The 60948-nt window shown below is 37.5% G+C and overlaps 1 protein-coding gene across 1 annotated transcript; it reads left to right on the top strand.

The window, feature by feature from the left end:
* The first annotated feature begins 1316 nt into the window (after nt 1–1316).
* On the top strand, nt 1317–51866 carry LOC134793175 (telomerase-binding protein EST1A). The gene is made up of 24 exons (XM_063764763.1): nt 1317–2647; nt 2865–3004; nt 3528–3700; nt 4453–4680; nt 9797–9923; nt 10279–10541; nt 11386–11517; nt 12348–12457; nt 13308–13467; nt 14242–14731; nt 14817–14927; nt 15489–15665; nt 16005–16066; nt 19599–19747; nt 27619–27776; nt 29255–29328; nt 29717–29814; nt 31369–31531; nt 32030–32147; nt 34573–34749; nt 40985–41138; nt 46303–46527; nt 48229–48374; nt 50074–51866. The coding sequence occupies exons 1-24, from the start codon at nt 1594–1596 to the stop codon at nt 50119–50121; spliced, it is 4737 nt and encodes a 1578-aa protein (XP_063620833.1). The 5' UTR covers nt 1317–1593; the 3' UTR covers nt 50122–51866.
* The last annotated feature ends 9082 nt before the right edge of the window (nt 51867–60948 follow it).

The raw sequence follows: 60948 nt of genomic DNA, 5'->3' as shown, positions 1-60948 counted from the left end.
CCATTTCAATATTTTATACTGATAGAGCAATGTCCATTATAGGGGGCCCATTACTGGATCCACGTCCATTACCGGGGGCCCATTAGTGGAGCTTTGGTGTCCATGACTGGAGAAAAAAAGCATAGTTTTAATTTGTTAATTATGTGGAAACTCATTGCAGTATCTTTGATACAACACGCCTAAAACATGAAAGGCGGATAGGACTTTCATCTTTTAACACGCTAAGCGGAGAGAGTTTACATGTACAAGGGAAATATCATAAATACTCCAAATTTCCTCTTAAATGTCCCATGACTGGTGCTGTTACTATATGTCCTTGCTAATCCAATCCTGCCTGGGTAGATTAAGTACTTTAGTTTTGGTAATCTTACTACTGTTTATGCAAGCGAGGATTCGTTTTTCTAATACGGAGTATTCATGGTGTTCGTTTGCTGATTACTGATACTGATTTCATTTATTTTACTATATAACTCATCGTAGTTTATTGCATCATATTCTACGCGTCCGACTGCTTTTGTCTTATAGTTTTTGACTTCTAAGTACAACTGTTTGTGATCAGACAAAGGCGATTCTATGATTGCCAAATGGAAGTCGTTTCCTGTCAAGTTTGTGAAAATGTGGTCAATTATGGATTTTGACATACCGGCATCGCGAGTTGAGTGTGTCTCTTCTATTTTATTTAAAAATGTATAGCCATTTTCTTCTATAATATCTTTATATTCGTTAGTCTTCCGATCTGGATTGAGGAGGTTGAAGTTGAAATCTCCAAACATTAAGGTTCTTGATTTTTGCAGATGCTGAGAAAGGATTTCGAAGAATGGTTGGATGTTAACACGTTCCGGCTTTCTGTAACTTCAATTAATCGCTATTGCGCTCCGCTGTGTAGCGTTTATCGATATATAACATGATTAAAATCGACTTTTCACATCCCTAAAAGAGCACACATCTACGCTTTTACGCACACATACACAGCCTGGGCACACCAAAAAAGGCAACACTTGATTTGAAGTCCATCTTGTCAACAGTATGGTTGTCCTTTTTTGACAAACGGCATTTTTAAAAGAGCGAGGAGAGAGAAATGATACTAGTTGCTGCGCCGTGAAAGAGAACAGAAAACGTTGGGCCCTTGGATTTTGAAATATAAAATTGCTTGTCTATGAATATAATTCATGTAAATTTTGAAACGTTTTTCATCGAAAAACCTCGGAGTAATTAACAAGGTTATATCCTCTAAGTCGAAAAACACTTCATCTATAATCCCCAAAGGACTCGCATCTAGGTCATACTTGTAAAAAAAAAAACTATAATCCCCCAATAAATGTGAATTAGTCCATGTATTGTTTAAATAATTACATTTTATACAAATACATACGTTTCAGTGAAGCATACGCTTGAATAAACAATCGGTTATTTTTAATAACAGTCCGTGTATATTCAGGTAGACATTTCGAGACACCTAACCTTAGTGGGTTAGCATTCAAAACTTCGCAATTATTGTTCTCGTTCCAGAACGATGATGTTTTATCAAGATTTGTTAATTTAATCTCAATATGTTATTGTTGTAACAATTATATACGGTTAAGTGATATTGCTATGGATGATGAGTGTAAGGAGTACAGAAGAAGTAAACCACAACAAAAGCTGTATAAACCTGGCAGTGGACCGTTGCGCCGATCTGGTAATGGTTTTGATGGAAAAATGGATTCATACGAAGTAGAAAACGGGGCCAGAGCTCGAAGTCACTACGGATCTCATAATTCTGTTAACGATTTAGACGTAAACGCTAGTGGCAGGGAGCACATAAACCGCCATAAGAAGCCTGAACAACAACTGTACGTGCCTAAGCCCAGCGAGTCGGGGTATGATATGGACCGACAGACCAAGGCGCCAATGCGGGGTGACAATAATTCTAGTCAGTATATGAATAGAAGAATGTCAAATAAACATGACAATAAGCATGGCTTCAATAGTGCATCAGGGTCTAGGGGAGGCTCCAGGAGAGATAGATCATATGCAGAGTATCAAAACAAAGACAGTACAAATAATGATATTAATTATAATAGACATTATAGACAGGTCTCTGAACCTAGGGCCCAGTCACCAACACATCCAGCCCATAAGGTGAAAAATGTTGACAGAAACAGGGATAGTAGAAGTATGGAGGCATCTGCAGGGCGGCAACTATCAGGATCTGGGGCTAAACCACCTACAGGCAGGCGCAACTCAGCAGGATATGCTACTGATTCATCCCGCCCTAAGTACATGGTAAACCTAGACAACATACCACCAAGATTTAGGAAAAAGTTTTTAGAACAGTCCGGTCATCATAGTTTTGACAGTATGGATCAAAAAAATAAGCAGTTTTCAAATTATTCCGGACAATCTAATTATAATCAGGGACCATATACTAACACCAACTCCAGCTGGTCCCAAACCCTACCTTCAAGAGGCCGGGGGCGCCTCAGAGACAATGACAACTTTGACAGAGAAAAATTCATCAATTCTTACTTGAAGAACTATGAAGTACAAAATTCAAGAAGATCAACCCCAAGCAACTCGTATCTGAACTTGAGTGAACCAAATGCAAGCGATGATCTAAACCTTAATGAGAGGGAAACACTGAACCAGAAAAGCTCTTATGATTATAGTAAGAAACTTTGTTTTAAAGTTTAATATCATTTTAATTTGCTACTTCAGATGTAAATATATTTTTGTATTTCTTTAGTATTTTCTAAATGAACATTGTTTACATATACCATTTAAGTTCATTACTTCCTGTGAGAATAATTTCATTTCCTGTTTTGATGTCATACACCTACTTAATCAGCTACAATAAAAAATGTTGTCTATAATTTACATTGCAGCACCAAAAAATGGAATTATAAAAGCAAACCATGGAAATACTGCCTACCATGAGGAGAACCAGCAGCATGATTCTGACACACAAGATGATACTGAAGCTATTTCACACAGCTCATCAAATCTGCTTGACATGACAAACTTGGTAATTATAATTCTCACAATGTCTATAGGAAACAACCTATAAGTCTTTAAAGATTGCTTATACTGGAGAAACTTATACCAATACCACCAAGACTTGGGTGGCTAGTGGTTATGGCATGCACCCACATTATATCATATTAGGTAGAACAATGGAAAATAGTTGAGAATATTATGAGAAAGATGAGGAACAGTTTAATTGTTGATGTCATTTATAATTGATGGGCAAATTACCTTTTATTTCCATAATATGTAAAAATGTCACTAAATGTTTTTTCTTCATGATTTGATGATGATGATGACAATTGGTTGAATATTATATAATCTTCTTCCTCATTCCTCATGCATGATATGATGTTTTTGCTTATATTTGTGTTATAAATGTGTTTCTTTTCTCATATGTCTCATAGGTGTATACTTAAAAGCTACTTAATTTTTAATGCTATTTGTCAATAAATTAATTCCAAATGGGTTTGTAACCTACCTACTATAACCTAATAATTGTCAAATTATTAAATAATAACTAGGATTGGACGGAGGAGGTGGAGAAGAATATTAAACTGGACGACATGTGTGACACCTCCACTAGTTTCTCTCAGAACATACAACACAACACACCACAACCAATCACAGTGCCACAGGAAGTCAAACCTAGCGAGCCAAGGGAGTCCAAGAGAAGATCCCGAAGAAGAGACAAGAGGTTTGTATTCTTTGGGTAATCTACAACTGCTTACAAACATAGCATGGCATTGGGTACAAATGCTTGCAGATATTGACTTGTATACTTCATAAAGACAGCTCTTATGAACACTACAAAGTGGGCCAGTTTGTTGGTGCGCAAATGGCGTTTGTGCACATTTTCGTTGGTACGCATGTTCGCTCGGTATTATATGAAAGGCCCTATACTTACGTTTGAAATCTTTGCTTGCAAAGCGAAAGTTGTAGTTTTTATATTATTATTTCTGTTTGTTTATTATTATTATTCCGTTGAGTTCATTAGAGACCATGGATTAATAATGGCTGCTTCTCTACAAACAGTTACTATGCTACAAAAATAAATTAGTGGTGGTTATCTCATAAAATGACCTCATTATAATATAAACCTTTAAGTTTCTATGAATTAAAGGTGATTCTATTTATGTGGTTCTGGTTTTCAATTATAATAGGTATTACATTCAAAAAAATGCATGTAAAGTTAGATATGTGACATTCCACGGCAAAAGGTACCTTATGGCGGCTGGCGCTTACGTCCCATAGCGCCGCAATAATATTGGAGCGGCGTTAATAATAGCGTAAGCGCCAACCGCCATAAGGTACCTTTACCCGTGGGACGTCACATATAAAGTGATGAGAAATATTATTAAAATGCCATCTAATTAAACTTTCTATTTTAGAGAAACCAAACTTTGGTGAAAGTATAATATGTGTTATAACAAATATTTTTCCTTATAGAAGTTCAAGTAGAGGGCAAAGAAATTCAGAGAAAAAGGCTGAACGCAATAGAAAGGACAGTAACGTGAGCATTCAGCACGAAGCCGTAACGTCCAGTCTAAAGAATCGCGACAGAGAACGGAGAGACAGTTACAAAAGTAATCGCTCTTCCACTATTGGTAACAGCAGGGATGATTTGGATCATTGGAGATCTCTAAGGTCGTACAGCAGGGAACAGAGTACAGAAGGGTAATTATATCATTTTTAGTTTTTACGTTTTCATCGAAAAAGATCACTTATAGGTAGGTACATATCAAAATTATGCTACCTTTTTAATATGTATGTATAGATAGGCATTAATGAAAAATATTATTAATGACTTTCGAATTATAATTTTTTGTATCAAACAATGAGACATAAAATAAAATGCTAATTGCACATTTGATGGGCCGCGAGGAATGTCCGCCTGGAGGGGTAGGTAGTAGATATAACGGGCCTGGTAAAGGTCACATGTCAATGATCCGCTATCCAGACAGTGCCGACAAAACGCACACAAGAAAAGGTGGGACTTTTTAGGGTTCCGTAGGCAAATGGCAAAAAACGGAACCCTTATGGATTCGTCATGTCTGTCTGTCTGTCTGTCCGTGTATGTCACAGCCACTTTTTTCCGAAACTATAATAACTATACTGTTGAAACTTGGTAAGTAGATATATTCTGTGAACCGCATTAAGATATTCACACAAAAATAGAAAAAAAAAACAATAAATTTTGGGGGTTCCCCATACTTAGAACTGAAACTCAAATTTTTTTTTTCATCAAACCCATACGTGTCGCGTATCTATGGATAGGTCTTCAAAAATGATATTGAGGTTTCTAATATAAATTTTTTTCTAAACTGAATAGTTTGCGCGAGAGACACTTCCAAAGTGGTAAAATGTGTGTCCACCCCCTGTAACTTCTAAAATAAGAGAATGATAAAATTAAAAAAATATATATGTGACGTTCCACGGGAAAAGGTACCTTATGAGGGTTTCTAGTTTCGGAGATATTAAATGTTTTGTAAAGAGGTGAAAAAATGCTCAATTTTTTTTTATTGTGTGATCTGAAACCTTAATGCCTAACGTTTGTTTACCTGTTTTTATTTTTGTTATAAGTTAGTTATAAGCCTAGTAATGTCGTCTCAGAGTTTAGTAGAAAAGGTACCTTATGGAAAAAAGATTGAAAATTCCCAAAAAAACTAGTCAATACGGGAAAAGAAGTTTGGTAGAGAACTGTATTAGCATTCTGCAAAACTAATTTGATAATTTCAGTTCTGGTTGGGGCGCCTCGCAAATATTATAACCGTACATAGACCGACATCACAAATCCAAGTAGACTGCTATTATACCAAAGTTACTCTCGTCAAGTCTTTCTTAACTAGAATAATCTTCATTTGTGACGTCCCACGGTCAAAGGTACCTTATGGCGGGTATGGAGTTATGCATACCCCAGTAATCTACAATAAATAAGCTATCGATAACACAAAAGATCAACCTTCTAGGTTGCGTAGTTACAGAGATATGATTTTTTGAAAATAATGTTGTGAAATGAGCAACTTTACGATAGAGAAGTTTTAAGTTTAGCCGCCTAAAAAACTATGTTCCTGAAATAAGTTACATAGTTGACTACAAATAATAATGCCTTATATATCTGAGATTAAAAAAATATTGCGACTTGTTCTGTAATGCAAATAGAAACTTTTGATATCGACTGATTTATGTGTATACTAACCAATCTCTTGAAAATAAAGTTTTATTTCATTTTCACGATTGATTGCAATGAGCTCTCAAGATTTAAATTTTATCTATTAGAAAACGACACTGACAGACAGTTTAAGCAAAAAACAATACCGATTTAGAGGTGAAAATGTATTTTCTGACTTTTTCATATAAAATCACAAAATTGAATATTTTTACTTTTAATGTGACACACAATCAATTTTTCTGAGCACATATAAAAGAAATTCTGTCATTCAAATGAAATAAATCCTAAAACCCCAACTAAATACTATATTTAACCCCTTATGCCACTTTAAACTTACATAACAATAACAGTATTTGCTCCATACATTTACGAAAAGGTACCTTATGGAAATAAATCTAATAATACATCACTACAAAATATCAATCATATTATAGTTTATCTTTTATGAATAGAAAATATTAATTTACATTAAACTGCCCCCAATTTAATTAGTTCTTCGTCATAATAATCTTAAAAAAGACCAATAATTTGTATGTAATGAAAAGGTACCTTGTGGTCAAGTTACATGATGAGGCATGATGATGATGGAACAGTTAGGATAAACTAATAATATTTTGGGGTTAAGATGGTATAAATCGTCTATTTCTTATCAATAATATATTTCGGTTGCTATTGAAGATAAGCGGCATTGAGGTTCAATGACCTCAGATATTCCATAAGGTAATGCGTCGGGTATTGGCATTTTTCAGCAAACCAATGGCTGATTTACTGCATGCGACCAAACCAAATGAAGATTATTCTAGTTAAGAAAGACTTGACGAGAGTAACTTTGGTATAATAGCAGTCTACTTGGATTTGTGATGTCGGTCTATGTACGGTTATAATATTTGCGAGGCGCCCCAACCAGAACTGAAATTATCAAATTAGTTTTGCAGAATGCTAATACAGTTCTCTACCAAACTTCTTTTCCCGTATTGACTAGTTTTTTTGGGAATTTTCAATCTTTTTTCCATAAGGTACCTTTTCTACTAAACTCTGAGACGACATTACTAGGCTTATAACTAACTTATAACAAAAATAAAAACAGGTAAACAAACGTTAGGCATTAAGGTTTCAGATCACACAATAAAAAAAAATTGAGCATTTTTTCACCTCTTTACAAAACATTTAATATCTCCGAAACTAGAAACCCTCATAAGGTACCTTTTCCCGTGGAACGTCACATTTGGTTTGGTCGCATGCAGTAAATCAGCCATTGGTTTGCTGAAAAATGCCAATACCCGACGCATTACCTTATGGAATATCTGAGGTCATTGAACCTCAATGCCGCTTATCTTCAATAGCAACCGAAATATATTATTGATAAGAAATAGACGATTTATACCATCTTAACCCCAAAATATTATTAGTTTATCCTAACTGTTCCATCATCATCATGCCTCATCATGTAACTTGACCACAAGGTACCTTTTCATTACATACAAATTATTGGTCTTTTTTAAGATTATTATGACGAAGAACTAATTAAATTGGGGGCAGTTTAATGTAAATTAATATTTTCTATTCATAAAAGATAAACTATAATATGATTGATATTTTGTAGTGATGTATTATTAGATTTATTTCCATAAGGTACCTTTTCGTAAATGTATGGAGCAAATACTGTTATTGTTATGTAAGTTTAAAGTGGCATAAGGGGTTAAATATAGTATTTAGTTGGGGTTTTAGGATTTATTTCATTTGAATGACAGAATTTCTTTTATATGTGCTCAGAAAAATTGATTGTGTGTCACATTAAAAGTAAAAATATTCAATTTTGTGATTTTATATGAAAAAGTCAGAAAATACATTTTCACCTCTAAATCGGTATTGTTTTTTGCTTAAACTGTCTGTCAGTGTCGTTTTCTAATAGATAAAATTTAAATCTTGAGAGCTCATTGCAATCAATCGTGAAAATGAAATAAAACTTTATTTTCAAGAGATTGGTTAGTATACACATAAATCAGTCGATATCAAAAGTTTCTATTTGCATTACAGAACAAGTCGCAATATTTTTTTAATCTCAGATATATAAGGCATTATTATTTGTAGTCAACTATGTAACTTATTTCAGGAACATAGTTTTTTAGGCGGCTAAACTTAAAACTTCTCTATCGTAAAGTTGCTCATTTCACAACATTATTTTCAAAAAATCATATCTCTGTAACTACGCAACCTAGAAGGTTGATCTTTTGTGTTATCGATAGCTTATTTATTGTAGATTACTGGGGTATGCATAACTCCATACCCGCCATAAGGTACCTTTGACCGTGGGACGTCACATATATGATGTACATTACCATGCAAACTTCCACCGAAAATTGGTTTGAACGAGATCTAGTAAGTAGTTTTTTTTAATACGTCATAAATAGTAAACCGCAATTTTATTATGTTACTTGCTGCTATGGAACCCTTCATGGGCGAGTCCGACTCGCACTTGGGGGTCATCCATTAATTACATCACACGTTTAGGGGGAGGGAGGGGGTCAAGAAAATGTGACATGTTGTGACAAGGGGGAGGAGGAGTCACAAACTTTGTGACGTCACTTTAACTTCATCAGTAACCGAAAATTTATTTAAATTATTTTAAATGCTAATATACATTTAAATAACAAGTTTTTGAAACGATAATCGTTTTTATTCGTTTAATTTTATTTCTTAGTCAGTTTTGGGTTATAAATTTACTAATATTTCTTTTGTCAAAAATATTTTTTTTAAATATTAAATAAATATTTGCCGATTTCGTTGAACAAATGTGACGTCACACCAGGGGGGAGGGGTTTGCCAAATGTGACCAAGTGTGACAAGGAGGGGGGGAGGGGTAAAAAAACCTAGAAATTCGTGTGACGTAATTAATGGATGACCCCTTGGCCGCTTTTTTATATCAAGCGTTAATTGAAGTGAAAAAGTAGTGCAGTGTTGGTATGGTCAGGCGATTAAAAAACTACTTTATACTCACCATTATACCTACAAAACAGCTGTGGAGTTTTAACTTGAACAATCGGACTTTTGCCGCCAACATCGAAATTCGAAATTTCGTCTAATTGCCTCTCGCTCGAATACGCAAGAGCGATAGAGTGGCAAATAGACGAAGCCAGGCAAGCTCGGTTGCGATCAGCTGTTTGTAGTATTTCAGTGTATCTAAAATCTAGTAAATGGAATTGCATGACAAACAAACTATGGTTTGGCTAGAGTCATCTGTCAGCGCAGCATAGGCAGAGAAAATTGTACTGTCTTTTTCATATCCTAATATTATGAATAGAAAATAGAAAAACAGGGATGATTTTTTTTTTCTTTCTATGGTCACGGACAAAACTTGTTTATCAGACTATAGTTGTCCAGCATCAAATATTTTGACAGGGAATATAGCGGTTCTGAATAATCGAAATTAAACTTTCGTGAGACATATTTTAAACTGTTTAGACGACAACGGTTTCACTCACTTGAATGTTTAGTTTTTATTATAGCGGGTCCTTCCTCAGGCTCGAGTGCTCGCGGAGGATGCACTTCGTGCACTCAAATCTGAATAGTTCTATTATTTTTGCATCATTCGTCAAGTAATTGAGTTTCGTGATTTCGCAGGAGGATAGTATCGCAGTGCAACAGCCGGGACGTGTCGGCGCACCGCGCGCTTAGCCCGAGGGACCACGATGGCTTCCGAGTCCCTGCCGCTGTTGCGAAGAACTCTTTATGGTCGTCGAATAATCAGGTACCTGATTACAATTTTTGCTAACCCATTTCTATGAATCCTATATGGAAATGGGTTCTCAATTTGGTTTAATATTTTAAATTATCGGTCAAAATATAATTTTTATAAAAATCTGGTGTTGATGAAGTTTAAATGTGTTTTCTGGTGAATTGAAGGAGAGCTAAAAACTTAACAGACACAGATCTATTCATGGTATAATTATCGCTCAATCTTTCATGAGTAAAAATAAAAAATCATATCCCTTTTTTGTCTTATTAGTCTTATTACAGATAAAGTATGGTACTAGAATTGTAAAGACAGCATGAATTCTCTCAGAATTGTCACTTTAAACCGTGGGTCGGTTCATCTCTTACAGAAAAAAGTAACAAACGGCGGCTGGGGGCACACGCGCACGCCCAGCATCGAGCGGCGGGCGTCGCCGGCGCCGGCGGGGGTGGCGGGGGAGGCGGCGGCGGCGGGGGAGGGCGGCGGCGGGCGGCGGCGCGCCGGCAAGCGCTCGGGGCGGCGCCGCCGCAACGCGGAGAACATCGCGCCGCCCGTGCCCCAGCCGCCCGGCGCCACGCCCGCGCCCACCACCATCAACTGGCGGGAGGAGATACTCGAATCCAAGAAGCACACGTGAGACCGCCTTCTCTTTTAAACTCCTTACGAATAACTTGACACTTTCAAGCGCAAAAAATAGCCGAAGCAGTGAGTTCGAGCCTCCTCGGCACATATTTTTATGGTCTTAATCAGTATAATTCGGAAAAAAAAAATGCAAAAAGAGAATCAACACTTATTTTGTTTTTAACGTACAGCGAGCTGCTGCAAAACTACATGCACACGTTATGTGTGGAATCCATTCATTAAGTGGCCATATATTTTAGATGCACCTGAGTGTACATTGGGTAAAGCCGGTAAATGGTTAAAAGTCTAAGGGCCGATTGCTTAGCGCAACACTCATAGCTATTTAGTGTAGTAATGATGCAAACATACATTTCTTTGTTCTAAACGTAAACACTATAAACGAATGTCGCGGTCCAGTGACACATTCACGCCCTTTCAACAATGGGGGATCTAAGTATGTCAAGTGCTTGAGTACAATGGATTACTATACGCTGACTCCAATCGTTATTGATCTTTTGCTGACTTTGTGTTATTAATTTATTTGGCAGGTTAAACAACCATAGGTATTAATATAAATACAAAAGTTACTCTGGCATTTTCTCTGTCTGTCAATTGTTCATGCTTTAGCCCAGCGGTCGGCAACCTTTTAGCAGCCAAGGGTCACATAGTAGTTAACAAAGTTGACGCGGGCCGCACTTTGTTAATATTTATGACTTTATCAGACATTGTCGTTTGTCAATACATACAAAATAGCCAGGGAGGATCGCGGGCCGCCTGTTGCCGACCGCTGCTTTAACCGATATCGATGAATTTATAAGTTTTACAGGAAGATGCGTTATGTTTTATTTTGTTATAGAGCACCTGAAAACACCCATCAAAGGAACAGGCTTAACAGCGTCATGTCCGACAAATCGATATCGGAAACGTCCACCTCGCAGCCGGGGCTGTTAATATTGCCGCAAAGCTCGCATTTACCTAAAGACCAAAGGTATGTTTTATAAGTTTATATCGTCAGGGGACAACCAAAACTCACTAATTACCACCACAAGTTCATAGCCATAGTGAACCATATCAATATTAAAACAAAGTCGATTTTTGTTTAATTTTATTTGTAATTAGTGAGTTTTAGTTGTCACCTGACGATATTATAAGGTAGAAAATAGCTGTAGCCACATAATGGATGTACACTTTGACCACATCAATAAAAAAAAAATCTCCCGCTCCTGCTTAAGTAGCTAAAAATGTATAGCCTAATGCCTGTGATATTTAATGTCTGCGGTTAGATTGTAAACGGTATACGTGAATGTAATTAAGGTGTTTACCTTTAAGTCATTGTTACGCCTAGCGATAGTAAATAGTAATCTTAATGATAGTGTACACAGTTGTTGGTGAACGATGAATCAATAAATATAAAAAAAATAAGAAAAAACGTGATTGAAACTTTCCATAGCCCGGTCATGTTTTGCTACTTTGGTGGTCCTCATATTGGAGCGGATCTGCACGCTGGTCCGGTATTAGGGCGAGACATCGCTACATACATGCATAGCGCTGTCTCGCTCACACCCCGGATCGAATCAGTGTGATACCCACATTTAACGTATTCACTGCCAGCGTGCGTGCTACATTCGCACGGAAGTTATACGTATTTTCCGCTTTGTAGCGAAAATCGCCTACGAACTGAGAACCCGCCTACCGGGGCGTTGGCAGTGTATGTGTTAAGAGTCGATAAATCGATGGATATTATTAGTAGACGTGGAATGTTTCGACTTAAGGCCAATAAGGCTTGTAAAATAATAATACATTTAAAATTTGTTTCAGTCGCGGTGGCTCGGTTGAAAATCAGAAAACACTGTACGATTATCATAATCCATCCAAACCAATTATAGTACAAACTAGTCCAACACAAATGAATTCAAGAATGGAAAGAGGTAAGTGTGTGAATTGAATTGAAATAATGTACGGTGCGTGCGCCACTACTTTCGGAATTTTGAAGTTCCTGGTGTACAATAGATAGCAGGTTTATTAGAAAGATTTTATTTAACTTGCCCTGTTAGTTAGTGTGGGTCAAATCTTGGTTGCTAAATTTGACCCACTTCCCGATTTCCGATTAGGCTGAAGTTTTGCATACAAATCGGATGACAATGCAGTACGAGATTATGATATTTATCATGTGTAGCATTTTAGGGTGCATATGATACGTGCATGCACCACTAATGATGCACGACCCCATATAAACTTAAAGCATTGCCAAAATGTACACGTGTGAGCTAGGTCTTTTTTATTTGCATCAAAAGGTTCACAGCCAGTATGTGCATGCAAATAAAAAAGACCTAGCTCACACGTGTAAATTTTGGCAATGCTTTAAGTTTATATGGGGTCGTGCATCATTAGTGGTGCATGCACGTATCATATGTACCCTAAAATGCTACACATATGATGCATGCACAATTGCACAGGGAACGTGTTATGATAACGGAGCTGATATGATGGAGACAGGAGGTGGCCATGGGAACTCTGTGATAAAACAAGGCAAACGAATTATGTTCTGGGGCTGTTAGAATTGTCTCGATGAGTGTCAGTTGCCTGTAGAAAAAAGTACATCAGTGCCATGTTTAACAAAAGCTTGTAACTTGTAATACAAGTGGAAGTCCCTTTCTAACAAAAGCTGTCAAAAAGGGACTTCCACTTGTATTACAAGTTACAAGCTTTCGATAAACAGGGCACAGCTATAAAAGCTTGTATCAAAAATGTTTTTGTTGCCACTTAATATGTTTAAAGGGATGTCAGAGTGCGGAGGCAGGAACGAATCGGGTGACTTCCGCGGAGCGCGACACCGAGAGCTGCTGCAACAGGTGGACCGCGCCGACGCCGTGCTGCACGCGCGCTCGCTGCTCGGCCCCGTGGCGCTCGACCACTGGCACGAGGTCGCCGACACTAGGTACTCTCCACTCATTAACGTATATATCTATGGACTGGCCTTACGGGCACTAAAAATGGTACTAGTTTAGCGGTGTGACTCACGAATTCCAGCCAATCGTGCAGTCTAACGCAACTAGTTGCGACCAATAGCGCGCGTGATGCGAACTCACCAACCAATCGCGCGTGTGATGCGAACTCATCAACTAATCACGTTGTACCGGTGTCACACCGCTGTACTGGCCCCTGTAATGCCTCATTATTCTTGCCCGTAAGGCCAGTCCCTAGATATCTATGTCAATGTCTCCACTATAGCTTTTTTGCAAATATGCAACAATTATGAATCTAATACGATCATTTATATTCTTCTGCTTTCATAAGTAATAGTTACTGATTTTTAAAAAGAGTCTTTCAATTAAAAGACATGTCAAGATCGCTTACCTTCTTTCTAATGCTAAAAAAAAATGAACTATAGTTCAGGGGTCAGCAAACTTTTGAGAAACTAAAGGAAGTAGAAATCACCAGTTTTAGGCATCTCCAAGAGTCGCCAATGTTGTTTTCACTGGTCTAATAAATGACTCTTAAGTGTTAATGTTTTGGGAGGCTCGCGCTTTTCCGACCCCTGCACTCAGCAGTAGACGGAGCGCGACTGACTGATGTCAAAGATTGTATAGAAATACTTCCGATAAATTCAATATCCAGGAAGGAAAATCGGGACTATGTTTGTATGGAGAAGCGGTCTATCCTCCTAACCTCGTTGGTATTAATATGACCTTAACCTTTTTTATTTTTCCAGGATATTTTTACAAGACGCCCTCAAGAAACTTCTAATGTCCGATCTCAAATACTGCCAAGCTGAAAACGTAGAGCACAACTTTTGGAAAATTTTGTATTACAATTTCATAGAAAAATTAAGAAGAAATTTAACACAGGTTTCGCCAGAAGACAAACTGAAATCAGTCAAGTTAATAAACATAATTATCGAAGAAGGAAATGATTATTTCGAGAATCTCGTTCAATTGTTGGAGAAGACTTACAAGTTTAATACTGACGATTTCATCAATGACAACCACGTCTTGCCACCGAAAGGGCTCGGCTTCACCGGGCTAGCCTTAATATCTGTACAAAAACTGTATATTTTCTTGGGCGATTTGACGAGATACAAGGAGCAAATCAATGAGACTAATAATTTTGCTAAGAGTAAATTTTGGTATACGAAAGCTCAACAGATCAATCCAAAGAATGGGCGACCATATAATCAGTTAGCTATATTAGCGGTTTATGCTGTAAGTACTACTTATATATTTAAAAAATCCATGACTATGACGTATGTGGGTTGATTAATCTATATTGTAATCATTTGTATTTCAGAGGAGAAAATTAGATGCAGTTTACTATTATATGAGAAGTTTAATGTCGTCGAACCCGTTTGCCTCAGCAAGAGAAAGTTTGTTGTCATTATTTGATGAAAATAGGAAAAAAGTAAGTATATGATTTAAATATTTTTCATTTATTTAATTTTTCTCCATGTAATAAGAAAAAGGCGAAGGAAGATAGTGTGAGGTGTATTCGGGCAATTGCGAATGTCGAAAACCGTGGGATGATTCTGAAAAGGGGCTTAAAAATATTATATGATGGAGTTTTGGGTGATTTTTATCTGATTTTTGTAACTCCGACATATGAAATTACTCGAATACAACTTACCTATATTTTTCGCTTACGTATTAGTAAAGATGTAGTACATAATTGTTTTCCATCGTATTTTCTCATGCTTCTTCAGTCAACCTGAGTACTTTTTGTACCGAGACTGAAATAGTAGGACACGTTCGTACGTTTCCGTGAAAATACGATGGAAAATAATTATGCACTACATCTGTATGTACGTAGTTCCTATACGATTAGGTAGGTTAGGTATAGGTAAACAGTAGGTGCTACTCTTCAATCAATAGTTTCTTCTAGGGCATCGTTCGAATCCCGCTTTACGCTTAGGGGACACTCCTGTGTGAAAGTCGTGACACAATATTATGTAACATAATATTTCAGTACGAAGCCGCGGAAAGGAAGCGTCGGGCCGCAGCGGAAGGTGCCCAGACGACGGAAAATGGCGACAGCACGCACGGGCCGCGGCGGGAGGTGTGGGTGCGCCCGAGCGGGCATCGCACCACGACGGTGCAGCACGACTTGTTGGAGGAGCGACTCGCGAACATGACTCCTGTTGAGGTATTTACATTTGATTTTTTTGAAGTGGGAGGGTTTGGTAGAACGCAACTAACACGTTAGAAAATAACGGAACTGTTGCACATCGAGAAATGTGCGATCGAGCGCTGAGGAATCTTTGACGACTCTTTGGAAGATTGGCTCGCTACTGTGGTTGAGATAACCCTTGGTAGAGATTATTGAGAGATCTAGGTTAGGTTAGGCCGTTACATGAACTGACAAATGGTACGATAGATTATTTGTATCCATTTCTTAGTTTCATCTAAGATTTTTTTGGTTAGATGTATAAAAAAATAATGTATTATGAAAATAGCAATGTATGGAATGTCTGTTTTGTTACAGTTAAACAAAAACTTCATTACGAGCTACTTACACGTGCACGGCAAACTCATCACTAAAATTGGGTAAGGATTATCATACTTATATATCGCTCCAGCATACTACAAAAACGTATGAAGATGCAAGTTTTCTTCGTCTAAAACTTTAAGCTACCGATTGTTTATACAAATAAGAACTTGTTTAAATAGGCTAGATGACTACTTTAGGATCAAATATCTATATGGGACCCATTGCATTAAAGCAATACAAAAGTCGGAAATGATAGTCAAAGTCCGACAGTCGTACTTCACTCGCGAAACGCCCCGAACAAAACGATATGTGACCGTGACGTCAAGGTCACAGAGAGTCCATCTTGAAGTATGAGTGGTATGAACAAAACAAGAAAATTGCGATTTTGTCGGTGAAATATTGCGTTTATGTATATAGTTCCCATACAATCTTTTTTTGTATAAAATGTGAGGAATCGAATGGTATCGTTATTTTTGTCGTTTTTGGAAGTTGAAAAGAAGTTTTGTATTATAGTCCGGTGGCCGGCTGCATGAAACAAACCTCATCAAAAAATAGAATATACCTACCCTGTAGAGGTACCTGACATTTAGTAGCTTCCAACGCACTTGGTCGGCCTAGGCTTAACCTGGCAGATTTTGTACAAATGGCAAAAACGTTGGACAAAAATTCATCAAAAAAAACCTCATCGAAAAATAGAATGAAACTTGTATGGTAGGATACCTGACCTTGAGGACAGTAAAAAAAAATTGGTCGGCCTCACCTTAGCCTGGCAGTTTTTGCAGTCCGACCAGATTTATTGGGTCACGTGAGAGCTACAATTTACCTCATCGAAAAATAGAATGAAACAAACGGATTATAATAGCTAAAATAAGCCTGTTGACGTATGTCTTGGTCGGCCTCACCTTAACCTGGCAGTTTTTGCAGTCCGACCAAATTTATTAAAAAATCATCAAAAATTTTTTATCGAAAAATCGTATGAAACTTGTATGGTACGATAGCTGCCTTTGAGGACAGTAAAAAAAAAGTGGTTGGCCAAATCCTGTGTTGGCAGGTTCCTGTGTCCGACCAATTTTGTGGTACCACGTGAGAGCTACAATTTACCTCATCGAAAAATAGAATGAAACAAACGGATTATAATAGCTAAAATAAGCCTGTTGACGTATGTCTTGGTCGGTCTCACCTTAACCTGGCAGTTTTTGCAGTCCGACCAAATTTATAAAAAAAACATCAAAAATTTTTTATAGAAAAATCGTATGAAACTTGTATGGTACGATAGCTGCCTTTGAGGACAGTAAAAAAAAAAGTGGGCGGCCAAATCCTGTGTTGGCAGGTTCCTGTGTCCGTCCAATTTTGTGGTACCACGTGAGAGCTACAATTTACCTCATCGAAAAATAGAATGAAACAAACGGATTATAATAGCTAAAATAAGCCTGTTGACGTATGTCTTGGTCGGCCTCACCTTAACCTGGCAGTTTTTGCAGTCCGACCAAATTTATAAAAAAATCATCAAAAATTTTTTTATCGAAAAATCGTATGAAACTTGTATGGTACGATAGCTGCCTTTGAGGACAGTAAAAAAAAAATCGGGCAAGTGCGAGTCGGGCTCGCGCACGAAGGGTTCCGTACCATATAAAAAAAAAACAAAAAAAAAGCAAAAAAAAAACGGTCACCCATCCAAGTACTGACCACTCCCGACGTTGCTTAACTTTGGTCAAAAATCACGTTTGTTGTATGGGAGCCCCATTTAAATCTTTATTTTATTCTGTGTTTAGTATTTGTTGTTATAGCGGCAACAGAAATACATCATCTGTGAAAATTTCAACTGTCTAGCTATCACGGTTCGTGAGATACAGCCTGGTGACAGACGGACGGACGGACGGACGGACGGACGGACGGACGGACGGACAGCGAAGTCTTAGTAATAGGGTCCCGTTTTACCCTTTGGGTAGGGAACCCTAAAAAGAGGTCGGCCAAATCCTATGTTGGCAGGTTTCTGTGTCCGACCAATTTTGTGGTACCACGTGAGAGCTACAATTTACCTCATCGAAAAATAGAATGTAACAAACGGATTATAATACCTAAAAAAAGAAAACATTCAGTTCAAATTTTATTCATAAATCTATCTAATATCTAAATAACGTTTTCTAACTGCACTGCTTGGTCGGACTGCAAAAACTGCCTGGCTAAGGTGAGGCCGACCAAGACATACGTCAACAGGCTTATTTTAGCTATTATAATCCGTTTGTTTCATTCTATTTTTCGATGAGGTAAATTGTAGCTCTCACGTGGTACCACAAAATTGGTCGGAAACAGGAACCTGCCAACACAGGATTTGGCCAACCACTTTTTTTTTTACTGTCCTCAAAGGCAGCTATCGTACCATACAAGTTTCATACGATTTTTCGATAAAAAAATTTTGATGTTTTTTTTATAAATTTGGTCGGACTGCAAAAACTGCCAGGTTAAGGTGAGGCCGACCAAGACATACGTCAACAGGCTTATTTTAGCTATTATAATCCGTTTGTTTCATTCTATTTTTCGATGAGGTAAAATTGTAGCTCTCACGTGGTACCACAAAATTGGTCGGACACAGGAACCTGCCACCACAGGATTTGGCCGACCACTTTTTTTTTTACTGTCCTCAAAGGCAGCCATCGTACCATACCAGTTTCATACGATTTTTCGATAAAAAATGTTTGATGATTTTTTTATAAATTTGGTCGGACTGCAAAAACTGCCAGGTTAAGGTGAGGCCGACCAAGACATACGTCAACAGGCTTATTTTAGCTAAAATTATAATCCGTTTGTTTCATTCTATTTTTCGATGAGGTAAATTGTAGCTCTCACGTGACCCAATAAATCTGGTCGGACTGCAAAAACTGCCAGGCTAAGGTGAGGCCGACCACTTTTTTTTACTGTCCTCAAGGTCAGGTATACTACCATACAAGTTTCATTCTATTTTTCGATGAGGTTTTATTTGATGAATTTTTGTCCAACGTTTTTGCCATTTGTACAAAATCTGCCAGGTTAAGCCTAGGCCGACCAAGTGCGTTGGAAGCTACTAAATGTCAGGTACCTCTACAGGGTAGGTATATTCTATTTTTTGATGAGGTTTGTTTCATGCAGCCGGCCACCGGACTATTATTTCCATATATTTTTTAAATACCACAATATTGTGATAAATTGCTCGTTTGCTATCTATTTTACTAGATTTTGTTGTAAAATTCAACATGTGTCATCATCCCTATTTCCTATTTTTTCATCTTGAACCCTTACCCATCTTGAACTGAATGAATGATTACTTAAATCTCGGTCTGCTCCAGATAACGGGCATCTTGCGAATAATAATGCTTGGAGTTTAATTGCGTTCGTATTTCGACACTTTCGGACTTGCTTGGCAGCTTGACTAAGTGCATAACAGAAGCCGGACGGGACGGACCGTAGTACATAAACAAATACATATGTCTGGTTTTTAGCCGAGGTTCCTTAATCTTTCTGTAATCAATTTAAATTAACGTCCAAATGTAGACATAAGGCTAAAAATTAAGCTTTACTCGTTAAATATCAATATATTTCACTCTGTCCTAGGATGGAGACGTTCCACGAGAGTGCGGGCCAGATGCTGCGCCAGTTCCGCGCGCTGCTGCACCGGCAGCCGCTGCCCACGCCGGCCGCGCGCCTCCTGCAGCTCACGGCGCTCAACATGTTCGCCGTCGAGGCCACCGTCAACGCCAAAGGTATTTATTCATACTCATCGCACACTGTCCTAGGATGGAGATGCTGCGCCAGTTCCGCGCGGTGCTGCACCGGCAGCCGCTGCCCACGCCGGCCGCACGCCTCCTGCAGCTCACGGCGCTCAACATGTTCGCCGTCGAGGCCACCGTCAACGCCAAAGGTATTTATTCATACTCATCGCACACTGTCCTAGGATGGAGATGCTGCGCCAGTTCCGCGCGCTGCTGCACCGGCAGCCGCTGCCCACGCCGGCCGCGCGCCTCCTGCAGCTCACGGCGCTCAACATGTTCGCCGTCGAGGCCACCGTCAACGCCAAAGGTATTTATTCATACTCATCGCACACTGTCCTAGGATGGAGATGCTGCGCCAGTTCCGCGCGCTGCTGCACCGGCAGCCGCTGCCCACGCCGGCCGCGCGCCTCCTGCAGCTCACGGCGCTCAACATGTTCGCCGTCGAGGCCACCGTCAACGCCAAAGGTATTTATTCTCACTCATCGCACACTGTGCTAGGATGGAGGTGCTACGCCAGTTCCGCGCGCTGCTGCACCGGCAGCCGCTGCCCACGCCGGCCGCGCGCCTCCTGCAGCTCACGGCGCTCAACATGTTCGCCGTCGAGGCCACCGTCAACGCCAAAGGTATTTATTCTCACTCATCGCACACTGTGCTAGGATGGAGGTGCTACGCCAGTTCCGCGCGCCTCCTCCAGTGCACGGCGCTCAACATGTTCGCCTGTACGAGTTTTCGCACTTGTATCGTAATGTACCTTAATGTCAACATCCAGAACATCAACATCCACGAACAATTTTAATTTTTAGATCTCAATTTTTTTTTTCTCGTCCACACATTGATGGGTTTCATTATTTGCCTTTAGTGTGTTAATTAAAACTATAATTGTTTTCCATCATATTTTCTTGGAAACGTTTGTACTTGTCATGCTACTTCAGTCAACCTCACTACTTTTTGTACCGAGACTGACTGAAATAGCCAGACACGTTCTTACGTTTCTGTGAAAATACGATGGAAAATAATTATGCACTACATCTTTACTACCTATATATTTAATGTCGCAACAATAAAAATGTTACGTTTCCAGTTGCATTTAGATAATAGGCACATATAGAACAATGTCGGGTGTATTTATAGTACTTCGAACAGTTCGAACCATTCGATCGCTTATTTAATTGACTCACAACATAAGTGGTACTTAATCTTTACATTGTAATATAGATACAGAAATTCTTGCAGCTACAGACGAGTTACTAATAAAAACTGCTAATTCACATCTAAAGTCAGGAACAGATCGCTTTTTAGTGATTAGACCGCCGGTTGTTTACCTCTTCTTAATTTGTTGTAAAGTTGACGAAATATAAAGTGAGCCGATCTTGTTCAAACTTGTTCGAGAGATCGGCTCACTTTATACTTTATATTTCGTAAACCTTACCTAGTCCTTGTATTGTTTTCTGTATTGAGGTGTGTAATAAAGAGTACATATATATTTGTATTGTATTGTATCGTATCGTTTACGTATAGGTGTTTTTTTTAATTAACGGTCAGATTCATTGGTCGATATAAAGCGTGCGGTGATTCCCCGTAGGTTAACGAAACGACTAGTGAAACTCATAATGACATAGGTACATATGTTATATAAAATCTCCCGCAACCCTGCATGCGGGTTCTATCGACCATTGGTAACGGACCCTATGGCATGTTTAATGGAAATCTTCCGTATCTACGCATCCCAAATTACATAAAAACTTGATTTGTCAATAACCTCCAGCAATAATGGATTTTTTCTAAATAAAATATTGCTAGAACATTTTTGAGCCCCCTAAGTGCCTATATACCAAATTTCAGCATGTCCCATTTTGATTTTTTCCATACGAATACCTAAAAAAATATTTTTTTCATATCGGCAAAATTATGGCAAAACTTTTATTGAAAGGCTTCACGAAAATCCGTTCAGATCAGCCCTCTGCAAAAATATCTGTCAGATAACACAGAAATAATTTTATAATTTGTAACATATCACTACACCTTATAAAAGAAAGTCCCCCGCCTCGTCTGTCTGTTTGTGTGTTTGTATGTTTGTTCGCGATAAACTCAAAAACTACTGAACGGATTTTCATGCGGTTTTCACCTATCAATAGAGTGATCCTTGAGGAAGGTTTAGGTGTATAAATTGTTAACACGTGCGAAGCCGGCGAGGGTCTCTAGTTAACAAAAGTAGCTTTATTCGCCACTAATAAACAGTAGGCATGTATAACACTTTAAACTCTCGCGTTTTGTACACATATTTAATTACACAAACGGGTCTACCGCGATATAATTTCATTGTTTTTACCTTTAATTCCGACGTTTCAGCTGAGTTGCACCAGCTGTGGTCACGGAAAGAGTGAGTTTGTGTAATTAAGTAGGCATGTATACCTAGTAAAGTTTTAACGACTTTGTACTCGCGTGTATGAGTTACGTACGGACGTGTAAAATCAAATCATTAGTATGGTAGTTGAGATAACTACCTAGTTGTTAAATAGAGTTTGATCTGTTTCTGTATGTATTTGCATGGAGTGACTCACAAATTGAACAATCGACAGTCGGCGATTTTTGAAATAAATTTGATATGAAAATAGGTAACATGTTTGAATAACAATTAAAAATACATAAGATTACTTGCGGTAAGCAGTAACTGAATATAATAAAGAAATGACTTTGAAAACACAATTACTGTACACAAGACAGGCTAAAATAGATCAGCGGCAAGCTTTAATAAAAATAAAACCGGGCAAGTGCGAGTCGGACTCGCGCACGAAGGGTTCCGTACCATAATGCAAAAAACGGCAAAAAAAAACCGGTCACCCATCCAAGTACTGACCGCCCGACGTTGCTTAACTTCGGTCAAAAATCACGTTTGTTGTATGGGAGCCCCACTTAAATCTTTATTTTATTCTGTTTTTAGTATTTGTTGTTATAGCGGCAACAGAAATCTATCACGGTTCGTGAGATACAGCCACCAGGCCACAGACGGACGGACGGACGGACAGACGGACGGACGGACGGACGGACGGACGGACAGCGGAGTCTTAGTAATAGGGTCCCGTTTTACCCTTTGGGTACGGAACCCTAAAAAGCCCTTTGCCAGCATTTGAGTGAAAACTTTGAATGAAACGACAAACTAGCACGACATACCATCTACTCCTAAGAGTTGAAAATCATAAGGGCTTACGAGGGGATTTTTCACTTACTTATTGGGAAAAAGTCGTGTTCTCCGTATTTTAAGGCTAGTTTTCACCATAACACTTTTCTAAAACTGAACTTGACTGGAAAATCTGAGTTAAAACTAGTTGTCACCAAGGCGAAGGAAAACGCACTTTCATAAAGGCGTTACGAAAAACTAGTTTTAACTAGGGAAAACACGTTTTCATATAAAACGGATTTTACGGTAGCATTATGTTGTATCTTCAAATCGCGTATCTCATCTGCGGACATCTTGGACGTTAAATATTTTCCTCTGTCATCGCGTGTCATAAAAATACTCTGGCTTTTGTTTTTTTGTAAGGAATACATTATTATTATCGTAATAAAGCGGCCTTAAACTCACCCAGTCCTGTTACGCTGGGATTATAAATATAGAAGGGCGTCCAGAGTTAACTATCCCGCAGCCCGTTTTTGTGCACGGATCGCTTACTTTACTCACTAGATGGAGCGAATAAGGACTCTTAAAGTTATTCGAGTATATACACTTCTATGCGTTCATATACATACACGCACTGGAGGATCTGCCAACCTTGTGGCCTAAATCGAAAACTTACACTTGACATAATACTTCACGCTAGCAAGTAGGTGCTGCCCTCTAAAATGTACCTAGGCTTCTCTGGGCATTGGATGATCTGCCATATTGTCGTTTAAATCAGAAACTTAAGATTTATAATACTTGACAAACAAGGGGCTCCCGTGCAGCTTCCTATGAAATCACGCTATTCTGCGATCGTTCAATTCAGTAGCGTCGACATTTACTATCTACATTTGCGTATGAAAAATAAAATTATCAACAAAACTTAATTTTCAGGGATTAACATCGGCTGTTTATACAGTCATGTGTGTGATAACTAGTGCAGCTTGTAGTGTTGAACTTTATCACTGCAACCATAAAATGTGTGGCAGCCGATTCTTTTTAAGTTTTGATTCGACCTTGCATAATGTAGAGTCTATTAGGAGTTAGTCTGTGTTTTTGCATTACCTTCTCACAAGTTGGTAACTCGTTTTTAAGCTTATTACCTTCTATTTTTGGAACTAAGCACACTAACGTACGCGAAGACGGGACTCGGGGAGCGACCTTGTGGAAAAATAGTCACATGCACAAATGCACGCGGACTTGCGTGTCTAATTAAGGGATAAATATGATTATTTATAGTTTCTTAATAGCATTCTTACATAGGGTTAGTATTTATTATTTATTAATATCCTTTACTGATATATATCTACTTAGTGTTTTGTAAATAAAAGAGAGTACATACCTTTATACAGTATAGATCAAACGAATGCCAATGTAGTCCCACCAATTTCATCTCCATGTATCTTCAGCGATAAGTAATGGTTTCGGAGAAATAACCGATGTTAAGTTCTTGACGAACCATGCTTATGCTTACCTAACTTTTGTAACTTGATTATTTCAAAAACTGTGAATAGCCCTGACAAAATAATGGTCAGGAGAACAGGATCTACTATATATTAACTAGAGTTGACTGAAAACCAAATTATGTTGATTTTTTTGAAACCATAAATTTTCACTGAACATGCAAAAGGGGGTCAAACAAATCGGAAACTTTTCGGGCCGTCTATCATTGGCCTTTATTTGATATCCTCTACATATATATTCCGAAACGTTTACCCCATGTGATTTAGGAGTACTGAACTATTTAAGTATTTACCATCCTGCCCGTAAGGACTACAGAAAAAAAATAAGTGTTCTTATATAATAATTTCTGATTTGCTGAATTAATTTACTATGGGTAACTTCTAAAGGCTTCTCCTAATTGAATCCCAGAAATTAAAATAAAAAATTTAACAGAATATTAGTTTTTTGCCGTTTCATATTTTACCGAACTGTTCTCTTTTATTTATTTAAAAGGTATCATGAATGAGAAATTAGTTTTGTTGCGTTTTAAGAGACTTCAAAGAAAAGTTTCTCAACTACTAGAAGTAGGCCCCATTGTCATCAAGTCAGACTGTGATGACGGGAGCCTTCTGGGAACTTGTGGGAACTCCAGCGATTTCAATATTTTTTAAAGTAACACGTGAATTTCCTTTCGAAGAGAACCGTTTTTGGAAGTAGACGAGAGTTTAGCGAAGTCGGTTTATTACCTGTGAAAAGTTACGAGTAATACTCGTATAAGTTATTATGTATGCAATTGTAATTGTAATTAGCCTTTATTATTGAAGTCAGTTGGTAGTATATATTAATTCGGTTTTATAACTTTAGCTTCAACTCGTCCTTTGACGTAGGCCTCCTCCATAGATTTCCATTTTATTCTATCTTTTGCTGTTTGCATCCATTTACCTCCTCCTATTCTTTTTAGATCATTCGACCATCTAAACTTCTGTGGACCACTCTTTCTTTTATTATATCTTGGGCACCACTCTACAAGGTCCTTTGTCCACTTATCTAGGGTTTCTCTCATCATATGGCCTGTCCAGCGCCATTTTTGTTCTTTTATTATTTTAGTTATTGTTTTTGCCTTGATTATGGACAATTTGACTCTGTCTCTAAGTTTTATATTAAGTATGCTCCTTTCCATATGGTTTTGACACACATTAAGTTTTTGGTGCTGCTTTTTTGTAAGTCCCCAGGTTTGGCAACCGTAAGTTAATACTGGTATTATACAATTATTGAAAACTTTAAATTTCTGCCTTGTTGGTATTTCTTTTGCCTTAAAAACTTCTTTCAAGGACCAAAACTTTCTCCATGCGTTTGTGGTTCTTTTCTCAAGTTCCTTATCTGTCTGGTCTTCAGGTGATATTATTTGCCCAAGGTATACATATTCATTAACATAGTCTATTTCATTTCCATGGAAATGGAAATGGAAAAAAAAAGGAAATGTATGCAATAACCAAGGTTATTGTTATTCTAAGAGATACAATATCTAGCTGGCATTGATTAGCAAGGTAGTCAATTGGCGAAATTAATGTATAAAGTGTGCTTGTAAATGTGGTTATTTCCTGTGGCTCCGTCCGGGCGCAGTAAAGGCTTGTAATTACAAATTACAAGTTATCGGAGGTTGATGCACCGCGCTGCCGCTGCCTGCGCCCGCGCCCCGCTCCAATGCACCGCGCACATTTGACGGGGACAGGTTCAACAAACTGACGCGCCGAAGCCGCAGTGACGACCTCTCTTTTACACCATTACGCGTAATGATGTTTTGGATTATTTCATAAATAAATTACAACTTATTGTCGGTTTTGTATACGCGCCTTTAAATCAATTTGAGAAACTTTACAACTGTCTTAAATAATCCTCGCCATAAAGTTGTATCGGGTATTGGACTCGTAATCGATATGGTCGAACGGTTGGCGTGGAAGTCATGTTTATTGAAGATATCTTAGATAACAGCGCCCTATTGCGTCGCAGGTGCAATCCGTGCTGTGTATTTTTAGCTCTCTATTTATACCTGACCGGATCGAGCCGGCGAGCGACCGAGTCGAGTCCAGCGAGGCGTCCCAATCACTCATTTAATGCCCATGCTCTGCACTTCCCTGACAAGTGGACCGGCGAATGACTCCCAAGCTTAATCGCACCTCTAGTCTAGGTCTAGATTACCTTGGTAATTTATTTGAGGAACTTGTCGAACGTGTTGCTAGAAATAGTAAAAAAAATGGTTATACGTTTGCGAAAACTGCGGTCTACGAGTAGTATTCGTGACAGTTTAATCACGTAAACGAGTAAACATAATAATATGTAGTAAAGTCTCTGATTGATTATGGTTCGCTCGCTTCAAAACATAAACCGGAGTATAATAAGATACAGTCGAGATTCTTTAATGTAATTATGCAATTACTGGCCATGCTAACTTCCCTTATCGCCAGGCTTGTGGAAATCCCTACAAAAATACGCTGATTCCTGGAACTTGCCTCGGGTATAATTTTATGTTGGAGTATTTTAACAGGACTACACACCGCGGGTTGAATATATACGATCTTTTTATATAACAGGATATCATTTAATGTTTTTGGTGTAAAATGTTTTATACACAAACCCATAAAATAAAGTTAATGCTTGGATTATTAGACAGATTCCTTTTAATTTTTATGGGGTTGTGCTGCATACCATGGCGTACTTATTCTGTTATTTAATTGAATCCCGCCGTAGATCAGTTACAGGACGTTACGGGACTGATGATTCTATGGGATGACTCGGGATACATCCTTCACCGAACAGTGCCTACTCTTGGTGTTACATTAGCGCTAGCTTGATACAACGGCCACTTAGACTTAAAGTTTTTTTATTATCTATCAAGTTATCTACTTATCTCACCGTTTGGAGCCAGAGAAAAAAAGCACGATACGATATCGTGATAATTTTGATGTCGCGTATTCTGTTATTACTTGAAAGCTTTTATACTGCGAGGTTGCAGTTATTGCTATTTAGATTACTCACATATTACATATATATCTACGCAAATGATGTCTATATTAAAATGCGAGTTTTACGAAACACGAAATAATAAGAGCATTTTTAACACGAAGAGGATTTACGGAAATTTTCTTTTTATGAATCAAGACTTTGTCCTAATTATAATTTTTATTGAAACCTACCTATAAGGTACGTGCTTGTAATTTTAAATATTTAGTTGTCATTATTTGTATTTTTTGTAACTTACCAGGGAGCAATGCGTCCGGGCGCTCCGCATGGCTAGATTGTGCGCTGGGCGTGTCCCTGCTGATGTTCGGCGCGATGCTGGAGCGCTGCTGCGCGTTGCTGCCGGAACCTGAGCAGTCGCAGCACCACGCGGACGCTCTGCTTCTCCTACCAGCTATCAAGGTTCGGAATATTTGTTTAATAACGTTAGTGTGGTCGGTGTGAAACTACAGCGCGTTGCTGCCCGACCCCTAAAGGGGCCCATTGATTAACAGTCCGCCGGATGGTATCGGCCTGTCAGTTGTTCGGATCTGTCAAAATTTTGTTCTGACAGGCTGATACCGTCCAGCGGACTGTTAATCAGTGGGCCCCTTAATAGTCGCATTTACACATGCATTGCATTAAGATAGGCAACGTTTTATGAGCATATTAGTCGGCAGGCGACGTCTAGCTCATCTCGTTGCTGATCGCCATGCATCCCGGAAGCTGTGACACACTTCAACAGTAAGATTTAGGAGACACACCGTCATAGACGCAATGATTAGACCTGTTTACAACTCTGATTTAGTCATTTAATTTAATTACTAAACTACCGTAATTTCATAACTGTACTTAGATTTTAGTTCTTAGTTACCTCTGTAAATTTATTTCTAAGTGGGCTAATGCTACTTAACGATGCCCTATCGCTTACCGTTACGGGTTACGCGCGCTCTTAGGAGCCGACTCACCCGACCTAACAGCTATATTCAGCTAGCTCATTTAATGGGTTACTGAAACTAATGGGTAAATAACAAATTAATTAATTAAGTCGATGCGCAATTTAGCTACAGAGCTATTTTCTGACTTGGTTAGCAACAGGAAACTTATATTCAACCGTAATTTTTTCGCTTATTTGGCCCCTTGTAATCGTAGCATGTTGATCGATTTGCATTTAAGAAGTGTAGCACATGTTAGTCTTTTTATTGTATCTGTAATATATAATATATAAAAAGTAGGTTCCCAGTTACTCGTTTACACACGAAGTTATGTCAAAAGCTATAATATAGCGAAATAAAAGTGAAATATTACAAAATTATAATGAAATGGTTTTCATAAGTTTCAATGAAAAAAGTGGAACCTGAACGCCATTTTCTACAGAGCTTTGCTGCGTGTGATGATGGAATTGGCATTAAAGATTAATTTATGTATTCTATGAATAAGTGGTGTACTCTTGAAATGACTTAATTTGAATTAAAAATAACTTTATTATACAATGTTTGTAAAAAAAGATGCGATATGGATTGCTGTAGGTACACGCGGAATAATGAACGACATAATAGCAAAATAAAAGTGAAATTTAATAGCTATAGTACAATCCAATGGATTATTTTTTATTTATTTATCGAGTCTGCTAGTTTACTGAAACTAGCAGGTAATGAAATGGGTAGGCAATCAATAAATGCCTTGCTTTTACCAACTACATTCCGACCTAGTCATTAAGCAGCTTGGAACAAACGTATTTTCAAACGGCGTTTTTTTATTTTGTTTTGCAATATTTATCCTCCCCATTGGCGCCCAGAACGGCGCCTATGCTAATTTTAGAGTGAAACATTTTTTCGTTTTTTCACCCTAGGTACATGTCGTGGCGGGAGCATTTAATTTTATTTGTTTCTTTTGTCTAGGTGTGGTCGGATTGGATGCTATGCCACAGTAGCGTTTGGAATCCACCGCCGTCCTTCGACAGTTTCGAAATAGGGTAAGTTCCTTCGAATGCTTATAGTGGTGTGCAGTAAACTGAAGTTTGAGCTTGCCTTATAATATGGTATTAAATAAATGTATGTTTTTTTATTAATATAACTAAATATAGGTACTTACAATTTACAAGATATAAAGTGGATTACTAAACGAAATTAAGAACTAATATAACTTTTATTTTAATTCCTCATTTATAGTTTTTCGTAAACTTTGGTACCTTAATTTTTGTTGATTTACATATTTACATTTAATAAAAGAAGTAAATTACAGCCGTCATTTGGGCTTTTGACACTTGTGCACAAATGTTGCCATACTTTACTTAAGTAATGCATATTTTATAATAGGTACAGAAATTTACAAACTTATAATAAAATGTATTTTTGTTTTAGAACTGAAAGTAGTCCATGGGACTGGCTCGCTAAACTCATGAACATCCTCGAAGACCTCGACGATAAGACGATAGAGTTGGAAAGTGAATCGAAGGAAGGTAAATGACAAGTCTATTAGGCAATCGTGATATAAATTTGTAACATTAATAAAAAAATACACAAGTATATGTTTAGGGATTTTTTTTTCCGTGATGTTTGGGTTCTTATATTAGAATTTCGAACCTTAACGATCGAGCTTTGCACATTTGCCTTATTAGCGTTCCCTGTTATATATGTTATGAGCATAGTCGACTGCAAACCAAAATAATAATACCGAACAAATACAAATAATTTATTGAGAAAAGTATAGTACAGTGGTTGTTCTTAAAGACTTAGAATTTTTAGAGACAAGTGGTTTACAAATGCCTATACTAGGATTCCCTGTGTTTCAGGCAGCGAAGGACAATATTAATTAATTTTTAATTATTCACTGAATTATTATATAAGTAGTACACAATGTAAGTCTAATCACCTTAACAAAGAAGTAGGTTCGTAAGTATTAAATATCAAAGTTCAGAAGGTACCTAATCATTTTACGACAATGTATAAGTTCTCTATATCATCGTACGTCATTTTTTGAAGGGCGCGTCGTAGTCGTAGAGTGTTCTTACAACAAGCATAGCTAAGTGGGTATAAATCTAGTGTTGCATTTAACCTGTTGTACAAAATATAGATTAATAGTTGGTTCATAATAACAGGTACCTATCTCATATTAAAACCTATCTAATATTAATATTAAAATTCTAATATTTACAATTATATTATCGTAAAAGCAGTCTACATCACCACATTAAAACTTTTTACATTACATTTATTTATGTAACGCTTTTATAGTCCTATCAAGTCTATTAAATCGAACGATAAAACAAAATATAAGAGTGAATTGGCTCCTTTATAAATTAAAGATTACGAGCCTTTACTTAATAAAGTATGATCGTTATTTGAAGAGCGAAGATGGAAATAAATCGTGTCGCCTGTGTGCGTATGATAAGTTTAGCCAGAGTAAGTAAGGATGATGGTACATGTTGAATTTTATATAATAATTGTATTAATTTGATAGAAAACGGGACGCGTACGCCTATTTAGGATCTTTTTCTAATCATACAATAACAAGCTACCATCATTACATTCCTTACATGAGATAAAGCAAAGTTTACGATCGAAGTAGTACCTAATTAACTTGTATTCTGCACGGCTGCTACTATCCGCATTGTAGTCAATTGTTTGTAAGTGCTGTTTAGCACCTACTGTGCGTTTCCACAGCTGAGTACAGATTGAACCATGACTTTAATTAAATGCTTTTATTCGTAACTACGTAGCACTAGAAAATAGTCGTAAACAAGTTTATTATATTCGTTATTTTATAAAAAAATAATGATATAGTGCGCAGTCTTCTATTGAGACAAAAAAAAGCAGATATACATTTTTAATTTTGTGTGAAAAATACTGGCCATTTCACGGAGTCGTAATTTTAGTGTGCGCATCAGTAACTTACGTTTGCGTGCTAACTGAATCTGAATCCATATCCAATATGCGGCTGGCCTAATATCGGCCTTTGTCATAACTAAAAGGAGGAAACTGTTCCTGCAATTGTATTAATATTATTATGGCAGGTTACGTATCGGTGCGATTAGCCGAGGACTCGTCGCTGGCCGGCTTCACGCCGCTCATGTACATGGAGCCGGCGGCTGCGTGGGCGCGCGCCGACCCGCCCGCCAAGCACCACGCCGCCGAGCACGCGCTGCGCACCAGGAAACTGCTGTTCTTCGGCACAGAGTGAGTATATACCTAGGTAACGTTAGGGTGTGTTGACACGTCGCCGACTTCACGTCATGTACAGTAAGCTGCAGAGTTAAGTGACCTCCCTGTAAACAAATTTATATGCATGGGGGGGGGGGGGGGGGCACTTCTATGCAGGGGAGGCAGCTTACTATACATGACAGTGTACAATACACTGTACAGGGAGCCTAGCCAAGCTGACAATCGTTGATAGAAAACGCCTATCGAAACTTAAATAATGTATGGAAATAGTCACGTGACTTTGTAGCATCTGTCATCCCGATACATTTTGTTTGTTTTCGTTTGGCGTTTATCGATGACCGATTGTTAGGTATCTTGGCTAGGCACCCCAGACACAAGGGTGTGTTCTTTGGTCCAAAAAAGTAAAAAATAATAATTAATTTAAGTAGTACAGGTTGGATCACTTGGTCTTATTTATTAGTGAAACAATAGTTAATATTGAGCTATATTCCAAAACAACCTGCTTGGTTTTAGATACCTGGTGGGTGTGGAGCCGCCGGTGCTGCGGCTCGAGTACCCGACGAGCGGCGCCCCGCGCTACGTCAGCGCCGTGCAGCACGCGCTCACGCACCACACCCCGCTGCAACACTTGGTGAATTAACATGACTTTAACCTAGTAGTTATACTGAAACACACCTGATATGTCAGCAGAAAAAGGCGCAAAATTCAAATTTTCTCTTCTTCCTCGCGTTGTTCCGGCATTTTGCCACGGCTCATGAGAGCCTGGAGTCCGTTTGGCAACTAATCCCAGGAATTGGTGTAGGTATTAGTTTTTACGAATGCGACTGCCATCTGACCCATCAACCCAGAGGGTAAACTAGGCCTTATTGGGATTAGTCCGGTTTCCTCACGATGTTTCCCTTCACCAAAAAGCGACTTCAAATTTTTATGGGAGTACAACCCTTTGCACCTACATTTTTTAAAATTTGCCGTCTTTTATTACTGACAAAGTCGCTGTGCCAAAGTATATATGCAATTGCGTAACTACTTAGCGCACAACATCTTCGCAAGAGCCCATTTACCTACGTTTTAACCGTACTCATTTCGAAAAAAAAACAATGGCATATAATTATTGTTTAGTTTAATACCAAGCATAGGCGTCCATCTTAGCCTATTAAGACAGAATAATAGCCCGTGTTATGGCCTGTATATAGCTGCCATAAAGGAATGAATAAACGCGTAGAAACATTCATAGAAAATAATAAGCGTAAGTTTTCACACCAAAGCTGTTGTATTCTTTTTATCCGTATTCAATTTTAAACGGTAGTTTCATTCAGTTTTATATTCCTTAGTAATTTTGTGATCGTAAAGGCGAAATAGGAATAGTTATTAATCCATTATTAAGAGTTAGTATTATTCCGTTAGTCCATTTAACGATTGTACCGTTAGGTGTTATAAGGATTTAATTGAACATCCTGTTCTCAATGCGAGTTGCTGATATAAACTACCGGAGTAATGATTTGGGTGATTTTGTGTAATGGTATTAGTATTACTCAACGAGACACGAATTTAGTTTTTTTTTGTATCTTTTTGCATATTTATTCGAGATGTCGACCCCCGCTGAATACATATGGATACTCATTGTTTGAGTTTTAGCAGCAGCTTTGTACCAACAGCTATACCTACGCGTAACATTGGTGGACCTTATCTCATTGCAATACGGTTGGTCGATGGTCAAGAATGGTCGATACCTGTGTCGACAATGGTACATACATTGTAAGACATACAGCTAATGTTTGTACGTCATGTTTAACCAACTGTCGCAAGAACTATTCTCAAATATTATTGTAAAGCAAATCCACTCGCGTATGATATGTATTCTTAAATACCAGTTCGCGATAGGCACACCTATGACCTAACAATTCCTGGACATAATGATAGGCCGATCTGGTTTGTTCATTTGACTATGCTTAATTTAACGACCATTTTTAATTGAAATTGCAGCAAACTATTTTACAGCAATTATCTGCTATTATCGACGTTGTAACATGTTTGCAATTTTAGTCGGTATTTCAAACACAAGACACTAATTTCGTCCGCATCAGACCATTTAAGGTCCCGTAGGTTCGTGTTCTTCTCTCTCGCTGAGCGTAAGCGCGAGCGAGATTGATGTGCGTGCTCGGGACCGCGGATATCATATTTTTGAATTTTAATTTGTTGTAAGTTTTAACAAAAAAAGGTAATCGATGAGTTCACTTAAAAATAAAATTGCGTATTTTAGAAGCAAGTTTCATATCTTTAGCTTTTGTGCATAAATAGTTTCAAACTTTTAAAGTGCGTTCTAGACCTGTGTTAGTGATTTTTTTCTATCGAACTAATGTCAAAAAATCAGGACTCGAATGGATAATTACATAATAGTCTTTAGATCTTACAACTTTTGGTTACAGTTTTCCGTACAGTATAAATAAAGCATACAACACGCAACCCGTCACTGTGCGTGGTCCGTCACGTACAATGTCGTTTCTTTTTATTTACGATAGTAAAGAGATACTATTAATCAGTTATTTAAAAAAAACTACGATTTCAAAAAAATAGAGAAGTTTCCGGTTTTATAAAAAAATATATACTTTCCATTTCATTTTTATGAAATGCCATTTAATTTAGTTTAGTATTGGTACAGTTACTGTAATACCTCTGCATATAGCTCGATTATAATAATAAATTATGATTATTAAAATTGGTAGAGGGCCGTCTTGAATATTTAGCGCCTGATCTTTAGTGGTGATTCATTGTATCACAATGTTGTAAATTCATTATCAAAAAAAGGCTAGTTTTCTAACAGGGTTAGGCTTGATTAGTTATATAAAATAGTTTGTTATTGATAAATGATAGTAAGGTAAAAACTAATTTAGTTAAATGTACCGTACCGAATGAAAAAATCGCGTAGCGATCTATATATTAGGAGTTACATGAAATAAAAATTGGGAAGGGCGCTATAATCAGTGCAAATTAACATCACTACTTGACAGCAGAAAGCCTTGGCATTACATATGATTAATGGAAATCCGCTGTTGCAGTCTGAAGACTCTGAAGACGAGGATAGCACGAGCGCGGCGGCGAGCGGGCCGTCCAGCCTCGCCGAGGAGGCCGCAGGGGCCGAGGGGCCGGACGAGGCCACCAGGAGGCTGCTGCGCAGGAAGGAACAGCTCGAGAACAGGAAGGCCAACTTTGAGAGGCGCCGGCAGCGTATGCAGGTCCGTATATTAATAAAAGAACTAATACAGGAACAAATTAGCTTTATTGCATGGTTTTGATAACTTGTTCGTAAATGTTATGTTGCTGTCTCTTTATATCCTGTCTCGCAAAAACCTGATCGTTATAGATCTATTTACAGTTATTTTATTATTTCATCACTCGATTTTAATGTACGTACAGTAAGCTGTAGATATACTAGAGATACCTAACCCCCCCTGCATAGAAACTTGTTTGCACGGGGATCAGTTATCTCTGCAACTTACTGTATATACATTATATAACTAGGTCACTTAAAAATATTTAGGTATACGCGGCTGATGAATTCATTAATTTAGAGTATGGTATCACATCCCAAATAAATTCTTATTCTATTATAATATACTAGCTTTTGCCCGCGACTTCGTCTGCGTGGAATTAGTAATTAGGATAATGAGTTTTTCCCTACTTAAGAAATTATGGATTCCCCATACAAACTTTCATCCCCCTTTTTACACCCTTAAAGGATGATTTCGGGGATAAAACTATTCTATATCTCTACCCACATTTCAAACTATCTCCATACCAAATATCTAAATTTGTTCAGCGGTTATTAATCCCCCTTACAAATACCACCCTTCTATTCACCTCCTTAACGGATGATTTCTGAGGTAAAAACTCAATATGTCCTTTCTCGGGACTCAAACTATCTCTATAATACCAAATTTCATCTAAATCGGTTCAGCGCAGCGAAATGCTATACATGGAAGTATTCTGTCCGCTCAATTATGACCCAACGCAAACTACCCCGCGATAGGCGGTTCTTACAAACTGCTCGATTGGCAATCTCAGTACCACCGAGATGACAGTCAGTGACAAATGGCTAAATTGATTTATAAAAACAACGTTTTTTTGTAATTAAAAATATATTCATGTGTCGTGAAGTGGTGCAGAAGTTATTTTAGTTCATACCGAGGACAGTGGAATCACTTTTCCCTTGTAGTAAACAGATAACTTCAGTAGAATTTGGAAAAAACATGACGATTTGTTTTCAATACTACCGTGCTAAGCTAAAACGTAACAACTGCATACGACTTTCATAACAACATTTTAAATTGCAAGGATAACAGGGATGGTGTTATGCTAAATGAAGTAGACTATTTTATTAACATGTGTTTGGTTTAGGTATTTTCTATATAATTATAAATGTAGTAATAAATTCCTTCTTACAGATTCGTATTTTCCTTTTTTATTTCATGAGATGGAGCTATAAAAAAACTACCTAGTTATTTCAAATTAATAATCAAATTTGGTATTGTCATTTTACATTACTTCCCATTCAGATTCCCACAAGATGCTATTCGCAGAGAACTATGGAAAAAAGGTGTCCAATTAGAGAGACATGAAATTGAGTGGATGCCTGGCAAGATATCTAGAATATGTTCTATTCATGAGATATAACCCGTGAGATAATCATACCCGGTCTCCTATATGTAGATACATTTTTCCTATCATGCTTTCACTGAATTAATTTAAAATACACACATTATCTGAAAATGTTGATCATTTGAATCCACCCTCTACTGTCACATATATGTAGGTTCTCTCTCAAGCCATTTCCGTCAGTAGAAAAGAGCGGCAAACATATTAACTCACATTATAGACGGGTCTAACGCGAATTATATTCAATTACCTTGATTTACCGACGTAAATCAGTTTCGTTTCGTATAATGTGAGTTAATATGTGTTCAAAACGCGAAAGTTTAAAATATTATAAGAGCGGCAAATTCCGCAAATTTAGAAAATGTAAGCGCGCGAACGGCTGTGGTCCTATACAAAATTTTAATTTTGCACCTTTTTCTACTGACAAACTTGCTTGACCGGCTATATACATATAAAATATTCTGAACTGAAAGTGGGGATTTATTGTGACTCCGCCTGTTCAAATATTTTTGACTCGATTCGTGTACCCATGTAAATTTTACTGACTGTATAGCCAGTCCGATTTCTAAGATCAAGTTCGCCATACATTTACTATGGCGTACTTGATCTTAGAAAAACGGACAGACTATACCTGAACGTGACTTCGCACTGCCATGCAGATTGATAATAAAATATACAAAATACTTATTATAGCGGAATACATTTATACAACAATGATATATTTACTTATGTTGAGTTAGTCTGTCATGTCATAACAACATTTTAACTAGTTATCTTTTAATCTGCATTAAATTATTATACGTGAATTATTTGACTGGTTCTTCACTGTATGGCATAAACCTATCCCTGTCCAAGTCATATTCTAATCAAATATGAACCGCGAACTCTCAGCGGCCAGTACGTACAGCAAGAAGGTTATTAGCGGATTAATGTCGCTGATTGGTAGTTATTGACATTATATGCATTTCATCTACACTTAGCTATGTACCATTAGTGTAATAAAGATGACTCTTATTTTGTTTACCAGCTTTGATTACAGGCTCTGTAAACGCGTCGTCTTATTTGAATGTAGGCGTAATTGTGTATGTGTGCTAATTTGGCCCGAGAATTTGAACGGTAATGTTCCTAAAGGCGGTATCCATGGTTATATATGATCGCAGGTTCAGCGGTTCAAGCGTGAAGAGGTAACAAACAGACACACTTTCGCATTTATAATATTAGTATGGATATGAAATGACTTTGTTGACTTTTTAGGGTTCCGTACCCAAAGGGGAAAACGGGACCCTAATACTAAGACTCCACTGTCCGTCTGTCTGTCTGTCACCAGGCTGTATCTCATGAACCGTGATAGTTAGACAGTTGAAATTTTCACAGATGATGAATTTATTTATTTATTTATTTAAACTTTATTGCACAAAAGAAAACTTATCGTACAAAAGGCGGACTTAATGCCAAAAGCATTCTCTACCAGTCAACATTAAGGCAAAGCAGAGAGATTGTGGGCGGTGCTACTAATCACTAAAGCTAATCTGAAATTTAACATACCTACATATACTATGTACCTACATAATATACTACATACAATTAATATAATATACTTAATACACATAATACATACAATAAATAATGTATATAAACTAATTTAACACTACTAGGAATCCTTCATTCGAACAGCAAAGAAAGACCGTACAGATTTCTTGAACGCAAATTTATTTGGGGCATTTTTGATATTCAGGGGAAGTACGTTCCAAAGGCGCGCCACCTGTTTCTGTTGCCGAAAATAAATATTTAATTGGGCTCCCATACAACAAATGTGATTTTTTGCCGTTTTATGCATAATGGTACGGAACCCTTCGTGCGCGAGTCCGACTCACACTTGGTTGGTTTTTTTCAATGAGTTGGCTTACAGTGGAGAAGTTTATAGTTGGCAATGTTTTTAGCTCACAGGTAAACCATTTTAAATACGGTAGACAACTTCACGATATAATAATCATAATCTTAATGCTTTGCCATTAGATTGGGTCAATATAATTTTAGTTTAGATATTACTGAACGATCGCGCTGACCGCCGTCACCTTGTTGAATTTGAACAAATCTCTTATCTCTTGGATCTCGATTACAGTAATTGTGTGAGCATCAATCACATCTACTTTATTTATTTATTTATTTGAAATTTTAAATCAGGCAACAAGGCCCATATTACAAATACCTTACAGACTAACATACATATATATATATATTATAAACTTAAAAACTAAACACTATTTATGCAACAAAACGGCGTGGCTCCGTTGAATCGGCTGTTCTTGTTTAAACTTAAATAAATACATTTCTACGTGATTTACGAATCCTTGACTGCCACACTGTTATTTAATTTAATTATTGCCTAATGAGTACTAATGTTGTATAGAAGTATATTTATTAGTGGATATTTACTTTTTTGAAAAATTCATAAAACGTGAATTTGATAATAAAATCGTGCGCCTCCGTACAGGTGAAGGCTAATTGGTCGATTAAACTAAGGAAGAAATTGCTTTTTTTATCCGAGTCATCCTTAAAGTTCAAGGTCGACGTGCGCGAGTAGCGTCGCGTCGCGTCGGTTACCGCATAATTATTTTTCCACAGGACTCCTTTTTTACTTATGTTGATTGTATAACGTCGTGATTGACAATTTTATAACAGTGTTTAGGGTTCCCTACCCGGGCTGTAATTCATTAACCACAATTGGTGTACATGTAGTTAAAATTTACACTAACTGCATTGTTCTACGATGCTTCAACAATTCATAAATTTAAGATAAGATAATCATTTATTGCATAATTATAGGTGTTACAGAAAGGTGGATTACATAATATGTATTTTAGTGGACTCACTATAATTTGCCTGTCAGGCGTACAATATTTGTTTACTTAAAATATATATTAACTGTATTGTTAAGTATAGGGACAGATTAAACCTGATCTAACTGTTGGTATGTGTATTATTTTGTATTACTATGTTCTAAGAGTTTGATCTGAGGGTATTTTTAAGCTATATCTGATTTAAGAAGGTTTGACATTTTTTTTATTTTAGGGACTTTATGATGCTTTTAATACCGTATAGCAAATACAGTCCGGACAAGCCTATCGAGCTGAATTTGAGACTATTTCACCGACTCTTTGGTACGATTTAAAGTAACAACAGGTTAATAGGTTGCCAAAATATGTTCAATTGTGCAGCTGCGGAATAAATGTGGTGAATTTTTATTTTTACATAAAAACGATTTTTCACCCCACGTTTTGGAATCCCTTCAATTTCTGATGCAAGCGTAATGACGAAGACAGCTAGAAGAATAAGCTAATAATAAAACCAAAGCCTAACGGACATTCATGGCGTTGATCCATCGCTAGAGCGGGTCGATAGAAACACTCTATGATAGTTATATTAGATGTCAAAGTCATAGTTGTCGTAAGTAGCATGCCATAATCTCTAAAAGGCCACCATGCACCGATCCTAAACTTTTTTTTTACGAAAAGAAATGCTTAGACTATGTTCAGATGTTTCGCCATACGAATCATGTGTAATTGCTGTTACAATACGGTCTTTACATACAAGTGTTTGTTTGTTTGTTTGTTTGTTTGTTTGTGTTTGTAGACATGCTTTTTCGAAGTTTTTAGTCTGTGTACTGAAATCCTACATCACGTCTGACAATAGGTAGACAATTTGTTTTTCTTTTCCGGTAAGTATATCAACAAATACTAAACATATACAAAAAAAAGTTTCAAATGGAAGAACCCTCTATTTGTTACCAATGTTCCGTCATGCACCAGGCAAGTTTTTTTTCTTTATTTTTTGCGTGACCCACGTTTATGGTGGATGCACGGAGTGTAAACAAGTTAAACACTGCAGGTTTCGAGTATGACGGTTTCGTCGATTACGGCTTCCGCCATTGAGATTAGCGCATTCGGAATCCGGGGCCGTAATTATTGTGTCATACGACTTGTTATTCTCGCTGCGCGCATCAAATAACATACGGTTCGGCATGCGACGCATTTAACCATCTTGTAAAAATCTACTCTAGAATATTCTCATACAATTAGCGCTTTGCTTATTTTATTTTGTCTGTGGTTTATCTTTGATGCAATCATTATTTTTGTGTTATTATAGTAGGTTTGTGGTTTTATTTTATCTTTTATTTGTACATATTATAAAGTATTATACAACTGCAAAGCAGCTTACGTTTTGTAATTGAGTCGTAAAATGTACAGGGTAGTATTTCCCCCTAGGCCCACAAGACCCCGGCCTAGGGGCCTTGGCAACTTAGCAATGGTTTAGAGATGGAGAATGCCCCCCCAATTTCTAAGTGCCTCTAAATCAGGGCCTGAAAATGGATACTGTCTATAATAGCCTTTAATTTTAATGTATCCCCATTTATATGTATGATATATGAGATAATTATAAGAGTCATGTCAAGAATCATGCGTCTAGTATTTATGGTATATCAATATTATGAAAAGTATGAGAACGAAGGGATATGGATTCTCAAGAACTCCATGTGGCGAGACAAGAAATACCGTTTCGTTTTTCTAATTATGATTCCAATTCCAACCGGTTTTTTTTTGTAATAATAATGAGAAACTGAAAAATGGGACAAAAGTGGTGTTAAGGGGGAAACACCCACTTGATAATTTGCGCCCGCTTCTATATTTTTTTTACCTACATAAGCTACATGACATACTAAATTTCATGCTTCCGATTGGGACTGTACTTTGAGCTTAAAAGCCGGACTATAGAATGGGCAAAGATAAAATGTATAAATGCTAGTGTTATTCTCAGGAGATGCTGCGCGTGAGTTCGGCGGTCGTGGAAGTGGAGGTGCGGCCGCGCTGGCTGGTGCCCGACACCAACTGTTTCATCGACCACCTGCCGCTGCTGCGCGCCGTGGCCGCCGAGCCCGGCACGCCCTACCAGCTTGCCGTACCACTTATCGGTAAGTCCTGTGAATGGAGAAATCGTTAAGGATTTAATACATAATACGGATTCTTCTTTGCAATGTAAGCTTTTGGCCTACTCGATGTTAAGCGGTCACTGTAGTCTATGGACATGTGCAACTACCATGGGTTTCAAACCTACTACCCGGGTTTATGAGGGACTTGCAGCGGTGATAGGTTAAGGGATAGACAGATACCGGTCTTTCGTAGTAAATACCTACGGTGCATTTTCAGGAGGTCTGGCGATGGCGGCCTTATTTATCAGGAACAACACTGCATTCATTGACACTATACTTATGTAAATAGTGGTTAATGGCCGTCAGCAGTAGTTTTCGTATTATTCTAATCGTCGTTGCTACGACAATGTCTAGGTTCATCTGGCAAATTCTTTAATGGGTTGTTTGATCATGTTAGAGACACTTAATTTATTACCGTAATGAATTCTAAAGCGTTATAATATAATCATGAACTTGTAGAATAATAATCCAGTGTTAATTGTAATCTCGTTTCTCGTTTAAAATGGAGTATTACTGTAATAAAGATTTTCGCACTAACAAGCTAAGATCAGTTTAACGGTAAAAGCGAGCAGACAAGGCGATATAAATGCTATACGTCGCCAATATACTGTTGCCAGACGCCGCTCTGGTTTTTAATTAGTGCTCATTGCCTTGCTGTGGCGTGGCATTTACACAGAATATATACGACGTACAAGCCACTCTAAAATAGTTTGAAAGACACACTAAAACAAGAAAAGTTATCCTGGACATGTGACTTTGCAAGAGATAATTAGTTTATCTCCGTTGAGAGGATTATTCTCATAATATTAAATGTTCCAGTACCTCACATTAACGATATAATATAATTTAGGAGCGATTTTAATTCGAATGCAGGTTATGAAGAATCCAATTTATGGGTATGGAAAATGCAACTTAACAGTACTGTGTTTTTTACAAGCAATTTATCTTTAGCAATTTCGATAAAACGCGGAAATGATTATCGAATATCCAATACTGAATTACCAATTGAATCGTATCGACTTTCATAGTTTATGAACTTTAGTAATGCTATCTAGTTTTACGGAACCCTCGGTGCGAGAGGGCAACTCGCACTTGGCATGTTTTTTGAAGAATAAAGTGCAAAACAATAATTGGATTTCACTACCGTAGGTCACCTTTTTTCATATCATGGAAGTGCATTACGTTTTAAAGTTACTTAAGTGTTATTTTATAATTATTCTAACAATGAGTGTTTAAGAGCTCATTAAATTAGTCATTATCAAACTGCACAACGGGACTTAATCGCGTATTTAAGTTTTAAGATTTACCTCCGACGTTTCGAGGACGGCGTTGTCCCCGTGGTCTCGGAGAAGACTGGCTCAAGTTGACATCAACATCTTCTAGCCGCGCGAGTTTTTCGAACTACCCGCACTTGGTCTTGTTTATCAGTTTGAACGTTTTGCGCACTAGGGATGTCACTCTGTCGACACACAACACTAACGATATTCGATTTATCGACTGTCGATATTCGTTTCCGCTTACATTTACTAATGACTGGATTCCATGTGGATGAGATCTTAAAACCCTCGTCCCGATTAAAATTGCAATGTTTTTTGATTTCAATGGCTTCCCGCACTTTTCTACTGTAGAAATGGCGATCCGTGGAGAGGATTTTAGGGTTATGCAGCTCAATCCAGTGGTTTGGTCCTGACTCCAGCAAATGCTCAGCCACCGCAGACTTGTTGACCTGACGATTTTTGACAGCTGCGATATGTTCCTTAACTCTTTCTGCTATGGTGCGCTTAGTTTCTCCGATATAGGAACTACCACAACTGCAATCTATTTTATAAACGCCAGGTGACTGGAACGGAATAACGTCCTTCGGTGACCTTAGGCTCCCTGCTACTTTGGATAAAGGTGTGTACACCGTCTTTATAGAGTACTTTCCAAGTACTGTGCCAACTTTATCCGTTACCCCTTTTACATACGGCAAAAATGCCGGCTGTCTGGAGACATCAGGACGTTTCCGCGTTGCCTTTCGTCTGGGTTGCCACTTTTTTACCTTGTACCCGTTCCTCCTTAGTACCTCCTGAATATGCGACATCTCACTCTCTAAATATTCAGGGTCACACAGATCATGTGCTCTGTTTACTAGCGAGGTAACCACCGATTGTAAGTGACGAGGATGGTGGTGAGAAAGGGCGTTCAAATACCTGTCAGTGTGTGTAGGTTTCCTATAAACAGTATGAGTTAGGGTTCCATCCACTCGACCAATCACTTTCACGTCCAAAAACGGCAAACTGCGCTGTGATTCCAATTCATACGTGAACTTCGTCTTCGGATGAATTGAATTTAGATATCGGAGTAGTTGCTCCACCTCCTGCTTCCCACCCTTCATAATACAGAAAACATCATCCACATAGCGCTTCCACAACTTCACCGCCCAAGGCTGCAAGTTTATACTGGCTTCGATATGCTCCATCCAGATATTTGCCAAAACCAAAAAACATTGCAATTTTAATCGGGACGAGGGTTTTAAGATCTCATCCACATGGAATCCAGTCATTAGTAAATGTAAGCGGAAACGAATATCGACAGTCGATAAATCGAATATCGTTAGTGTTGTGTGTCGACAGAGTGACATCCCTAGTGCGCAAAACGTTCAAACTGATAAACAAGACCAAGTGCGGGTAGTTCGAAAAACTCGCGCGGCTAGAAGATGTTGATGTCAACTTGAGCCAGTCTTCTCCGAGACCACGGGGACAACGCCGTCCTCGAAACGTCGGAGGTAAATCTTAAAACTTAAATACGCGATTAAGTCCCGTTGTGCAGTTTGATAATGTTTAATAATCGTGAAAGTTTAAATCAGTCATTAAATTAGTTCCTAGTTCCCATACTTCTCGGCTATTCTTGCAACTTTGTTGTCGGCGTCGGCTCATATTTATGTTTCGAGCGCTAGGTTAGTTCTTATATTTGTCCGTGAGCTGGGCGGGTGACATAATGAGATTCTTATCTATGTATTCTGTGTAAATAGGTACTTGAAAATTTGGATTCAACTTGATTGTGTGCTAACTTCTTAATTAGCATGAGTATGTTTAAGCTCTATAATCGGACATAATACCCTTATTACTAAATACTAAACAAAAACAAAGACATATACGCAAGCAAGAAATGCATATACTTGGAAAAAATCGACTTATGCCGCCGTGACCCCGGTGACCGAATGGCTCAGGCACCTGCCGCGATAGCAGAGGACACTGGTTCGATTCCAGCCTTGGGCACTGGAGGCCTTGGTCACTTTTTCTTAGTATATGACATTGATTTCAGTTTATAATTTATAGAGTAGCGGTTCTACTTTTCTGAAAAAAAAAATGTTCTAAAAAACTTCTAAAAGTAATAAGACATATTCTTTTTTCCTATGATTTGGCAAGTGATCCATAATTTTTGTAATAGTTTTTGGAATGGATCATGGCTCTTAATAGCGGGCCGCCACACACTTGTTTTCAACCGATGTGGTAAACAAATCGATTAAACTCATCAAGTATTATTCATACGATTACCTTATCGCTTTGCCGATTCGGGATATTTCTTTTTTATATTTAATTTTAAATGTAATGCAATATGGCATTGTTGTAAACCTTGTATTTATTTCTTGTTAATTTATTGCACCTAACAAATCTGACACCTGGCATTCTAATAAATACTACAATATAAAAAGCGGTGGTGGCCGAGCAGATATGACGTCCGACTTTCAATGCGGAGGTCGCGGGTTCAAATCCTGGCTCGTACCAATGAGTTTTTTGGAACTTATGTACGAAATATCATTTGATATTTACCACTATCTTTTCGGTGAAGGAAAATATCGTGAGGAAACCTGCATACATCTGCGAAGAAATTCAAAGGTGTATGTGAAGTCCCCAATCCGAATTGGGCTAGCGTGGGGACTATAATAGCCCAAGCCCTCTCGCGCATGAGAGGAGGCATGTGCCCAGCAGTGGGACGTATATAGGCTGAATTATTACGACAATATAATAGTGATGAACCTTTAAAACATACTCGTAAAATGCAAGTACAAGTGATCAGCACTGACTTCTAATCTTCTAGGTACTATCAAGTGCTTATACTAGTACTGTTTATTACTCTTATTAGTTCTTGCAGCATTTAACGTTGTAAATAAATGAGGGATGTGGGTTGGAAAATATTCCATCGTACCTTACCTTATGTGACCCACCTTACTTACCTACTACCTGACCTGCTAGCATGAGTTGCGTTCTCGCGCGCGAGTTCATACTTGACGTCGCGCAAGATGTATGGAGTCACGCGCGAGAACGCAACTCATGCTAGACGGCCTGATATGATTACATGCTTATTAAAAATAAAGTAGACTTGAGAAAGAAAAAATATTTTTTTAACCATGCTGCCAAAGACGTCAATTGACACGCACGGCTACAGTCCAATATCAACCTTCGAGTATGACGACAAGGTTCACGACGACGCGCCGCACACGATAGCCGTGGCGTTCAAAGGGATGCGGAGTCCGTCGACTTCGGATTATGCAACTGAACCTAAACGGAGAATTACTTTTCTCAAAAATGGACGGCAAAGTCGACTTTGCCGTTTAAAAAATAGGTTGCGAAGCGCGTAGTTTATGGTCAGTCAAAAATTAAAAAGTTAAAAACATTGCAGTCTCGATTTTGGGACTGCAATGTTGCATACAAATTCCATTATTTGTCGAGTTCCAAACTTTTTAAAAGTTGAAATGGCCATATCAAATGAAGGCACAGGCCCATTAAACAGCCAAACAGATGATTAGTACCGCGACTATTTAGCTGTCTCAAATAGGTTGGCGTATTTTCGGCAGAAAAATACACTTCTATTTTTTTATTAAAAAATAAAAAGGCGGCAAAGCTAATTTTTTCAATTGTTTCTACTTTTTTCTGTGAAAATATATACGTAAGAAAGTTGCTTTTGTAAAATATTTCTATGATATTTATATTTCTTGCACCATTTTTGAGAAAAGCACTATATATGACTCGGCTGGAAGGCTACTTGCTGGCTTCGGATTCAATTAAACGGACTCCCAAGGTCGTCCGTTTAAAACGAATCCTCAGCCTGCAAGTAGCTACTTCCGAGCCTCGACAATAATGTACTATTGTTTATCACGCAGTAATGACGGAATTGGAGGGTCTCCGCAAGTGTTCGCGCGTGGGCGCCGCCGCCGACGCGGCGCTGGCGTGGCTGGGCGGCGCGGGCGCCGGCGTGCGCTTCGCCACCAGCAAGGGCTCGCAGCTCGCCACGCGCGCCTTCACCGAGCGCGACCAGCGCGCCACCAACGACGACCGGGTGCTCGCCACCGCGCTCAACCTGCACGCTAACATAGCTAGCGAACCAGGTACGTACCGCCGACATACTATTGCCAAAGAGAATATAATTTCTATAAGCTCTTACTGTTATTTCAGGCTTGTATGAAGACTTGAAAACATGTAGAGTCAACAAGTTATAACTTTTATCTGTATATATCTTACGAGGCGTATTATGATTGTAATAACGGGTTATGAATTTGATCGAGATTTGTTATGGATATGATCTGTCAGTGTCAGAAGTGACATCTCCGGTTGAGGAAATTTCTTGCCTCCAGTATATATTTCATATCTTACCGCCAAACTGTGAATGTTAATTTAAATTCCATTGTCTTTAAATAATATGTGTAAGGTAAATAATTACCAGGGATGTTACGGAGCTCCGGTTCCGTTTCCGTTAAGACGGAACTTCCGTTTGGTATTACACATCCGTTTCTGTTCCGGTTCCGTTATGTTTGAAACGGAAGTTATAACGGATGTCAATGCTTCGCGCGGCGGCGGCGTATTCGTGTTATTAAAATATCGTATGTGTTCTGTTGTGTACTGACTGTGTGTAGTGTGTGTGGTGAATGTTAGTGTGTAAAAAAACGCACAATGAAGCCGAAATCAAGTTCGATTTGGAACTATTTTGATGAAGTTAGTGGGGACACGGCTAAGTGTAAACTTTGTCTGAAGGTTTATTCTAGAAAGGGGAAAACGACTACATCGTTAAAAAGTCAGGCTCCGATTCTGGTTCCGGTTCCGTTTTCGTTTCCGTTTCCGTTTTCGGTTCCGTTTCCGTTTTCGGTTCCGTTAAACTAAATTGAAAACATCTGTTTCCGTTTTCGGTTCCGATAAAACCACATCCGTTACATCCCTGATAATTACATATTAACAATAAATCAATTTAGCATCAGCCATTTCCTGACTCAAAGTGGTGATAGATTTTTTTTTAAAGGAATCTTAATATCAAAATAAATGCGTTTCAAATATTTTTATAGTATTGATTGATGGTAATTGGCGTCAATGACCATTTGGTTGTTATTCGCGTTATCCCGGCCGCGATCAATTATTGGTCGATAAAAACGGCTAGCTCGCGTTTGCTATTGCAAAAAATATAGATCTCAATCGATCGGATTTATTGATTTACCTGACGCGTTATGATTGTAGTCATGTTTATTTTTTGGCAGTATGATGCGTTATTTATGTTTCACTGTATTTTTTCTACTTATATACAATATTACAAAAGGTTAGGACGCCTATTCTTTTTATCATATGAGCGTTTCTTTTATTTTTTGCCATTTTTATTATTGTGACCTTTTTTGCCACTTTTGTGTTATTTCTAGTCAGGATCGCGAGCCCTTTTCATCCTTATAGGAGCAAAAAAGTGTCCTAAAATTTCCATACATTTTTCAAACTTTCCTTTTTGTTACCGCCATACAAAGTATATGGGGAAATGGTAACACAATAGGAAAAAACTCTGGGACATTTTTTTAGACCATCATGATCGAAAGAGCTCGTGATTCTGAGTAGAAATAACACAAAAGTGGCAAAAAAGGTCACAATATATAAAAATGGCAAAAAACAAAATAAACGCTCATATAAACCTAATGTTACGTATTTTTCATTTTATTGGGCTCTTTAATGCGTGTCGATCCCTGTCACTGATCATTCAGGATTGGAATTTGCTTATAGGGTTGATCTCTGGCATCTTTTTAAAATGTTTGTTATTAAGTAATTGTGTTTACTAACAGAGAGGACAGAAGAGAGTGGAGGCCGGGTTGTGCGGGAATTGGTACTGCTGACGGACGACCGCAACCTGCGCGTGAAGGCGCTGGCCGCCGAGCTGCCGGCGCGCGACCTGCCCTCCTTCGTCGCGTGGGCCGGACTCACACCCACGGTAATACCCTTAAGGGGCATCCATTAATTACATCACACGTTTAGGGGGTGGGGGGAGGGGGTCAAGAAAATGTGACATGTTGTGACAAGGGGGAGAGGGGAGTCACAAACTTTGTGACGTCACTTTAACTTCATCAGTAACCAAAATTTTATTTTAATCATTTTATTTACTGTACAGTTCAAAAACAAGTTTTTGGAACGATAATCGTTTTTATTAGTTTAATTTTTTTTTGAAAACGGCTAATCGAATTAAGTACCTATTATTAATTTTTTGTCAAAATATTAGTAAATTTATAACCCAAAACTGATTATGAAAAAAAATTAAACTAATAAAAACGATTATCGTTCCAAAAACTTGTTTTTGAACTGTACAGTAAATAAAATGATTAAAATAAATTTTTTGTTACTGATGAAGTTAAAGTGACGTCACAAAGTTTGTGACTCCCCTCTCCCCCTTGTCACAACATGTCACATTTTCTTGACCCTCCCCCCCCTAAACGTGCGATGTAATTAATGGATGACCCCTTATACTGTATTTAAAATAAATTATTTTACATCATGCATGAAATAAAGCACCAGATAATGATTAGAAAAACACAGATAGGAGTTATTTTTAAACACAAGTTCGATTTAATAAATCGGATAGAAGTATAAAAAGTAGGTGAGTTGACCGTGACGTCACGATGTAATGTTTCATATAAATTCCATATTAGCAAATCGTTTTGACAGTTCTAAAAAAGTAACTGATTTGACTAGTAGGAAAATACCCTATTATTTCGCTCATAAACTTGGGATACCCTGGTTTGAGTAAAAGTGTGTGTGTAAATTATGTTCTTTTGTATTATGTACACAATTGTGAATAGTTTGGCTTATAAACAATAAGTAACCTTTTGGCTGCTGTATAACAGGCATTATGATAACACCTATTGTCTCAAACATACGCAACATTTCTTTTAAAAAGATTATTGCACAGTGAAATGTAAACGTTATATTCCTTATAATATATTGCGAGACATAGCTTTTCGGGGCCCTGAAATGGATTTTTTACAGTATACAAATATTACAGTAAGCTTGATTTAAATCATTATTTATATAACGTATATATTAAACGAAGTGGTAGAAGCGGTGGTGGCCGAGTGGATATGACTTCCGACTTTCGATTCGGAGGTCGCGGGTTCAAATCCTGGCTCGTACCAATGAGCTTTTCGGAATGTATGTACGAAATATCATTTGATATTTACCACGAGCTTTTCGCTGAAGGAAAACATCGTGAGGAAACCTGCATACATCTGCGAAGAAATTCAAAGGTGTATGTGAAGTCCCCAATCCGCATTGGGCTAGCGTGGGGACTATAGCCCAAGCCCTCTCGCGCATGAGAGGAGGCCTGTGCCCAGCAGTGGGACGTATATAGGCTGATTATTATTATTATTATATATTAAACGAGATGAGTGGCCTATTTCTCGGCCTCTGTATGCTCATATACTGATTTACTTTTAGTATTGTTTTACAATATTCACTCATCATATCAAATATAATACAATCCTCGGCTGGCCGAGTCGGTAGAAAAGTACCTATCTTCGTAATTCGATGTATATGTAAATATTAAATATCCCTTGAAACGTGGCGTAAGTGGCGTTATATTCGAACAAATTTTATATACCCTAATGTAGTGTCATAAACAAAGCATTTTCTTTTTTCAGAATTCGCCGTCAGAAGCAGATAATGACAAGGCTGTTAGCAGCAAGTGAAGCGCTAGGAATACCCAACAAGAGTAACGACGGTTCATCTCATTATGTGATTGTACGTTTAGCATGCTGCATGCCCGACTGTCTAGCGGTTAGTCGGCCCGGAGGTCTCCGCGCGCGGAGTGACCTACCCTCCAGGGCCTTAGTGCTTAAAAGTCCATAAATCCGCCTCGGCGGTTCACTAATGTGTGTCACTATAGTAATAGGAATTGATAGACTAAGTAAAATTCGTACACCAATAGACGTTTATACAAATAATAATACATTTTGTTAAGGGCTCGCGAACTCACACTCGGGTTCGGAGCCATGTTTACGTTGTTATCATTATATTCTAGTTTTATTTCTAAGATATTAGGTAAATCGTAATTTTAGTGTTATATCGCTATTATTTTTACTTATTTTTAATGTAACATATTAAGTATATTTTTTATTTTTTGTAGTTAGGATAATAGAATTTAAATATACATTATCCATTTCGAGACAAAAGATTGTCTTGTCTTCTTTTATTTTTATATTGATTTAATCGTGTGCCCAGTGACGATAGCGCGACGTAATGTTACAGTTTATATTTTCATAAAATTAAGGGTGCGTATTATGAGAGTAGATACCAGTTCTATATCTTGCGGTTGATAAGTTTCTCTTGGTTTTAATATTTACTTACTTCGACTAGAATCATAGCATAGATAAACATAATATTTGCTTTCGCGTGCAAAATTCTATTAAACGTATTTTTGACGATATTCTTTTACGAACATGAATTATAGCAGTGGATCGGATACGCTGTGCTATTTTTAGCATTACATGGACATTTTTTAATCGAGTATTTGATAAAAGTTTGTGTTTGCAAGTATTGAAATCATAAGATTTATCAAATCTATCAAATTACTTTTAACAATTTGAAATAAGAGATCCGGTATCTGAGAACGCAACCGGATAAATGCTAGTGCGATAGTTTTTTGGCAAGATTAACTTTTAAATTACAGTGCTTATAAGTTTCAATTGCCTGCTTAATGAAACAATATAAAACGATTTTTTATTGAAGCCGCTAGTTTATCTTTCGACAATACGAAATCGTCATACTCGATATATGTATTGCTAAATTGATGATAATTGAATTTTCTATGAATGTTAATTTTTAAGATATATTAATGTTAAACTATATCTGAAAGGTGCAGCACAGGTATCCGACTTTAGTTTATCAGAATCGGAAAATCGAGATTTCCCGATCTCATAACCGAATACGTTTTACGTAGTTAGAAAACTTGATAACACATTTATAGTAGTATGTATTACACGTTGTAATATTTTATCGGCACGTCGTGTTTTGATGCAAATTAGAATTAAGAGCTGAAAGTGACATAAATAGACAGATTTATTACAAATGCGGTATGACCTGTTACTAACATAATGTACAAAAGTGACAAATGTTAACGTTTAATCATATGTTCCGTTATCCTCTAACTATAGTCTTATTTGTATTGTTGGACTCGTATTACATGTAGCACATTCTACTATCATATTTTTAGGTATTTTTATCATTGCCACTACAAAATTGAAAAGTTTTATGGAGCATGTCATATTTGCTCGACACTTTTACTTTTAGACAATATGTGTGATATCCTGAGTCAATACACTGCTAACACTTTTTAGAAAATTTAACACAATGCTGTTTTTATTCAAATAAACTTTACCATGTTTTCTTTTGTCCTAAATCATGATGTTCGAATAAATTGAATTACATACTTGAACTACCCGTATTTTAATTTATTAACACCCTTATAGGACCCACTCACTCACCTGGAAACAAAAGTTGTCTCTTCTGTTCCCGAAAGCCAAATTTCCGATGGTTGTGAGTTTTGTGACTTATGTCGGACAAAACCATTTCATTTTTAGCTTTATTTGATTCTAAATTGTATCTGGCTTTTATTTCGCTAATGTTCTTAGCTTCCAGGAACAGAAAATAAGTATAAATTAATATCTAAATATGTCTATGAGTAACGCACAACTGTCGCAATAATGTTGTTTAATTGGTGATTAAAGTCATCTGTAGGTACATTTAAATACTCGATTGCAGCATTTGTGACGACAAAGCGCGGATTGTATCAAAAGGAAGGTTAGCCTTGTATCAATCAGTGTCCCGTAAGTTTCTTTGATTGGCATTCGTACGTAAAATGCCTTTATAATAGCTAGGTGAGAGTGCTAAAGTCGAGTTTAATCCCTTGATGGCAATGAACCGGGCCAGTTAGCAATGAAATTGGTTATTTCATAGGTTTATGTGGAGATAATGAATAGCGAATCTGTTTATGGCGAGGAAGACAGTCGTAGGTACTGTGAGAAATTCCGAAGGCTATTGAGGAGTGAGAATTGGCAATGTTCCGAGGCGCGTCAGGTCTAGGCGCACGGGCGGTTGTAAAACCACCGTTATACTTATTTACCGTGCGCATCTCGCTTTAGGCGCTGTGTGTTTGCTTATTTACAATATACCAGCCGCGCGTATTGTACTTGCACATCGGCAGTCAACACTACAGACTGCATTCATAAATTGTTTTTTTATTTCCGATAACAATAAGCTGTCAGAAAGTTTCCAAAATTGCGTAATTTTGACGTGGAATAATTCAATTAAGTTTTGACTTTTTGGTATGGCGATAGATATTTTCCATTTCCTAAATGTTTTTTATTTTATTTCCTGTGACTTTTCTGCAATTTCAGAGAACTTTTCCCATTATACATCTGTAATTTTAATAATTGGTAGGTATTCTTTGCATGTTCCAATAACAATAACAGAGGTTAGTGGGTTTAATTAAAAACTTTCTTTAATAGTTAGTAGGTACTATATATGTATACGGTGACTGTCATCTCCGAATGACCTGAATCTCTGAGAAGCTGGAAATCAATTACATAATAAACCAGAGAGAGCTTAAATTCTATTGTAAACTAAATGTAAGACTTCAAGGTCGCATTTTCCTTCTATTTGAGGAGATAAGGCTTCGTCACACGACCAATATCGACTTACATAATCCTGCACTCTAATAAGTATACCTAGTCCGAGAAAAAAAGACTAGTAACCGCGGCGCGGGTAGATGGGTAGTCGAGTCGTACATACAATGATTATGTTAGTAGTAGTATTAGGGGTCATCCATTAATTACGTCACACGAATTTCTAGGTTTTTTTACCCCTCCCCCTCTCCTTGTCACACTTGGTCACGTTTGGCAAACCCCTGCCCCCTGGTGTGACGTCACATTTCTTCAACGAAATCGGCAATTATCCATTTAATATTATATCAAAATATTTTTGACAAAAGAAATATTAGTAATTTTATAACCCAAAACTGATTAGGAAATAAAATTAAACGAATAAAAACGATTAGGTTTAGGTTTAAGATGTTTATTTCTCAAAAGATTACAAGAATAATCACTTCCTGAGAAATACATGTTTACACTAACATAAAACTAAGGAGAGGGTAATTACTAATTAATAATTATACAAAAATTTTACAAAGCCAATTCTAAACAACTAAGTATACAACTATCTAAAACTATTGTATTACTTGTTAAAAACAAAGCGGGTAGATATAAGCAACGAGACATGCATGCGCTTCTACTAAGTAGCATTATAACAGGGTTGGTTAAACAAGACTAGTAACTAGTGATTAACCGTCGGTTACGATCGGTTGGTTAATTACATTAACATTATAGTTTATACAAACATAATATTTTGTACATTATTTATCATTGTTTTATATGTGTATAGGTATTAAGTTTATATTTATATTAATTTATAGGTTTATACAGAGCTATAAATTAAAAATCAAGGTAAGTGTTAAAAATATATTGTTTAAGTGCCTTTTTGAACATTTTCATGGATTTTGCGTCTTTAATGTCTTTTGGTAGTTTGTTATACAGCTGTGCCCCCTCATAAACAATACTTTTTTTGCCGTAGTTAGTTCTTGGCGGCCGAAGTAATAAATTATTTGCCTGGCGTGTAATCCTTTTTTGTACCTGCGCTCGTTTTGTAAACGTAATATGACAATGTACTTCCTTATTTATTATTTTCCTTACCAAAATACATGTATTATATACGTATGTCTGTGGTATGTTTAATATTTTTGTTTCTTTATATATTTTTTCTGTTGGAGTCCTGTGATGATATTTAAATAACATTTTAATCAATTTGTTTTGGGATATCTGAAGCGGACGTAAATTAGACTTACAGGCCGAGCCCCATACTTCTATTAGATAATCTAAATGAGGCTTCACCAGCGAATTATATATGGTATAACAAACCTTGCGTGGGAGACAGTGGGAAATGCTTCGCAATGCACCAGTGAGTGACGTAACTTTAGATCGTATTTTATCTATGTGGGGTTTCCAGTGGGATTATCGTTTCAAAAACTTGTTATTTAAATGTATATTAGCGTATAAAATAATTTAAATACATTTTCGGTTACTGATGAAGTTAAAGTGACGTCACAAAGTTTGTGACTCCTCCTCCCCCTTGTCACAACATGTCACATTTTCTTGACCCCCTCCCTCCCCCTAAACGTGTGATGTAATTAATGGATGACCCCTTAAGCCCGGAACCACTAGCACAGAATAAATAATAGTACTAGGTACAGAAGACTCACTCTCTAACAAAACGCGTCTGTTACGATCAGCACAGATATGGCCGCTAGGTGGCGACAGCGCCACGCGCGGATTATGGCTTTCCCCAAAATTGGGGCGGAACGGATGTACTTTTAGCTACCTGTAGCAAAGCGACGAAATCGCGGAGTGAGCCACGCCTGCCATGTTTGCTCGTCACTAATGCCAATATGGTTAGAGCCCACCCCGAACCGCTGAAGTTGTTTGTTTGCCACTGAAGGGTGTAAGGTTAACAGCACACTAGGTGCACTTGGCTTTATCGCCGATATAAATCATAGAAATATAAATCTTATATGTATATATACATACTCGCTATAGGAGCGGACGGATGCTTTATAACGCGCCGTTAAAGTCACACTAGACGGTAGTGCTGAACCTTGCTAAATGAATGTGATATATGGCTGGTACCTAGTTACTCGTACATTAAGTACTTATACTTACCTATCGATTTAATTAAAATCAATCGGTAGGTAGTAGGTATGCAAGTTTGCGCTATATATACGAAAAAAAAATATCTTATTTATAGTTTACTTATAGTAGGTACTTAAGTATGAATCAATTAATCAATCTTTGGGTAATATGGCTCTATCGATGTATTTCGCCAACATTAAAGATCCACGTGGGATCGTATTAATTTTTCATGTTAACTTGCTACTGTACCATATTAAGGATCGGTTGCACCAAACCGTCTGTCACCGTTAAAGCGTTTGCAAAATTTTATTGTATGGGAAGTTTCATGTTTTATACCACACTGCTTATTGACGTTAATCAGTCCGCTAAATGTGGTTGGTGCAACTGGCCCTAAGACAAAAATATGTTACTCTTCGAAGGCCGCAAAAATATGTGACACGCTCTTATGGCTCTACAAATAAGATCGTGTCAGATATTTTTGCGGCCTTTGTTGTGTAACATATTATTGCAGGTGACTGTACACTGGGCATTTTCACTTAAAAGTGTACCATTTATTTTTTTGGAAAATCCATATTTTTTGGGTTATTTCTACTCAGAATCATCACTACAGACTATCTAGTCCGTGGCGCTCACGACAAAAAAGTGAGATATACGGCAAATGATGATGATGGAATTTCCTTTTGCAGAGTTGCTCCTTTTGACTCACAGATTGATTTAGGAGCCAACCGGATTTTTGATGTAAAATTTTGACCTAAGGGGGGGGGGGGGGGTGCCCTCCGAAATTTGTAAAAAAATTTTTCGGGTAAATCAAGGATGCTAAATTCATTTCTGATATTTAATTTATACGGTTTCATATAAATAATTTGAAAAAAAATAAAAATAAAAATTTTCTATTTTATTTTTTTCCGTATATATGCCAAAATTTTTCTTATTTTTATATATACACAAAAGATAAAAAATCATGAAAAAACCCTACTACTATGAAAATTACGGCGTTTGATGATGATGAGATACCCTTTAGCATAGTGAGTCCTTAGAACCCTTATATCATTTTAGGAACGGGAGCCACCTTGATTTTTGGTGGCTCCCGTATATGTCACCAAACTTATTGCAGAAACCTAAACAGGTGCTTGCATAAATTTATGATTGTATGAGACAAATCACCCCACCTTTCATCCCGACCGTATCAAAAATCAAGGTGGATCTCCTTCCTAAAATGATCTAAGGGCTCTAAGGACTCACTATGTATAATAAAAAGGGATCTCATCACCATCAAGCGCCGTAAATTGCTTCGCTGTAGCTCACATCATTGTATCTTGTTCTTTGAGTAGTCGAAAGTAGGTCTACATTTATTTTTTTGTTCACATTAATGTAAAATAAATATGCCATATGTATACTTTTTATAACGAGAAATAGTAGGGATTTTTCATGTATTTTTTATTTTTTATGTTTATATTAAAATAAGAAAAATATAGGCTTTTATTCGGAAAAAAATAAAAAGTATTTTTTTTATTTTTGTTTTTTTTTTTTTCAAATTATTTATATGAAACCGTATAAATTAAATATCAGAAACGAATTTAGCATCCTTGAGTTACACGAAAATGATACCAAACTTGATCAAATAGCAAAACTTTATTTTTTACAAATTTCGGGGGGCACCCCCCTTAAGTCAAAATTTTATATCAAAAATTCGATTGGCTCCCCTTCGTAAATCAATCTGTGAGTCAAAAGGAGCAACTCTGCAAAAGGAAATTCCATCATCATCATTTGCCGTATAATTAAGTGAACACCAGGGACTATACATTTTGTATGGACCGTTACAAAACTGACACCTAAAATTTGTATGAAAAACTGGGGACACTTATTTTCTTTGTCTTATTCAATAGTACTCGTGATTCTGAGTCTAAGTAACCCAAAAGTTGATGGTTTTAAAAAGTAAATGGTACCATTTTTTTCTACCTATAAAGTGCACGCGCTATACGAATGTGTTCGCGGTAATTTCCACATTTTACGACTTTTGAATAATAAATCAGCAATCCTCAACTAATGAGGAAATTTGATTTAGGATTCGCATAATAGGACACGATGCACCTGACGAAATTGTACAGAGGTACCTAACCTATTTTGAGAGGAATTATGAGGATAGGGCCTACCCTTAATATAGAAAAGAAACCTATTTCTACCTACTTTTCTGTCGAATATGGTTTGTTTGACAGTGAACATTTTAAACGTAAGTTCTGTTATAATCTATGTCATAATAGCAACTGTGTGTGTAATAGATGATTAGGTACGTAACGTGTTGATACGCTACCAAAGGCAGTAAAACACTTCAATGAATGGCGGAAAGACGGTGGGAAAATCAATTTAACAATAAAATTGCCGATCTTTTACTTTTCATCGATTAAGGAAAACAATGAAGATGCTTTGAATTCCACTCAGGTTTGAGCAATTAAATCACTAAACGGTACCTAGTCGGTAAACACTGATATTTCAAAGAACGCAATAAAAAACTCTAGGTAAGTATATTCAATAATGCATATTGAAGTGAATTGTTAAATTTTTGTGGGTAAGTATAGTCCGGTGGCCGGCTGCATGAAACAAACCTCATCAAAAAATAGAATATACCTACCCTGTAGAGGTACCTGACATTTAGTAGCTTCCAACGCACTTGGTCGGCCTAGGCTTAACCTGGCAGATTTTGTACAAATGGCAAAAACGTTGGACAAAAATTCATCAAAAAAAACCTCATCGAAAAATAGAATGAAACTTGTATGGTAGGATACCTGACCTTGAGGACAGTAAAAAAAATTGGTCGGCCTCACCTTAGCCTGGCAGTTTTTGCAGTCCGACCAGATTTATTGGGTCACGTGAGAGCTACAATTTACCTCATCGAAAAATAGAATGAAACAAACGGATTATAATAGCTAAAATAAGCCTGTTGACGTATGTCTTGGTCGGCCTCACCTTAACCTGGCAGTTTTTGCAGTCCGACCAAATTTATAAAAAAATCATCAAAAATTTTTTATCGAAAAATCGTATGAAACTGGTATGGTACGATGGCTGCCTTTGAGGACAGTAAAAAAAAAGTAGTCGGCCAAATCCTGTGTTGGCAGGTTCCTGTGTCCGACCAATTTTGTGGTACCACGTGAGAGCTACAATTTTACCTCATCGAAAAATAGAATGAAACAAACGGATTATAATAGCTAAAATAAGCCTGTTGACGTATGTCTTGGTCGGCCTCACCTTAACCTGGCAGTTTTTGCAGTCCGACCAAATTTATAAAAAAATCATCAAAATTTTTTTATAGAAAAATCGTATGAAACTTGTATGGTACGATAGCTGCCTTTGAGGACAGTAAAAAAAAAGTGGTCGGCCAAATCCTGTGTTGGCAGGTTCCTGTGTCCGTCCAATTTTGTGGCACCACGTGAGAGCTACAATTTACCTCATCGAAAAATAGAATGAAACAAACGGATTATAATAGCTAAAATAAGCCTGTTGACGTATGTCTTGGTCGGCCTCACCTTAACCTGGCAGTTTTTGCAGTCCGACCAAATTTATAAAAAAATCATCAAAAATTTTTTTATCGAAAAATCGTATGAAACTTGTATGGTACGATAGCTGCCTTTGAGGACAGTAAAAAAAAAGTGCTCGGCCAAATCCTGTGTTGGCAGGTTCCTGTGTCCGACCAATTTTGTGGTACCACGTGAGAGCTACAATTTACCTCATCGAAAAATAGAATGTAACAAACGGATTATAATACCTAAAATAAACCTGTTGACGTATGGCTTGGTCGGCCTCACCGTAGCCTGGCAGTTTTTGCAGTCCGACCAAATTTGTGGTACCACGTGACAGCTACAATTTTCCTCATCGAAAATAGGATGTAAAAAAAAAACGGATTATAATAGCTAAAATAAACCTGTTGACGTATGGCTTGTTACGGACGGCTTTCATAAATTCAATGTTGCAGTGTGCGGCAGAATCCACTTGCATCAAATTTGATGCAACACATTGTGGCTGGACATTAAGAGATGAAATGTATAAGATCAAATGGTTTGAAGGACACATAACGCCTTTGCGAGTCGAAGAAATAACAATAGATAAGTCGCAGTCTGGGGAAAGTTCGTCAGACTTCGACTCCGAAGATGATTATGATTAACAGTAATTATTAACAATAAAAGGGTTATTCCCACTAGTTACCACCAAGTTCTTATCAGTGGTAACTACTGGGAATTATTTTCCCACCTTTTACCACTGGTAACTACTGGAAAAAAAAATCCTAGTAGTTACCACTAACTCGGTTTGGTGGTACCTACTGGGAATTTTTATTCCCAGTAGTTACCACTGGTAAAGGGTGGGAATTTCTTTTCTACAAACCGAGCTTCGAAGGAGAAATGCTACAGTTGATGGAAAAAAGGCTGATTTGATGCAAAGATAATCACTTAATATATGTGAGGTTATCTTGTGTATTTTACCGTTTATTAAAATTTTGGAAGGCTCACGTGCAGTTTTTCCTCTTATATTACAAGTGTTCGATTGAAAACTAAGCTTTGGCGTATACCTGGATCACCTGCATGTACAAGAAGGCGTTTCATATACGCCCGCCCATCAGATAGGCACACAAAGTCATGATGCGTATGGAATACAGCATGTGTGGCCAAGCCATTATGCCCTAAATTATGTACTACTTCGTTAAAACTTAGCTTACCTGTGTATTTACTCTTTCCAAAATATTTATCTTCCTTAAAATGCAGCCTACACAAACGGTCTTTATCATTTGCCTTAGTTTTTGGTACTCAAAGCTTTTTCTCACTGATTTATGCATATCGGGTCCTTGGGAAAAAAGGGAGATCCTATAGGTATATTTCCACAATTTGTCGCACACTATTGCAGTATTGTGGAGAAAAAAAAAACATACAACCGAATTGATAACCTCCTCCTTTGGGATTTGGAAGTCGGTTAAAAAAGGAGAATGTTTACAATTTATTGGAAACAATGTATGTGATTTGACAGTGACAGCAACTCTACTATGGAGGCGCCACCTGGCGTGATAAAATGTCAGTTATGCTTCCTCATTCTATCTGTAGTGGAAAAGTAGGATATACGATTCAAAACTTGTCAAAAATCGATGAAAACCTTTTTATTTTTGACATCTGTGAGACATCATCTCAACGTAAGTGTTACTCTGAAACCACGTCAGTAGTTAGAAAACGTTATTTAGATATTAGATAGATTTATGAATAAAATTTGAACTGAATGTTTTCTTTTTTTTTAAAGCCCTCTAAGACCTCCATGGACTCATTTACTTATGACTTTTTTCAGTTAGCATTATTAAGTTAAGTTCAAGCTGCGAAGAAACCATATTTTCAATATAGAAATTATTATTCTTTATAAATGTGGTCGGACTGCAAAAACTGCCTGGCTAAGGTGAGGCCGACCAAGACATAACGTCAACAGGCTTATTTTAGCTATTATAATCCGTTTGTTTCATTCTATTTTTCGATGAGGTAAATTGTAGCTCAAACGTGGTACCACAAAATTGGACTGACACAGGAACCTGCCAACACAGGATTTGGCCGACCACTTTTTTTTTACTGTCCTCAAAGGCAGCTATTGTACCATACAAGTTTCATACGATTTTGCGATAAAAATTTTTTGATGATTTTTGTATAAATTTGGTCGGACTGCAAAAACTGCCAGCTTAAGGTGAGGCCGACCAAGACATACGTCAACAGGCTTATTTTAGCTATTATAATCCGTTTGTTTCATTCTATTTTTCGA

This window comes from Cydia splendana, chromosome 8, assembly GCF_910591565.1.
Source record: "Cydia splendana chromosome 8, ilCydSple1.2, whole genome shotgun sequence".
Taxonomy (NCBI): domain Eukaryota; kingdom Metazoa; phylum Arthropoda; class Insecta; order Lepidoptera; family Tortricidae; genus Cydia; species Cydia splendana.
This window is presented reverse-complemented; position numbering and strand designations above follow the sequence as displayed.

What these genes read in the sequence shown, in the direction of transcription:
- LOC134793175 (XM_063764763.1), top strand. Translation starts at nt 1,594, where the DNA reads ATGGATGATGAGTGTAAGGAGTACAGAAGAAGTAAACCACAACAAAAG. An exon ending in TATGGTCGTCGAATAATCAG is followed by an intron (nt 9,924 to 10,278) that starts GTACCTGATTAC and finishes CATCTCTTACAG; the next exon opens with AAAAAAGTAACAAACGGCGG. An exon ending in CTCGAATCCAAGAAGCACAC is followed by an intron (nt 10,542 to 11,385) that starts GTGAGACCGCCT and finishes ATTTTGTTATAG; the next exon opens with AGCACCTGAAAACACCCATC.